Below are 72,089 nucleotides of genomic sequence, written 5' to 3'. Positions count from 1 at the left end.
CACATGCGTATGCATCATGTACACCTCTTTGGTTTGTATAAGATGATGGTCATGTTAGTAATATGAAGGTTTAACCAATGAAATCATTATAAGTACCGCATCACCTACCACAACATGAAGAAGGCAGGCACGATTCTCGGGGAATGGTCTGGTGGCCGGTTGTACAAGTCTGCTGAGTAAGGTGGCACGCGTGCATGGACAGTACCACGAAAGGTACTTCCAGTAGGTGCCATCGTCGTATTGTCCAGGAGGAACAATAACATCCACCACGGCTGACTCCGTCCACCTCTGTATGTGCTCGGCATGCATGGATGCCCAGTCCCACATGCCTCCGGCCCCCTGTGCGCTCCTCCTGTACGTGACATACACAGTTAAAATATATTAATATTGATCACCTTGGGCACTAATGCTACCTACAATAACAGACTTACTCGTACGCCCAACCGGCATCTCGTGGGGGAGGTACTGGCACCACCTGTTGGTACCCGAAGTGCCAATGTACACGCTCAAAAGAATATACTTTCATATTGTTCATGTACAACAAGAAGCATCTGATCATCCATAAGCCTAAGTCATACCAACAATATTATACGATGAGCCCACTAGTCACAATTTCGACCACTCGTGCCACACGTCATGGATCCCACTTCACAAGATCTGCCTAAAGACGTCCAAATCACTGATCACCCGGGAATAGCTACCATGGTCTTATTGCTGACTCCATCTTAGCTTAGCATGAATCCATTGACACCCTATCATAGGACTTATATCATCTGCAATACTATCAGAGATGGGGACTAGATAGTAACTTTTGAGCACCCAAGACTGACAAACCGGGAGGTACTCCCAGCTCCATAGCTGTAAGAGGTGTAGGTAGCCTGTTACAGATCATTTCTTCTTTGATCGCTGGGTTACATCGAATCTCATTATAAATTGATACTGCGCTATGAACCTATTCTTAGATTTCTTTATGCCGAGTGAGCTGAGTAGAGCAATTGAGTCTACGGTGAGTACAAAACACTAAAAACATTCCTCTATTTTACTTCATAGCTGCTTCTTTTATTTAACTAAGGCTAGAAGTTCATGTGTGCATCACTATTTTAATGAATTGCATTAAAAAAAACTAATTAAACCGATGCACACCACTATTAATTAAAAAAAATCAATTTGACAATTTATCGGTGCATTATGATTTTAATCGAATCTTTTTGTCCAACCCAACTTTTTTGACTAATCAAATTCGCGCTAATTACTATTATACAATCTACTAATCTAAGAAAATAATTATTATTACACAACATCACGCTAATTACTATTACACTAACTAAGCAAATAATTATATTTATATAATCAAACTAAGCAAATAATTGAACAAATGTAATTAAATGGGTTAAACACTCTACTTACTCTAATTACTATTATTGCTGCAAGTACTAATTAAAAATATAATTTAAGTACTTATTGTATATCGCGCTGCTGCTCCTCCTCGCCTTGAGCTGATTCTCCTCTCCTCACGCTGCTGCTACTCCTCACCTCACGCTGCTTCTCCTCTCCTCTCCACGTGCTGCGCTGCTGCTTCTCCTCTCTCCTCTCCACGTGCTGCGCTGCTGCTTCTCCTCTCTCCTCTCCACGTGCTGCGCTGCTGCTTCTCCTCTCCTCTCCTCCTTTACTCGCGCTGCGGCTCGTGCATACGCTGATGCTATTCCTCACAAGCGCGCTCTCATTTTATAGCGAAAATAGTAGCGTGAGGATCACTAATTACCGGGGACAACATAGACACAAAGTGACAGCGAGACGACTCGGCATGACCGCGCCCCGAAACCAGAGACATGATGTGACCGTGCAGCAAGCTGTACCGTATTCGACGCTGAGGTACCAAATAGGTACTGTACACCATATTCGATACCTCAGGTGTCGAATATAGGCAATTTTCGGCACCTAAGGTGTTGAATACGGCATTGTTACCCATATTTGACACCTCAGTTGCCGAATATAACCTGGGCCCGTCGTTTCAATGTTTTTTTTTGGAATTTGAGGTACCATATAAAATCTCAGATAACATAGAAGCAGACAGATCTAATTAAATTAGAACATGCCTCTTTTTTTTTAATTTGTGGAGGTTTGACGAGATTTGAATAAGCAGTTAGGCCACTCTCAACTCAATACAGTTTCTTTGATATTAATTAGGTATTTATTAAAAAAGATGATGTGATAAGTGATTTAAAGATAAAAGAGAAGGAACTAATTTTCTATAGAAGTAACTAGCTCTTTCAGCAATTATAGATGATTTTGAAATAATAATTTATTTTATACGATCTTAAAAAAACTAGCAATATATATATTAAAAATTTATTCCTTAACATTAATTTTTTACCTTTCTCTTTTACATATCACTAGAAACAAAATATTGAGAGCGCGTTAGTTCACTGGAGAGGCGGTAGTTGGCCAAACCGCACACGCGGCAAGAAACATGTGGCGCGCCATGCACAGGCGCCGCGCTGATGCGTTATGGTATGGATAAGCACCCTTTCTTCCGGCCGTGTCATCGTCCCCATCGCCGTAGTCGCAAGGCTACATGCACGTCGGCGTCGCCGAATAATAGTGCCCGGTCTCGAGTCCATGCCTACATATATGGTGCCATGCCGGCAACTTAATTGCATCGCCGTCGCTCAACAGTTCCCCAGCCTTCCCATGCCATTAATTCATCCTCCTTGTCGGTTCTCTTTCCTCCAGGCATGTCCGTGGATTCTTTTTTCCTGCAAATGGTACTTACCGCTCGCGTGAGATATATTTAGCCCTTTAATCCTCCTCCGCATCTTCCAGTGCAGCAATCTTGGGCTGTCTTTAAACCATAGTTCCCGCGTGATGGTTAGATGAACCCTGGACTTTTTTTTGCTAGTGATAGTTAAACACGGGTTCTACGATCATAATACTCCATTCGTCTCTAGCACGTATCTTGTTTGAAAAAATTATTAAAATTAAACTTTTATCATTAATTTTTCTTATACTATGTTGCTAATTACTATAAAATTAACATCATATTAAAAGTACTTTGATAATTTTACTAAATACCAGTTAAAACTTATAAAGTTTAACTTTTTTTCAGAACAAAATACATCCTACATTTATAGACACAGGGAATACCTCTGAAAAGTCCCACCTGACAAATTTGTGTTTGCGCTCTGGGTTGCTTTTTTATTCTACTAGTAACTGCACATGTGTTTCACACACGTGAAATTAATTCAAGATATAGCAATCCGAAAAAGTAAAAGAATATAGCATAACAAAAGAGATATTTGCATTCATAAAGTTTACAACATTATCATGTAATTTCAAGAGGAATGAGTGGACAATATTATTTATCTAGAGTTAGCCGTCCATAGAACGGCGAAGTAGGCAAAGTACGGAAGGCGACACACGTTCCGAAGAAACCCAACAATGAATGGATGGAAGACAAATATTGAATGTTTATATATAGAAGATAAATAATAGGAGATTGAATATATTTTTGAAATATATAGAAGATAAATATTAGACATCTAGTATAAAGGGTAAATAATAGAAGATTAAATTTATTTTTGAAAGGAGGAATAAGGTCCAATATTGCACGATGACCGTTTGATCAATTCAGGATGATGAAGATCGATCAAATCTGCTATAACTCGTGTATTTTATAAGAGTGTAGAAGTATAGATTAATATCTTGCTTGCTTGATTGGTTAGTCAAGTTTCTTTTGAAGATCCTCGCAATAAGAAAAAAGAACTGGTTTCTTTTGAAGATAACTGAGTTGAGTGTTTCAGTCGAGGAAATACCATCGTTGTCACTGTTTGATCAAAATGTTTTTTAGGGGATGATCGAGATAGGTTCACTGTTTGATCAAAATGTTTTTTAGGGGATGATCGAGATAGGTTTGTTGTGTTATGTTATTTGAATTCAAACTCGCTTTGTGCTCATTAATTGGAGGAGATAGGGATAACTTATTCGGGAGCCTTAACTTGTCTCGGCTCGGTTTGAAAGTTTTGTATGCGAGTGACGCGCGCCATGACAAAAGAATACTCCATATAATAAGGATTTTAGGTGAAGATAGAGAAATGACGTTGATTTTCTTCTTTGTACACGATATAATCTTCTATGATTGTCTTCTTTCTTCGCTTTCAAGTGACGGAGATCGATCGAATTGTGTCGACATGATTATGCTTGGACCCAAGGAGAAGAGATGTACATTATGGATTTAAATTGAAACAATTCATAACCAAAGAAGCTTTTTCTTGAAACTTTCAGCTTTTGTACCCTTCAATCGATGAATAAAAAAATTGATGGTACGAAAACGAGGTAAACACCCGGAAAGCTTTTTCATTAGCCTTGCACGCAATTTTCTATGCCGGAATAGTTTTATTTTCTTTTTTTGAAAAAAATGTAATTCCTGGGAACCAAATCGAGTTGTGGTATGATGCAACCGAGGCCCGCACGGCATGGCACATTGAAACTTGTCCCCAAGAGAGCCCGCAAAGCTGCACGCGTGAGCGTTAGACTACGAGTTTTCCGAATAGACATGTAACGGGCAATGATGGTCGCCGAGCGTGAGCGCAAATTAAGGTGCACCAAAAGGGCTGCATTCCAGGAGGCCATTGCACATTTGGACCCCTTTAATTTCTAAAGCCTAGTGGACTCGAGGTTTCTCTTTTCAAAGGGAGGTCGACTATGATTGGTCAAAGAATGTAATTAGGCCTAGTGATTAGCTAGGAATCCTCGTCATCGTCGCCATCTAATGTGCAGATGAACGCACGCCCGGCACTGTATACTCCACAGTGGACGTTAATGATAAGCTCTTGGCGCGTTATAGACTTGCTTAGTTTCTTGCTCCACATGTTATAGACTCATTTTCTTACTCTATAACATGTGGAGTATTAAACTTTGCAACAAATGTGATGTCTATTTTATTTGCCATAATTTTTTTACTAATCACATGTTACCTAACTTTAGATGTAGCAATGTGAGACGTCAACCTAATAGGACCTAAGAAGTTATGCAAGTTAAAATGGTAGACACAGTTAACTTTTAGCCAATAAAATTATAGTTGCCTAAGGTTAACATGGCAACCTTAGATCGCAATTTAAACAGACGTTTAAGCATCTGCCCTTATTTCTGAATAATAAATTATAACTTTAAGTGTTACTAAACATAAAATATTTGAACTCAAAGGGTAGAAAGGAGGGATAATTGAAAAGCTCAAATATAAGAAAAGGGCCTAATTAATTGGCAAAAGAAATCATATTTAGGCCCTAAAATACTAGCAGTGGCATGCTTAATAGCCTAATAGGGATAGCACCATGGCGTGGGAATCGCAGGAGTTTGCAGGGACCATCACCATCCGCACCCAGGCTTTATTTGGCCAGGCCAAATCCTGGCCCATTCTATCTTCCTTCAGTTGGAATCTTCAATCTCATGTGGATATCGGTATATGACTTTTGAAGCTAATAAGACTTTTTTATTAATTGAAATGTATATAGGTGTATTTCCTCCCAAAATGTAGACTCAAAATCTATATTCTAAACATATAGAAAGGTAATATTTCATATTAAGAATTTGTAATTGATAGATCAAACAATTGTTTTGTATTCAGTTTAGCAGGTTCTTATAGCCCCCTCATGCGACCTCAGCAGTCAGCACTACACATGCGACCTCAGCGCACCCACATTGGAAAATTGCCACCCTTTACATTAACCCCTGGACTATGAAACCATCTACTTATCTCCTAATTACAAAGCCACGGAAAATAAGGCGCATGAACTCATGAGGGTGTAGGTATTGCACATGTGATAGCACTGAACACAAAAACATTTACCAGGAGTTATTCTAGTTATCTACCCTAATATAGGTTTTTTGGGCTGAGAGAACTTGGGTCTAACAATTTGGCTCAATTCGAATTCAAGTCCAGTTTGTGGCCCATTTCCGTGACGAAGAGGGCAGTTTTGGGCATGCGGCACTCCAGGTGTGTTTGGTAAACGATGGGAAGGGACATGTCAATTAGATGTGGGAAATAGCGCCGGTATATTGTAAGAATTCAATATAGTTTATAGAATTTGTGCAAGTTCATTTCTATCAGATTATGAATTGTGTGATTTTGTAAGTACAACTTGGCTTATGGATTATCATAATCAGCTTTTATATTATGACTATTTATTTTTACTTTTGCTTTTGAGGCTAGAATCTATAATCAGAAGAAAAAACAAATAGAACCTTAGTCAAAGGATTAAGCATGGAAGTTTGATTTTTAGTCTCAAGCACTTATTTGGCACCTGACAGGAATTGAGAGGGGGGGGGGGGATTATTTTTCTACTATTTGGTATGTGGGTTTGTGTAATATATCTTGATCTATTAGTGTTCTGGTTTCGACCTGTGTGACCCATGTGTTCTAGTGTGGTGTGATTAGTCCTATCTTAGTAGTCTGGATAGATTGTGATGAGTTTATAAGCCTGAACAGTCCAAATATAGAACCTCTAGGTTAACCCTTTAGATAAAGCAAGAGCAAAAGTATAAAAAGATGTGCTATATATACGTGGGCCCGTCTATAGGGGGCTAGGCTAAAAACAGATTTTGGATGCAAGATGTTACTGGTGGTATGAAAACTATCAACCCTCTTTGCATGGGAGCATGTGTGTGTGGGCCCATGGAGGGGGTATGGCATAACCGTGCCATTGGGAGAGATTCTTGGTATTTTCCTATTGTAAATGAGGTAAGTTGACCAAGCGTCAGCCCTGAACGGGGAGAAGGGGGAGTATAATATCCTGACCATTAGTATTCTGGTTTTAGACCGTGTAACATAAATATTATGGTATGGTGAGAGGTCGGCTTATAAGCATGAGCAGATCCAATATAACACATCCAGATTAACCTTTTTACATGAAATGGTGACAAAAGTGTAAGAAATGTGATATTGAGAAACCAAGTAGAGAAGTGCCTTAATTTGGATGTGATGAGGTATTGATAATAGTTGATGTGTCTTAAACTTGGTTAGCATGTGTTTATGGATGCTTATTCTTGTTCATGTTTAACTCGAGTTTGCGATGTTTGGAATTAGCGAATTCTTCTCCGTACGCAGAAAAATTACACACACCGAAGTTCCAGTGTTCACCGGAAGTTCCGGTGTTGGCAGTGTATACGTCGGACTTTTTGTTGTAGAGAGGTTGCAGAAGGGTGGTTCGGTGGATTGTCACACATCGGGTTATTCAATGATGGACATGAGATAACCGGAAGCTTTCGCCGAATATTTTTCTAGAACAGATAATGCTACACTCACCTGATGGTCAGGTGTTCAGGAGCAGAACACACCGGAACATCCAGTGTTTATGTTTTCTACAGAATGTGCTCTGAGTTAAAGTTTTTGATTTTGTGCTAACCTAAAGATGTTTTGGAGTGTGGAAAAATATGTTTGCTTGTTTCATGGTGCGCAAGTGATGGATGCAACTTGGCGATCGATGACGGGTGATCGGGGCTAAGCGGGTGCTTGGTGCTGGACGATCAAGGAGGGCCGAGTGGAGTCAAGGGTGATCCTAGCTGTACACATGAAGGTCAAGTAAAGCATGAAATGGAGGATGAAGATGGCGTGTTGACAAAGTCAAGCGAAGAGGATGCTGGTGCAAGTGATAATGCGGACCGAGGGATCGAGAGCGGGAGAGACTTGCTGGTGGTCAAGATTACAAGATGGAGGACACGCGTCATCATCGAAACGCTTGCTTCAGGTGGAAGCAAGTGGCGGCTAGTAACGCTTTGAGAAGTGAGCTAAGGTTTTGCGGTTTGGCCTCAAAATTATGGGAAGACTGGAGTAGTACGTGGCACCATCGTGAAGCTTACGTCGAGACGAAGCTAAGTCATAAAGGCATCGTGGTTGTCCAATGAATGAAGAAGAAAATGGACTAAAATACCCTCGGTGGTAGGTAGAAGTGTACTACAAAAGAGGGGTATTTTGGGAAAAATCTAGGAAACTTGGGGGTCAAGTTTCCCCCTAAGCCTATAAATAGAGGGGTATGGCTGTGAGAGAGTTTGAACCAGCCATTTGAGCCCCTTGTGCTAGCCATATGAAAGTATTGTGTTAAGGTTTTAGTGGAGAAGAGGATGAGTGCTTAGCCTATGTAATATGTGAGAGTTTTGAGAGGAAAATCTTTATAATCTGCTTAAAATAGGGCTGACCTCTTTAGGTAATGAAGTTTATTTTATTTCATATGCTTGAATTCCCCTCCTTCTAGTTTTCCTCTCTTGGTTCTCTTGCATTGTGTGCAAGTTTTTCCCTTCCGGTTTTGATTTTTATTTTTGTTTTTGGGCTGAAATTTCAGCATCTTATGAGGTCATTCTCTTTGTTGCTAGAGGCATAAAATTCACATATACACGGTTATGTGATGGGGTCTTGAATTCTCTTGTCTCTAGATAATCAACTTAGAGAGTTTCGTTGCTCGGTGTTCTTCTTTTCTTATTTCTTTGCCAGTTGTGATCTTTCGAGTGCTAAGATATATGGATTAATCTTAAATGGAACATATGATTCATATACCATCTATAGTGTTGTGTTGTCTCGATTTTCTCTTGTTAAAACTTCTCTCAATTTTTGCTTCCGCTAGAGTTTTGAGATGCGTTGGGTGATCCAAATAGGAGAATGCATCAATTTTGTAAGAAATTTATTGAGCACCTATTCACCCCCTCTCTAGTCGCTAGTCTTGTTCCTACAATTGGTATCAGAGCCAATTTGATCACTTGTTGATCTTAACTGGCTTTGTGATCCGTAGGCAATATGGAGAGAAGTGAAAAGATTTCGTTGTTTGATGGTCATAATTTTTCGTACTCGAAGGTGCACATAGAGACTTATCTTCTAAGCCAAAGAAGTGAAATATGGGAAGTAATTGATTCCAACTACGAGATCCCTGTTGCTCGCACGACTCAGGTTCAAATCGAACAGTATGAGACCAACAATAAGGCTAGAAATATTTTGTTCATTAGCCTGAGTTGGAATGAGTTTGATAGGATTTAGTACCTTCGTACTGTCCGAGAGATCTAGAATACTCTGAGTGTCTTTCATGAAGGCACTAATCAGATTAAGGCTAGACGCCAAAGCACATACAACCAAGAATACCAAATGTTTGTGAAAGGCCCCGGAGAGTCTTTGGATATGATGTTTGCTCGCTTTGATGAGATTGTTAGCAATATTCGATCAACTGGTGTTTTACCCTATTCTGACAACGAGAGAGCGATTAAGCTTCTCTATGCTCTTGACCGTAGCATATGGGAAGTGAAGATCTCGAGTACTGAAGAGTCTTCAAGTTCTGACACGTTGATTTGTGATGAGCTCTTCCGCAAGCTCAAATCCTCTGAGATAGCCAAGGCGGCACGAACCGGTCTCGAAAATCCCCTGTCTCAGAACATGGCGTTGGTTTTTGGACCTGGTGGTGGCAATCAGTCTGCAGCTGGCTTTTCTTGTGCTAACACTTCATCGAGTAGATTTGCTTTGTCTTCTTTGGTTTCTGTCATAGAGGAGCAGGTAAATGCGATGGATGATGAGGACCTTACACTAATCGTGAAGTAGTTCACCCGCTTCTACATCAATCAACAAGATCAGAGGAGGGGTGGTTCTCGCGCTTGCTTTGAGTGCGGTGACACTATCCACTTCAAGGCGGACTATCCCAAGCTCAAGAAGAGGGAGGATGACGACCATAACTACAACAAGCACAAGAAGAAGAATACGAAGCTCTTCTTCAAGAAGAACCATGACAAAATGGCTAAGAATGTGGCCAAGGCGACTTCTAGGATGTTCGTGCTGCTCTCAGCGACATCGATAAGGAGAGCTCGGAGGAGGATGAATCACAAGCAAAGAATGAGAAAAAGGCCAAGGACTTCACTGGTCTCTGCTTCATGGTGGACGACAGTAACGACGACAGTGACCCAGAGCTATATCCTTCTGAGGTATTGCCTTCCTACGACTAGCTTTTCATCCAAGTCGATACCTTGAATGATGCTCTCGTTAGCCAAGATAGGTTATTTAAGAAAGTTGTGCGTAAGTTAAAGGATCTTAGGCCTAAGTATGAGTCTGTCTTTACTGAACCTGCATTACTTAGGTCTAGACCTAATGTTGAGGAGTGTGAGAGTTGCCTGATTGTCATGTCTAAACTTGCCGGGCTTCATAATGTGCATGATTTAAAGTCGTCAGTCAGCTTGAGAGTGCCGAGAAGAAGCTCCTTGAGGAGGAGTCTAGGTCTACTCTCTTATGTGCTTGTAAGAATTGTCCTTTGCTTGCAAAGGATGTTGAACTGAAAGATAAGTGCATGAAGGAGTTAGAGTCTAGATTGGAGAGTACTGGGAGTTCTAAGGATGTGCAGCCAAATTGTTCCATTTGCACCATCTTTCAGGATAAACTCAGCTGAGTTAGAGGGCAAGTTCAAAAGCTTTTGACTGGGAATGAGTATCTCCTTTCTCTGGTGGAGAAGTGCTCAGAGGGCAAAGGAAAAATGAATTTGATCTTAGCCAAGACCAAGATGTGTGCTGACAAGGCGAGTTTGGCTCTTGGGTTGGGTTTTAAGAGGGTGGCTTATAGTAAGAAGAGTAAAACTGTGTTCACCACATCTACTACCTTAGAAGCTGAGAAGTCCAAAATCAATGTCACAACACAACCCATCAAGAAACCCATTTCTGAACCCACAAAGAAGAAATCCGTACCACAACCCAAGCACAACCTAAGATGAGAGAGCCCCAAGTGACCGGTAGTGAGTTCCCGAGAGACTCTACTACTGCACCTACTGCAGACTGAGTTCCTGAGAGACGCTACCACTGCACCTACTACTAGAGAGAGGGTCACTTGGTTGGGTTTTGCTTCCACCATATGAGAGAAGAGCGGCGTGAGTGGGAGTGGAGCACACGGGACATGTATGACCCCTCTGTTGGTGTACATAAGCCTTTTCCTCGCTTCCACTCATGAGTCCCTAGCGCTTTTCAGTCTCTTCCTATAGGTGTTGCCCAGCATGGAATTTGCCATGACTCATATGGTTTTGGTCCATGTATAAGAGGTTTTGAGTCTCAGCACTTTCACGGACCACGTTTTCCTCATCATGGTACTCGCCCTCATCGTACTAGACCTGTTTTACCTGCACCTACTTTTACCACTTCAGAGCGGATGGTCAACTACTAGATTCCCAAGAGGTTTTTTTGACTAACCTTAGTATTAAGTCATCCACCTATTATTATTCTCATATGTAGGTGGCAAGCATAGGCCTGGAGAACAAGTGCCTTATTGAGTCCGGTTATTCACGCTACATGACCGAGGATTCATCATGGTTCTCCAGCCTCACCCCCGTGAAGTAACACGAGTACACCACTTTCGGGGATGATCAGAAAGAAAGAGTGAAAGCCAAACGTATGTTAAAGGTGAATAAGAGTTTCACTCTCGAGGATGTAGCTTTGGTGGAGTATATGGGATACAACTTTCTCTCTGTATCTTAGTTGTTAGATGAGGACTTGGAAGTGCATTTCAAACGTGATACTTCTTGAGTTCTCGATTCTTCTGGCGCTTTGATTTGCAAGATTTCTCGAGTTGGGAGAGTTTTTGGAGCTGATTTTTCTGAGTCTTTTGGTTCTTCTCGTTGCTTGATTGCTCAATCTTCTTCTGAGATTTGGATGTGGCATAGGAGACTATGGAACATGAGCTTTGATTTGCTTACTCATTTGAGTACCCTAGACTTAATCCGAGGATTACCCAAGCTCAAGTTTGAGAAGAATCTTGTTTGTGCTTCTTGTCGGCATGGCAAGATGATTGTTGTCTCCTACCCACCCACCAGTCAATTTGGTGATGACTGAACGATCGGGAAAACTTCTCCATATGGACACTATTGGTCCTTCTCGAGTCCTTTGGCTTGTGAGAAATGGTATGTTCTTGTCATTGTTGATGATTTCTCTCGCTACTCTTGGGTCTTCTTTCTTGTGAGCAAGGATTAAGTGTTCTCATACTTTTTGAGCTTAGCTTTGAGATTGTTCAAGGAACTCTCTGGTGCATTGAAAGCAATTCACAGTGATAATGGCACCGAGTTCAATAACTATCTCTTTGATGTTTTCTGTCTTGAGAATGGCATTGAGCATTAGTTTTCTGCCCCACGCAATCCTCAATAGAATGGCGTGGTTGAGAGAAAGAACAGGACTTTGGTTGAGATGGCTAGGACGATGCTCGACGAGCATAGGACTCCTAGAAAGTTTTGGGCTGAGTCTATTAGCACAGCTTGCTACATCTCAGATAGGATTTTCTTACGCTCGATCTTGAATTTGACTTCATATGAGTTGCGCTTTGGGAGGAAGCCAAATGTTTCACATTTGAGAGTTTTTCAGTGTTGGTGCTTCATCCTAAAGCATGACAATCTTGATAAGTTCTGTTTTTGATGAGTCAACCCCTTGTGCTAGTTTTGTTTTTGAGTGTGCATGTGATCAGGAGATGAGTGAGATCATCTTTTTAGATGACAACCTTTCAGCTCTTGGTGTTGACGATGATGATCCACTACTTTTCTCTACCACACCTGCTCTAGAGCTGGTTCCTGCTTCTTCTACTCCAGTAGAGGTTCCTGCAGAGTCTACTTCCACTTCAGTTGCTCTTGAGCCTGCACCAGCATAGGTTGAGGGGGAGTCCACCTGTAGACGTGAGGCTCCTCAACACATTCAGCGGTGATGCCCTCCACATATGATGACGGAGATCTTGATGAGAGGGTAACGAGGTCCAAGACCGCTTCTCATGCTTATTTTTACTAATTCTGCATTTGTTGCTTTTTTTGCGTCGCATGATATTGGACATGCTTTATCTGATTCGAGTTGGATCAATGTCATGCATGAAGAGCTTGAAAAATTTGAGGGAAACCAAGTTTGGGTCTTTGTAGAGTCACCCTATGTTCACATCATAGGCATAAAATGGGTTTTCAAAAACAAAACAGGAGGACGATGGGTCTGTAGTGAGAAACAAGACTAGACTAGTGGCTCAGGGTTTCACTCAAGTTGAGGGAATATACTTTGGAGAGACCTTTGCACCCATAGCTAGGCTAGAAGCCATTAGGATCTTTCTTGCATTCGCGGCATACAAGGGTTTCAAGTTGTATCAAATGAATGTCAAGAGTACTTTCCTAAATAGTTTCATTCAGGAAGAGGTATATGTTAGGTAACCCCCAGACTTTAAGCACCTCAAATACCCATATAGAATTTACAAGCTTAGAAAGGCTTCGTATGGGCTTAAGCAGGCACCTAAAGCTTGGTATGATAGGCTTAGGTCTTTCTTGCTAGAGCATGGGTATGGGATGGGGTCAACTGATAAAACTTTATTCACTCTTAGGTATGACAATGATTTCTTACTTGTTCAGATATATGTGGATGATATCTTTGTTTTGGCACTTCTCATACACTTGTGGCAAAGTTTGTAGAAACTATGAGCAGGAAGTTAGAGATGTCGATGATGGGCAAGCTCAACTTCTTATTTGGACTGCAAATCAAGCAATGCAAGAGAGGTACATTCGTCCACTAGACGAAGTACACCAAGGATTTGCTGAAAAAATTTGACATGAGTGATGCGAAGCCTTTGGCAACACCGATGACTACCTCGACTATGCTTGATCCAGATGAAGATGGTGAGGATGTGAACCAGCAGAAGTACAAGAGCACGATCGACTCTCTCCTGTACTTGATGACGACAAGATCCGACATCCACTTTGTTATCTGCTTATGTGCTCGCTTCTAGACTTCACCAAGGATGTATCACCACCAAGCAGTGAAACGCATTCTGAGGTACCTTAAGCATACTCTCGAGTATGGGCTTTGGTTTTCAGCTTCATCTTCGCTTTCTCTTTGAGGTTTTTCGGATGCGGATTTTGCTGGTTGTAAAATTGATAGGAAAAGTACCTCTAGTACTTGTCACTTATTGAGTATTTCTCTTGTGTGTTGGTCTTCTCGCAAACAGTCTAGTGTTGCGTAGTCTACTGCTGAAGCTAAATATGTAGCTGTTGCTCACAGATTTGTGAATGGTTTCTACTTTGAGGGATTTTGGGTTGAATTTCAGGAGTGTGTCACTTTTGTGTGATAACACCAGTGCCATAAGCTTAGCCAACAACCCAGTTCAACACTCCAGAACCAAACACATAGATGTGAGATTCCACTTTCTAAGAGGCTAGAATGAGAAGGGAGATTTTAAGTTGAGCTACATAGATATCCAACACCAACTAGTCGATATATTTACCAAGTACCTAGATGCTACAAGATTTACATATTTGAGAGAAGAGCTTAGTGTGTGCCATCTCTATGATATTATGTGAGGGAGAGTTATCCTTTGTACATACTCTATCTTACTTTTGTTGTATTTGCATTACATTTTATTATGTAAGATAATCATAGTAGTTGAGCTTTGACTTGTATGTCATTAGCATTTTCGATTGCTAGACTTGAATTTGGACTAAGATGAGTAGTTGTGTGGCACAATCTTTTAATCTTAGGCTCTTCTTGATGCTTTAACATGGTACATTTCAAGCAAGCTTGCTTTCCTTAAGATAAAATTTGGCAATTTTATGAATCATGTAGGCTATGAAATGCTTCATTCTTGATCACCATGTTCGTAATTGCTTATGCTTAGTCAAAGCTTGTGTTAAGGCTTGTCTGATGAATATCTTGCTCTAGGTCTTCTTGGTTCATAACAATAGATTGATGAACATTGCACTATATTTTGTGTCTTTGTTAAATGTTTAGCTCACGATAGAAATTTAGGGGAACAAGTGTTCCTTGTGTTGCAAAGGCACTACTTAACTTGATATTGTGACCATATTGATAACTTGTGCGGATCAAATGATCATGAAAAATCAAGTCTCTTGTGCTAAAATGTGATCCAATACGGTTGTCTTCAGGCCTCAAGGTGTTTGCCGTACCCAGTCGCACGACACTTTGCTTGGATAAGAGGCAACTTGAGGATAAAATGAAATTCAAACAAATGTGCCTAGCTTTTAATTCTTTTTAATCACTTGATCAATCTAAGTCTTGGTTTCATATGTGAGCGTTTGCAAAGCCTATTGTCATGAATGCTTGTTTGTCTAGTTTGAGATTGAATTTAGCTAGTTCTTAATGCTTGTATTTCCTTGGCACGAGTGAATGCTTATGTGGTGATCACTTTTAACATGATTTGGCTATATGAACTTCAATACGCCAACCAATTCTTTGGGTGTAGTTTGTAAAGCTTCATGTTCTTATATCACTGTTGAAAGGATCGAATAGCCCAAGAGGGGGGGTAAATTGGGATATTAATTAAAACTTCTACCGCTTAAGCAAATAAAACTAAAAGGAAATGCGACTACTAGATTTAACTAGGACAATATAACTAACTAAGCAAAAATAACCAAGAGAGATAATCTTAAAGAAGAACTTGCAATACTAAGAAAGCTCAAAATAAGATGCGAGAAAGTAATTAGTTGGAGAAGACAAACCGATTTTTTCTCGAGGTTTCGAGAAGTTGGCACTTCCCCCTAGTCCTCATTGGAGCATCCACCAAGGATGTTGCTCCCCCTTGAGTCACCAAGGCTCAAGTGCTCTCTCTTGATTACCCCTTCTCCATCTCCGGATTGCGGGTATCAAACCAAGCACATCTTCTTTTCCCGGGGCTCCTACAATTCCTCCAACAGCTCACCGAGAAATCCTCCGATCACCAAGACCGTCTAGGTGTTGCCAACCACCAAGAGTAACAAGCCTCAAGCTTCACTTGACAAAGACCAAGCCTAGACAACAGCTAGATGCACACTTGTTACTCTTCAAGCACTCAAGGAAGTCCTTAATCCTCAACTAAGAACTTGGAATTGACACAAGTGCTCTATCTCTTGCTTCTAAATGACACACCAAGTGTATGAGCTGCTACAGGGTCACAAGAGATACTGAGAGGTCCAAATGGGTGGGTATTTATAGGCTAAGGATCGAAAATTAGCCGTTGCCTAACAACCCAGAATTTTTCTTAACGCCGGACGGTCCGGTGTGAATAACACGCTTCACAACGGAATATCCGGTGCTAATACTTCTGACAGAATAGCCGTTAACTGTTCCATTAGCCGTTAAACCTCCGGTGATTAATCCTGTCCTACAGCGGATCATCCGACGCATTAAAATGGGCCAGATGATAGTTTACAACCTCTCTGTATAAATTCATCCGGTGATCATATTTTGCTACGCCGGACTATCCGGTGTGTAGAATTAGTTTTAGACTTCATTGCTTTCTATTTATCCGGTGATTTCACCTATCGAACGCCGGACTATCCGGCGTGCTCTTCAACAATTTTCAAGTCAGAACTCTTAGGAATTTACTCCGGCGAACTCACTCTGATACAGAGGATCATCCGGTGAACTTGAAATTTTGCTGATTTTATCTATTTCAAAATAATTTTGAGTTCTACCTTCGAGATTCGGAACCAATGATTTTTTGAGGTTAGCCTAGAAATGGAAAGTCACAAGTGTGTATCGACTATGTCTAGACTCTCCTAAGTCAAGCTACAACTCTTAACCCCTCTTTATAGTACGGTCAAAAGACTAAGTAGAAAAAGAACCTATACTACTCTAAGTGTCCTTCATCTCCTTGTGACACTTAGATCTAGAAGATCCTTATCCTTCAAGTTCTGGTCTTTTGATCAACATATAAGTCTTTTAACGGGCAAGAGTGTAAAGGCATCATTGACAATTAAGTTTTTCTTTATCCTTTATGCTGCTTAAAGGCTGAAATGTTAGTCACAATGATATGGTTGTCATTAATCACCGAAACTCTTACCTTTTTCTTAGGGGCCTAGATGCTACAATCTCCCCCTTTTTGGTGATTGATGACAACACATATATTAAAAAGATGTGAAATTTAAGTGCAATTTACAAAAACTATGCAATCATCGGCATATATCAATTTGAATAAGAAAAAAATAATACAAAAAAAATAGGAATTAAACGCATAGAAAGATAATGTAATGACAGACAAAAACACATCCATATATAACCAAATGGCCTGCCATTACATCAAAAAATCAAAAGATCCAATAGACCAAAACAAAGACTACCCAAAGATCTAAGTTCTCTCCCCCTGAATCAAAAGTCTACAGCTACTTGCAGCTATTCTCTCTCTACCCACTCCCCCTATCACTAGACTCTCCCCCTTTGGCATCGAAGCACCAAAAAGAGGAAACTAGGACACAACTAAAAATCTGGAGCGGTAGGAGACTGAGGATCTGTGGTAGAAGAGGGGGCTACGATGAACTGGGAGCCATCATCAGAACTGGACGGACTATGCCCCGCAGTTGCTGTCGCCTCATCAATCTGACGCTGCACTGACTGAAGAGTGGCATCTGGTGCATCAGGGGCAGGCTCAGGGATATCCGGTGCGTCAAGTGCAGGCTCAGTAGCTGGTGGATGCACAACTGGCTGCTGCTGCTCAGGGACTGTCAGCTGCGGAGTGTCCTCAAAGCGTAGAGGACCAGTGGAAAAAGGTGAAGTCAGGGATGGTAACACTGGCCTCTGAGATGTGCCGACAGGCTCTGGGAGAACTCCGGAAGCCAAAAGAGCAGATAGTGGAAAACTGGACTTCGGAGTGCTGAGCAAACTGGTGGTGCCGGCAGGGAGAGGGCTAGGATCTGATGCTGGAAGCTGCTGTCCAGGCTGCTGAAGTAAGTATGAGAAAAGCCGAGTGTTAGTCTCCCTGTCGGTCGACAGAGCCTGCTGTTGCTGCAGAAGTGCTGCAAGCATGGCCTGCTGCTGCTGCTGGAGAGACTAAATAATCAAAGTCTGCTGCTCCTGCTGGCGAATGATATCAGCCTGATACTTCAGCTGCCTCTCCTCCTGAGCTGCCTGCTGCTGAATGATCATCTGCTGCTACTGTACCAACATCTCCTGCTGCTGCTGCATCATCTGCTCTGCTGCTGCATCTGCTGCAGGAACTGAGAGAACTCCGAAGATGATGCAGCAGGAGGTGGCACTAGGGGGGTCGACTCAGGTGTTGAAGGAACTGAGGCTGAATGCTGCATACCCTGAGCAGACCCGCCTGCCTCGTGATCATGTCGTCGAGGAAGAGGCGGCAAAAACTCGTGATCCGAAGAGTCGGAGTCACTGTCAGACGCTATGTCCAAGAAAGCCTGTGGTAGATCAGCCTCGGCCTCTGCAAGTGCCTCATCCTCAGTAGCTGCTCTCTCTCTGTCCTCAGGAGGGATCTGCTCCTGTGCGTGAGCCATCGCTCGCTGACCACGTCGTCTATCTGTAGGAGGAGCTGGAGCATACACCTTGAAGGACCTGGACGACTCATATGTCTCGAAAAACTCCGGTGGTCTGGTGGTCTGAGCAAGCAAGAAAGAGATAATATGCGCATATGGCTGCTGCCTGACCATCGTCATCCCATCAGCGATCACATCCTCAATCTCACACAGAATGAAATCCACAATATCGAATGGCTGGTGAGTGAAGATAGAGAGTATAAGCCACTGCTGAAGGCTAGTAATCGACTCGGCGTTCCCAATCCTCGGTAATAGACTGTGCCTCAGCGCGTTATGAATGACGCGCACCTCAGGGATCAGCATGTCTGGCAGTCTCCGAGATCCTGGAGGGAATGGCAGCCTGAACAACGGACGGATCTGATCATCAGTCGGGAAAATCCCTCCAGTCAGACCACGGCGAGGAGCACTGGCACCTGGATAGACGATCTCATGCAGGCTCCTGTCAGACTCCTGCAGTCTCAAGGCCTCTAGAATGTCTGCCCGGTATAGCCTCTGAAAATCTCCCTGGAACATAAACTGTACAAATGACCGATCCTCTGCAATCCAGGCTGTGGCATAGAATACTCTCACCCAATCCTCTATGTAGTGATCCACATCTGTCAGCAAATCAGTGAGGCCTGGGATAGAATCAAAGTGACGCCTCACATTAGCTCCCCCTGCAGCTATCCTCATATATCTCCAGTTAAGTGTCTTGTGGATACTCAAGCTAACCTTCAGCTTCTGATATGAGACATAGAAGCTCTCATGCAAGAGGGTGTGGAATCTCGGATCTATTCCCTCTTCTCTCTCCTCAGGGAACCACTCATCATTGGGCACGAATCTCAGCTTCTTAACTTTTGGTGACTTGTAAGAAGTCAAGTCACGCAACCACCTCTCGGCCTGTGGCTGTGGCTCTGCTGACTGCTGCTGCTCCTCCTCCTCAGGCTCTGGCTCCTGACGAGCCCTCTTCCGGCTGTCTGACTGACCGGAAGGTGTCGAGCTCGCTCCTCTGGTACAGCGAGAGCGAGTTGACCACCGAACAGAGGTGGTAGAATCTCTGATCTGGATCCCCTGACCCTGCTTCTGCCTGTTATAGGCATCTATGGCCGTAGTAGCTCTCTCCCACTCCTTCTCAGACGGAGTTCTTTTGGCCTTCTTAACCATCTTGCCCTTTCCTTTGTCAGTGCGCTCACGACCCATCACGTTTTAGGGTTTGAAGTAGACGGCGGTGAGGAGGTGGTCTCGACGGGGAAATCACTCGCATCGTTGGAGTTCGACGGCGCGGAGGAAAACCGGCGACGGCGACGACGCTTCGGGAGAAAAGGTCATCGGCGCAGAGGAAGAAGCGAGCTGCTGGTGTGGAGGAGGGTGGTCGCCGGCGCGGAGACGTCGTCGAGTAGCTGCGGCGGTCGGCGATAGAGAAGACTCGGCGGATTTGGCGGCGGCGACGGGATGAAGAAAGAAAGAGAGACGCTCGGCAGAGGATTTATATGACAGGTGGGGTCCTTTCAAATTTTTGAACACCGGAAGATCCGTTGATATAGGTTTTTAACACCGGAAAGCCACCGGATTAAAAATCCAGAGACATATTCGCCCTAGATTGTGAGCGCCGGATAGTCCGGGGACACGGCTACCGAACACCGGATAAACGCCGGAACAAATTTTCCAGAGAGCTTTTAAACTGCTAAAGAAACATCTTCTGTGCGCCGGATGGTCCTCTGAGTCATGTATTGAACACCGGATAAACGCCGGAACAAATTTTCCAGAGAGCACTTTTAATCTGTCCAAAACAGTATCTTCTGCACGCCGGATGTTCCTCTGAGACGTGTGCTGAACACCGAACCTTCCGGTGCAAGTCCTTTTTGATTTCATTTTCATGGAACTGACCGGATAATCCGGTGATGACTCTGAGCAAACGCCGGATCATTTTGTGATAGAATGTTGCGCTGAACTAAAATCTCGTACCGAGTCCAAATTCTTAAACAAATCACTCAACAAAACACATATTTGGACCGGTTTGAGTGAAATCTTTACCCTCTCAAACATTCCTTTGCAAATATTCGCCAAAAAGCTTTACTATATATATAGTTTTTGAAATAGGCAAATAAGATCCAAAGAGCTAGAGATGGAACTCAAATGGAAATGTTTGAGCCATATTTCCTACAAACTTAAAGATTAAGACTTTAAATTCGATAGGATATGACTCAATTGGCATTAAGCACTTATATCAATTTAAGCACACTTATATAGTTGTATGCTCACATCAAGAGTGAATAACCATCTCAAAGAGTGATATTCTCCTTTGTGATCTCTCTATCGTCAATGCTTATGCAATGCAAGATACATGCATGAAAGTAAACATGAGTGCATATTATATGACATGTGAATGCGATACCAATTGAAAGGATCGAATAGCCCAAGAGTGGGGGGTGAATTGGGATATTAATTAAAACTTCTATCGCTTAAGCAAATAAAACTAAAAGAAAATGCAACTATGGGATTTAACTAGGACAATATAACTAACTAAGCAAAAATAACCAAGAGAGATAATCTGAAAGAAGAACTTGCAATAGTAAGAAAGCTCAAAATAAGATGCGAGAAAGTAATTAGTTGGAGAAGACAAAACCGATTTTTTCCCGAGGTTTCGAGAAGTTGGCACTTCCCCCTAGTCCTCGTTGGAGCATCCACCAAGGATGTAGCTCCCCCTTGAGTCACCAAGGCTCAAGTGCTCTCTCTTGATTACCCCTTCTCCATCTCCGGATTGGCGGGTATCAAACCAAGCACATCTTCTTTTCCCGGGGCTCCTACAATTCCTCCAAGAGCTCACCGAGAAATCCTCCGATCACCAAGACCGTCTAGGTGTTGCCAACCACCAAGAGTAACAAGCCTCAAGCTTCACTTGACAAAGACCAAGCCTAGACAACAGCTAGATGCACACTTGTTACTCTTCAAGCACTCAAGGAAGTCCTTAATCCTCAACTAAGAACTTGGAATGGACACAAGTGCTCTATCTCTTGCTTCTAAATGACACACCAAGTGTATGAGCTGCTACAGGGTCGCAAGAGATACTGAGAGGTCCAAATGGGTAGGTATTTATATGCTAAGGATCGAAAATTAGACGTTGCCTAATAACCCAGAATTTTTCTTACCGCCGGACGGTCCGGTGTGAATAACACGCTTCACAATGGAATATCCGGTGCTAATACTTCTGACAGAATAGCCGTTAACTGTTCCATTAGCCGTTAAACCTTCGGTGATTAATCCTGTCCTACAGCAGATCATCCGACGCATTGAAATGGGCCAGATGATAGTTTACAACCTCTCTGTATAAATTCATCCGGTGATCATATTTTGCCGCCGGACTATCCGGTGTGTAGAATTAGTTTTGGACTTCATTGCTTTCTATTTATCCGGTGATTTCACCTATCGAACGCCGGACTATCCGGCGTGCTCTTCAACAATTTTTCAAGTCAGAACTCTTAGGAATTTACTCCGGCGAACTCACTCTGATACAGAGGATCATCCGGTGAACTTGAAATTTTGCTGATTTTATCTATTTCAAAACAATTTTGAGTTCTACCTTCGAGATTCGGAACCAATGATTTTTTGAGGTTAGCCTAGAAATGGAAAGTCACAAGTGTGCATCGACTATGTCTAGACTCTCCTAAGTCAAGCTACAACTCTTAACCCCTCTTTATAGTACGGTCAAAAGACTAAGTAGAAAAAGAACCTATACTACTCTAAGTGTCCTTCATCTCCTTGTGACACTTAGATCTAGAAGATCCTTATCCTTCAAGTTCCGGTCCTTTGATCAACATATAAGTCTTTTAACGGGCAAGAGTGTAAAGGCATCATTGACAATTAAGTTTTTCTTTATCCTTTATGCTGCTTAAAGGCTGAAATGTTAGTCACAATGATATGGTTGTCATTAATCACCGAAACTCTTACCTTTTTCTTAGGGGCCTAGATGCTACAACTGTTTCTTTTTGAGCCTCTATGTGATTATGAGCTCCACTTTCTACTTTCCGGAGCCGTTTGACGGTTCTAGTTTTTGCAAATATTTTGTGGTATACTTGGGAAAGCTCATTAAGTTTACATATTTATGCATTGCATAATATTTTATCCTTGATATTTGCATTGCCAAAGGGGGGAGCATATTCACAAAGAAGAGAATATGCTACAAAGGAGGAGAAATGAGAAAATTTTGAAACAAATCTCAAAGAAAAATGAAAATGTGCATTCATCAAGGGGGAGCACATGTTTTTATGTTTTTGAGCTTTTCTGGATCTTTTGTGGTTTTGGCTTGTCTTTGTCTATCTTCGGCCTTTTGCAATCTGTCTTATACCAAGTGATTTGTGTTTCTTTAGTTTTTGGTCACTTGATGTGCTTCACTTCTTCTATACCAAATATTTATGCTTTGAGAGTTGTCAATGCACTCATCAAGGGGAAGATTGAGATACCAAGTAGAGAAGTGCCTTGGTTTGCATGTGGTGAGGTATTGACAACAGTTGATGTGTCTTGAACTTAGTTAGCATGTGTTTGTGGATGCTTATTCTTATTCATATCTAACTCGAGGTGGCGGTGTTTAGAATTGGCGAATTCTCATCTATACACAGAAAATTATACACATCAATCGAGTTGGCGGTGTTTGGAATTGGCGAATTCTTCTCTTACGCAGAAAAATTATACACACCAGAAGTTCCAGTGTTCACCGGAAGTTTCGGTGTCGGCGGTGTATACTCGCCGGACCTTTTGTTGCAGAGAGGTTGCAGGAGGATGGTTCGGTGGATTTGCATACACCGGATTATCTGGTGATGGATATGAGATCACCGAAAGCTTTCATCGAACCTTTTCTTGTAAAGAGAAAAAAATTCTTCGAATAGACATTGTTACACTCACTGGATGGTCCAATGTTCACGAGCAGAACACATCAGGACATCCGGTGTTCACGTTTTCTGTAGAATGTGCTCTGAGTTTAAGTTTTTGATTTTGTGCTAACTTGGAGATATTTTGTAGTGTGAAGAAATGTGTTTACTCGTTTCATAGTGTGTAGGTGATGGATGTAACTTGGTGGTCGACGGCGGGTGATCGGGGCTAAGCGGATACTTGGTGCCAAACGATTAAGAAGGGCCAGGCGGAGTCAAGTGTGATTCTAGCTATACACATAAAGGTCAAGTAAAGTATGAAACGAAGGATAAAGATGACGTGTTGACAAAGTCAAGGGAATGAGATGCCGGTGCAAGTGATAAGGTGGCGCGAGGAATCGGGAGCGGGAGAGACTTATCAGCGGTCAAGATCTCAAGATGGAGGACATGCGTCCTCATTGGAGCGCTTGCTTCAGGTGGAAGCAAGTGGCGGTTAGTCACACTTTGAGAAGCGTGCTAGGGTTTTATGGTTTGGTCTCAAAACTATGGGAGGACAGAGGAGTACGTGGCACCATCGCGAAGCATGCATTGATACGAAAGTAAGTCGTAAAGGCGCCACGGCCGTCAGATGAATGAAGAAGAAAGTGTACTACAAGAGATGAGTATTTTGAGAAAACACTCGGAAACTTGGAGGTCAAGTTTCCTAGGCTTATAAATAGAGGGGTAATACTATAGGAGAGGTTAAACCAACCATTTGAGCCCCTTGTGCTACCCATATGAAAGCATTGTGTTAGGGTTTTAGTAGAGAATGCTTAGCCTATGTGATAAGTAAGAGTTTTGAGAGAAAAATCTTTGTAATCCATCTAAAATAGGGCTTGTCTCTTCGAGTAATGAAGTTTATTTTATTTCATATGCTTGAATTACCCTCCTTCTAGTTTCCCTCTCTCGGTTCCTTTGCTTTGTGTGCAAGTTTTTTCCTCTAATTTTGAATTTTGTTTTTGGGCTGAAATTTTAGCACCTTGTAAGGTCATTCTTCTTGTTGCTAGAGGCATAAAATTCATATACACACGGTTATATGATGGGATCTTGAATTCACTTACCTCTAGATAATCAATATGGAGAGTTTCGTTGCTCGGTTTTTTCTTTTCTTGTTTCTTTGCTAGTTGTGATCTTTCGAGTGCCAAGATACATAGATTGATCTAAAATAGAACCTATGATTTATATATCATCTGTGATGTCGTGTTGACTTGATTTTCTCTTGTTAAAACTTCTCTCGATTTTTGCTTCCGCTTAAATTTTGAGATCCGCTAAGTGATTCAAATAGGAGAAGATCATTGATTTCAAAAATATTTATTAAAACACCTATTTACCTCCCTCTAGTTACCAATATCATTCATATATATACACACACATACGAACTCACCCCGTGGGTGGACTGGGCTCTAAGAGGATTTCTGACGTGGAGCATTACAGTTTGAGACTGAGAAATTGTCAGAAATTCATTTAGTTCATAGGATACGCTAACATAAGTTAAGGTTAACGGTGGAATGTATTTATCTTTTACTAAAATACAATTCCTATCCAATTAGCACCTCGTCCTTTGGTAAGACATGATAGAAGTTCGGCCTTTAAACTCCCTCTCTCCATCCTAAAAAACTTCTACTCCTACTAAACAAACAAAAGATTTTTAAGCCCCGGCCTCCTATTCCTAAGCCATGGATTAGAGCATCATTTTGCATTTGGGAGAGATGAATGCATAATCGTTAGGGTGCCATGGCCGGTTTCAATAAGGGCAAAAGCAAAACTAAATGTTTTACTCTGTCGCTGCATATAAGGTGTTCCGTGTTGAGTCAGCAGCTCCTGACTGCGCTCCAAATCAACAGCGAGATGGCTTCATAGAAAATTACAAACATTGAGGACCTTCGCTAAATTTTTGAAAGATCAAGGACAAAATTTAGCCTTCTCCCTTTGCTTCTCCCGCCACCTACACGATCACACCTCCGCTGCTGCGCGCGGAGCCACGTGGCGTTGTGCCTCACATCGTACAGCACGTCGAGGATCTCACTGGAATCCGGCGGCCCATCTCTAAGTGGTGGAGGACAAGGACGAGGACAACGACCTCCACTAGACATGGCGGAAGTGGAGACGACCTCCACTACATGGCGGATCAGGCCACTACAAGCACTGTTATTGCAGCTGGGGATCAGCTTCATCTGCTCATGCCTGCGCTGGAATGCACACACTCGCGCTCGGACGATAATCAGCGAATTGCCGGGCGCGCTACAGTTACTGATGGAAGTTCAGAACTAGCTAGGCAGTATTTTTGTGCTGGCGGATTCGACTTCAGCGGCAAGTTTTTCAATTGATTAAATAAGCAAAACAAGATGCGAATTACATGGGCTAATGGCCTGACAAACTAGCTACACACCTGAACATGCCCTCTCACGCCCAGATCATGTGGCCATCCTAACTGACGCTAAACTGACGAACCTGAAAAACAGCTAAGTGCTGAACCCAGTCTTCCTGATCAACCGAGCAGTGCACACACTTATTCAAAATAGCAACTGACATGATTACTAATCCTAACAAATCACCCCCTTAATCATGGCACTCTTTCTTCACCTTTGCCACCCCAAGCCAGCTCCGTAGCTTAGTGAATTTCAGACGCCTGGGTGCTTTTGTTAGAATATCAACAATTTGATCTTTAGTCTGAATGTAACTCAACTTGGTTTTCTCATTATCCACACACTCTCGAATATAATGGAATCGACTGTCAATATGCTTACATGGCATATTTGTTGTCCATGAGCAGCCTCACCTTCTTTGCTTCTTCTCCCAGCAAACTTGCGGTCAGATTACTGAGCCAAATAGCCTGACTTACTGCTGATGCCACTGTAACAAACTCTGCCTCACAAGATGATAGAGTAACAATTCTCTGCTTTTGTGAGTTCCATGCCACCAGATTCCCACCGATGTAGAACACCATGCCTGATGTGCTCCTTCTATCATATGTGTCACCTGCAAAATCATTGTTAGAGTGTCACGTCCCAAAACGCTAATCACGTGATTAAACATGCATAATCATCGTGACATGATGTTTATATGTATTCGTTTGATAATTTAAGTTTTAAATGTGTTCAAAATACTTGGAGTTGGCCTAGAGCTTTTTAGGAAGACCCTAAATACTTTGGAGAGAAGGAGAAAAGAGAGAAGAATGAAAAGAGGGGAAAGTTAGAAAATTTCAGTAAAAGAACCCTTCTCGCGATCTGACCGGGTTTCACCACGGTCTGACCACCAGGGAACAGCCACGTGGGTATCCCGTGATCTGACCGACACCCCTTGAGGTCTGACCGACAGAGCGCAGCCGAGACGCCACTTAAGTGGTCGACCGGTCTCTCCCTCCCTCCCTCTCTCATTTCGCTCTCTCACTCTCTCCCTCCCCAAACCCTAGAGAGAGAAGGTGAGATCCGCTCAACATGTTCGACGATCGAAGATCGACGATGGGAACTCTCATTAGCTTCCCAAAGGACTTCCCCGAGCTTCTTCCCCCTTTCCTCCGTGCCAGAAGGGTTCCTCGTCGTTTCTTCCTCTGGGAGTTCATTCACCCTCCGGGAGTCCAATCGGTGGATCGAAGCTTCCCCGGAGGATTCTGATCCAATACAAAGTTTCTCTACACCGAGGTAAACATCCCCCTACTGTTTTCCCGCCGTTTTCTAGCCGTAGGCGATCGCTGTTATGATTTTCGCCATGAAACCCTAGTGAATACTAGGTCTAGATCTCATTTTTGGGGTTTTACGTGTTCGGACCATGCATGTCATCTAAACAATCATAGAATGTGTTCCCTTAGTTCTATGGAGTACTTTGGTGCCCTTCATCGTCAAAGGTTACACCGGAGTCCTCGCTGAAGACCCCGCGAAGGTGTTGTCGGCAGGGTCTGGCGACCGCTAGTAGGTCGGTTCAAAATATCTAAATTTAGGAGTTAAACCGCCGTTAGGGCCAGTCTGACCGTGGTCGGTGATCTTACAGCCACCATGCCTTTGGTTTGACCGCCAAAGCCCTAAACTCTCTACACGCTCAAGGTCTGACCACCACTTGCACGTCGGTCTGACTACCAACCATTCAAGGCTGTGTGTACTTAGGTTACTGTGCTCGGGGTTTTAAACTTTGGAACCCTAATCATTTAGTGGCCTTTTGCAAATATTTTCAAACCACGATCCTCTATTAATATTCTAGCATGCATCATATGCACACTTTTCCACCATTTGGTTATTTATGCAATGCATTCTCGATTCGTTTAGAGAGCATTGAGAGGACAGTCCAAGCGAGTGAAGGTGAGTCGAGCTACCAGAGTTTTGTGAGTGTTGTGTGGGCAGTATTAGTCAACCGTCAGAGCAACAATGCAAGCATCTAAGCATATTGCACACTTTAGTTTGAATTGAATGGAGTTTAAACTGATAAGTTGTCTCTTATGTATGTTTGCATGTTTAGCGATGTCGATGTCAGGTTTATATGGGTAGAACCTATATTGTTTTGCATTACCTCTACCTTGAATTGTTGATTATCCATATCCTTATAGCCTTGATAAAATTGTTGATGTCTAACTTAATAGTTGTTCAAAATACTTAGCCATGCGTAGGTCCTCGGTAGAAGTCGAGCGATGATCTAACTATTGTTCGCAAGCTTAGGGCTCACTTATTATTCACAATTACAATGATAATGACGTGGGATCTATGAGATGTGAGATGAGGCGAGATATGGGTGGTGCTAGAGGTAGGTCGGGAGTGGAACCCGGATGCTATAGACCTCTTGCATCGTTTAAGCACCATCCGTCGGTGCCGTTGGCTTTAGTACTTTTCGTATAACCACATATTCGGATAATGGACAAATGAGTCGAGTATCATATGCCGTGATGATGCTTGCCGTGCGTCCCTATGATGCGTAAGAAAAATAAAGGAGAAATATGGTGGTGGGGAGCCAGAGGTGTCTGGGACACGCTCACGGTAACCCCGGTGCCATGGGTGCATGCGCAAGTGGGTAGTTCCTGATATGAGAAAGGTTGTCTCGGGGGCCAAGAGGATGGACCCAGATCGTGTGGGTAAAGTTGTACCCCTCTTCAGGGTGTAAGTGTTGGTAATATGCCCTAGAGGCGATCGAGTTTGCGGATTGGATCTGCTAATGGGCTTTAATGTTGATTAAAGGACCATTAGGGTTTAGAGTCATAATGGGCTTTAATGTTGATTAAAGGCCCATTAGCGTGCTCTATATAAGAATAGGCAGGGGCCAAGGCGCATAGAGTTTTTCAGAAACCCTAGCCGCCTCCTATTCCCGAACTCCCTTCGAAACCCTAGCCGGGCGCGCGGTGCTAGCACACCGGCGCACGGCGATTCCATCCTTGTACGTGTGGATACCGTGGAGGCGCTGCTACTATTGCGGTGCTGATCTGCTCGGGAGTACTCGGGACGTACCCGCGAGTACTCGGAAGGTGCTCGGGACGTGCTCGGGACGAGGTTGACGATCGACTACTTGACGCGCACGACGTTGGATTGGTCTGCTCCAACTCTTCTTCCGCTGCACTGCTCGTCAAGTGGTAACGATTCATGATCCCCTACTCGCATGGCTTCCTGGTTGAATGCGGTAGAGAAAATTTATTTTGTGCTAGCGTAGCCTACCCGCAACCCTTCAGTGGTATCAGAGCCATCCTGCGTAGTTTTCGATCTGGATCAGTCACATATAGAAGATATGTGATAGAAATAGATTAGATCTATTGTTTTTGATCAGTTCATATGATGGATTGATCAATGCACGGTTGGTTAGGTGAATTAGAGATCGGATGAGATGCCAGTCGATGAAACCACATAGCCAAAAAGATTAGCTCGATCTCCCACCTGTTTTTGCGTGCGACTTGCCCCTACCGGCTGGAATCACCATCGGGGCTAACTGCATGCATCGCGACATGGTCGGGAGAACAGCAGATCGAGGTCATGTGTGCTGTCATCGTTTCTGGAAAAACCTCACGCGATGATCAATGGGATTGATCTAATGGAAATTGAGACATTATGAATGACTCGGAATTGGCTCGATACGATCCACACGCATAGTATTGGTTTACTTGATAAAGCTATCAAAATGGTTTTGGGCTTTGGGGCATGGTGTTGGGCGCCGGGGCATTCGATGCCACCCAGCAAACAAGAGTCACATAGGGATGTGATTAGCAAGGCGTTGCTTACCTATGTCACTAAGTTTCTAGCAGTGATGCCAAAGCTCACTAGAACTTAGTTGAATATGGATCTTGATCCTCTATATGTTGTTAGAGGGAAAACACATATAGTGTAGTATCTTTTGTTAAATTGTTTAATAGAAGATTCACATAGGCATAGTGCTGAACCTGCATTTTCTGTTGTAGATCATGGCACCGGCCGCTAGTAACACTTCCAGTTTTAATTTGCGATCGATTCTTGAAAAAGAGAAGCTTTCTGGAACAAACTTTATTGATTGGTATAGAAATCTGAGAATTGTTCTCAAACAAGAGAAAAAGGAATATGTTCTAGAGGTCCCCTATCCTGATGAACCAGCTGATAATGCTCCTGCCGCGGATCGGAGGGCTTATGAGAAGCACACCAACGATTCACTGGATGTTAGCTGCCTCATGCTTGCCTGTATGTCCTCTGAGCTTCAGAAGCAATATGAGAACAGGGATGCCCATGATATGATTGTGGGACTCCGAGGCATGTTTGAGAACCAAGCTCGGGCCGAGAGGTACAACACCTCAAAGTCCTTGTTTGCGTGCAGGTTAACAGAAGGCAGTCCAGTCAGTCCTCATGTGATCAAAATGATTGGTTACATTGAAAGCCTGGAAAAACTTGGTTTTCCCCTTAGCCCTGAGTTGGCTACGGATGTAATTCTCCAGTCGCTCCCTGCGAGCTTCGAGCCGTTCATTTTGAACTTTCATATGAACAGCATGGAGAAAAGCATGGCTGAATTGCATGGGATGCTAAAAACTGCTGAGGAAAGCATTAAGAAGAGCTCTAGTCATGTGATGATGGTTCAAAAGGATAGCAAGAAGAGAAAGCGCAAGGACAAGGCTAAAACTTCGGATGAGATCTCGAGTTCTAAGCCTAAACCTGTTGGAAAGCCCAAGGCTAGCCCTGCTGCTTCTGACACTTGCCACCACTGCCATAAGACTGGTCATTGGCGGAGGAACTGCAAATTGTACTTGGAAGAACTCAAAAAGAAGAAGGGAAGTAAGACTTCATCTTCAGGTATAAATGTTATTGAAATTAATCTTGCTACTCGTCCTGATGATTCATGGGTATTTGATACCGGATCAATGATTCATACTTGCAAATCGTTGCAGGGACTGAAAAGGACTAGGAAGTGTGCAAGAGGCGAACTGGATGCTCGCGTCGGCAATGGTGCAAAAGTTGCTGCATTGGCCGTTGGCGTTTACTCCTTATCGCTACCCTCAGGATTAGTTTTGGAATTAAATAATTGTTATTATATTCCTGCCTTGGGCAAAAACATTATCTCTTCTTCATGTTTGGAAGAAGACGGTTATGAATTCATAATAAAGAACAAGTGTTGTTCGATATTTTTGAATGGTATGCTCTATGGTAATTGTCCATTAGTAAATGGATTATATATATTGGATCTTGAGGATATAACTATCTATAACATTGATACAAAGAAGCCTCGGCTTAATGATTTGAATCCCACTTTTGTTTGGCATTGTCGATTAGGTCATATAAATGAGAAGCGTATGCAGAAGCTCCATAAAGATGGTCTTCTACATTCATTTGATTTCGAATCATTTGATACATGCGAGTCTTGTTTACTTGGCAAGATGACTAAGACGCCTTTCACTGGTCAAAGTGAGAGGACAAATGAATTATTGGCCCTAGTACATACAGATGTATGTGGACCGATGAGTTCTACAGCTAGAGGTGGTTTTCAGTATTTCATTACTTTCACCGATGACTTTAGTAGATATGGTTACATCTACCTAATGAGGTACAAGTCTGAATCCTTTGAAAAGTTCAAGGAGTTCCAGAATGAAGTACAAAATCATATAGGCAAGACAATTAAATTTCTGCGATCAGATCGTGGAGGCGAATATTTGAGCCATGAATTTGGTGATCATCTAAGGCAATGTGGAATCGTTCCACAATTGACTCCACCGGGTACGCCACAATGGAACGGGGTGTCCGAGTGGAGGAACCGAACCTTGTTAGACATGGTCCGGTCGATGATGAGCCAATCTGATCTTCCATTGTCCTTCTGGGGATACGCTCTAGAAACTGCTGCTTTCACGTTAAACAGGGTTCCATCTAAGGCTGTAGAGAGGACACCATATGAGATATGGACCGGGAAGCGTCCCGGATTGTCTTTCCTTAAGATATGGGGTTGTGAGGCTTATGTAAAACGTTTGTCGTCTGATAAGCTCACTCCCAAATCTGATAAATGCTTCTTTGTGGGGTATCCTAGGGAAACCAAAGGATATTATTTCTATAACCGGGAAGAAGGCAAAGTGTTTGTCGCCCGGAATGGTGTCTTTCTTGAGAAAGAGTTTCTCGCGAAGAGAGTTAGTGGGAGTACGGTGCAACTCGAAGAAATTCGGGAACCACTTGAAAGTGTTTCAACTCCTATTGAACCACAACTCGGTATGCAAGATGTTGCAGAACCTGTTGTCGAGACACCAGCCCCACGTCGGTCGGAAAGGTTCAGTCGTGCACCCGAGCGGTTTATGTTCCTAACCACGGGGCAGCGCGACATATTATTGTTGGACAATGATGAACCTAAGACTTACTCGGAAGCAATGGTGGGACCAGACTCCGAAAAATGGCTTGGAGCCATGAGATCCGAGTTAGAATCCATGCGAGAAAACCAAGTTTGGAACTTGGTCGATCCACCTGATGGTGTGAAAACTATCGGGTGTAAATGGGTTTTTAAGAAAAAGATAGACGTTGATGGAAATGTTCACATCTATAAGGCACGATTGGTGGCAAAAGGTTTCAGGCAAATTCAAGGTGTTGATTATGATGAAACGTTTTCGCCCGTCGCAATGCTAAAGTCTATTCGGATTCTCCTAGCAATTGCTGCATATTTCGACTACGAGATATGGCAAATGGATGTCAAAACGGCTTTCCTTAATGGAAACCTAAGTGAGGATGTGTACATGACACAGCCTGAAGGTTTTGTCAATCCGAAAAATGCTGGGAAGATTTGCAAGCTGCAAAAGTCCATCTATGGACTAAAGCAAGCTTCTCGAAGTTGGAATCTTCGTTTTGATGAAGTGATCAAAGGGTTTGGTTTCATCAAGAATGAAGAAGAGCCTTGTGTTTACAAAAGGACTAGTGGGAGCGCACTTGTGTTTCTGGTCTTATATGTGGATGACATATTATTGATCGGAAATAATATTCCAATGCTCGATGCTGTCAAATCTTCATTGCAAAAGAGTTTTTCAATGAAAGATTTAGGAGAGGCAGCATACATATTGGGCATAAAGATCTATAGAGATAGGTCGAAAAGACTAATCGGATTAAGCCAGAGCACGTACATTGACAAGGTATTGAATCGGTTCAATATGCAGGATTCCAAGAAATGTTTCTTGCCAATGTCACATGGCATCACTCTCAGCAAGAATCAATGTCCTAAGACATCTGATGAGCTCGAGAGGATGAGTGCGATCCCGTATGCTTCTGCTATCGGGTCCATCATGTATGCTATGTTTTGTACACGCCCAGATGTCTCCTATGCTCTAAGTGTTACGAGCAGATATCAATCGAACCCAGGTGAATGTCACTGGGCTATAGTAAAGAGTATCCTCAAGTACATGAGAAGAACTAAGGATATGTTCCTAGTCTATGGAGGTGAGGAGGAGCTCGTTGTAAATGGTTACACCGATGCTAGCTTCCAAACCGACAAGGACGACTCGAGATCGCAGTCTGGTTTTGTGTTCTGCCTCAATGGAGGTGCGGTGAGTTGGAAGAGTTCCAAGCAAGAAACGGTTGCTGATTCCACAACGGAGGCCGAGTATATCGCAGCTTCGGAAGCTGCAAAAGAGGCTGTTTGGATCAGAAAATTTGTTTCTGAGTTGGGTGTGGTCCCTAGTGCGTCCAGTCCAATGGACCTCTATTGTGACAATAGTGGTGCCATTGCACAAGCCAAGGAGCCTAGGTCGCACCAGAAGTCCAAGCACATACTTCGGCGCTATCACCTCATTCGAGAGATTATTGATAGAGGTGATGTAAAGATATGCAAGGTGCACACGGATTCGAATATTGCTGATCCGTTGACAAAGCCTCTCCCACAGCCCAAGCATGAGGCACACTTGAGCTCTATGGGTATTAGATACTTGCGGGATAGACTCTAGTGCATGTGAGAGAATGTGTTCTGTCTATGCTAATGTACTTTTGGATAATTGTTATCTGGTTCCATGAATAATTATCATTTACATTGATCAGCAAGTATGTGACTTGTTTGTGAAACTCTTTATTTTTATGATGTTATTCTAAATAGTCCCTAATCTCATATCATTGTGTGGGACAATAATGATTTATAGATTAGCACATTTGACTGAATGATGATCATGTTTCACGGATCATAGATATGGAGATATCAAATCAGTAATGTGGACACATGTTAGAGAACATGATGTTGGATAGACCCACCCTGAGATACTGCTGGGATTGTTATTTTTAATGTGCCATCAGTTGTTATCTCAAATGGTGTACCTACAGAATCCTTTGACCTGAGATCATCATTGATCCCAGAATGTGTAGGAACACACTTAGGGGCTTCCAAACGCTATTCCGTAACTGGGTAGTTATAAAAGTTGCTTTCGGGTATGTTATGAAACATGTCGTGGGATGTGAGTGATCAAGATGGAATTTACCCCTCCTAAATAACGGGAGAGATATCTCTGGGCCCCTCGAGGTAGTTGGATTGGAAAGTGCATGGCCATGCCAATGTGATTAAAGAGTTAATCATGGTGAATCCACTACTTGATCGAGTGAATGGTCGAGCTATCACAAGGGTGGCACGAATCTCGCCTTGAGCTTGACTGATATCGTGTGGTAAAGGGATTGGTGCATGAGTATATCAAGGTTCAGCCGATATGATCTTTGTGTGCATTCGGGAGTCAATATGTCCTGCTAGGTACCGCTATTGACTTGCAATTCGGAAAAGGGTTTCCGGATAGCGGCCGTTTACACATGAACCTAACGGGTCACACACTTAAGGGGATGGAATATAAAACTTGTGCTGACTCTAGTGCAAGTGGGAGATTGTTGGTAATATGCCCTAGAGGCGATCGAGTTTGCGGATTGGATCTGCTAATGGGCTTTAATGTTGATTAAAGGACCATTAGGGTTTAGAGTCATAATGGGCTTTAATGTTGATTAAAGGCCCATTAGCGTGCTCTATATAAGAATAGGCAGGGGCCAAGGCGCATAGAGTTTTTCAGAAACCCTAGCCGCCTCCTATTCCCGAACTCCCTTCGAAACCCTAGCCGGGCGCGCGGTGCTAGCACACCGGCGCACGGCGATTCCATCCTTGTACGTGTGGATACCGTGGAGGCGCTGCTACTATTGCGGTGCTGATCTGCTCGGGAGTACTCGGGACGTACCCGCGAGTACTCGGAAGGTGCTCGGGACGTGCTCGGGACGAGGTTGACGATCGACTACTTGACGCGCACGACGTTGGATTGGTCTGCTCCAACTCTTCTTCCGCTGCACTGCTCGTCAAGTGGTAACGATTCATGATCCCCTACTCGCATGGCTTCCTGGTTGAATGCGGTAGAGAAAATTTATTTTGTGCTAGCGTAGCCTACCCGCAACCCTTCAGTAAGAACAATTCGAATTGCCACGCTCTCAATCATGAGCAATCTTCTGTCCATCCGCATCGGCCGTAGAGTTTCCAAATTTTGGGATATGGCATAGTATGTTGGATTTGGTTGTTCAGGATTATTGAGTATATGAGATGGTTCCTTTTACATTTATGTGCAGTTGATGTTGCAGGATAGATGTGCTTTGAGTTAAGTATAGATGCTCACACATAGTTGTTAGGTTGCTTACACTTATGAGTTTACCTAACCATGTGGCCTACTCCTTTGCTAATGCTTAAATGCATAATCCTTGAAGTTGGGTTATTATATGTACTCATTATGGATTAAGTCTTGCGGGTACTTTTGTACTCACGCTAGTCTTTTAAGTTCTGCCAGTGAGGAGAGGCTTGTGTTTGGCTACTTCATGTCCGCCAATGTAGGTGGCGGGAGTGAGTAATGCAAATTACTCGTGTGACATGATTTTGGGTGGAGCCTAAGGGCATATAGCTTCATCTAGATTTTGGTATTAGCAGGTGTTATCTTCCGTTGGGTAGTTTCTAGTTTTGGTTAGGAGGTGATCCGTTATTTATCCTCCTAGCTTCCTTTTGTTATAAATTGTGCAAATGGTTAAGTGCTTAAGAACTTGTAATCTAATTTAATTACTCGCTCTTTCTTAAGCTTTGTTGTGATGTCATATGTTGGAAATACATGTGTTCCGATCTTGGGCACAAAACACGTGCCGAGACTTTCGAAATTGGATTCTGGTTAATCGTTATGGATGTGCTTATGTTATAAATCATTTCTGATGATTAATTAGAATACAATTTGGACTGTTCCTCACACAGAGTATCCCATTACTCTGAATTTAGACATTCTTGCCTTCGATACATGCAACCATAGCTAGCTGTCCTAGCCACATATCTCAGTATATGTTTCACTACTGCCATGTGTTGTTTGGTATGTGTTTCCATGTATCTTCTCATCACTCTGACTGGAAAAGCTATGTCTAGCCACATATTCACCAAATATTGCAGACTCCCGACAATACTTTGATACTATGTAGGATCAACACCTTCACTCCCATCCTCTTTTGATAGTTTCAACCTGTTCTCCATAGGTGTAGCACAAGGATTACAATCTGCCAAGCCTACCATTTCAACAATCTTCATAGCATACCTCCTTTGGCACAGAGAGATGCCTTCAGCTCCCTAAAAAACTTCAATTCTAAGATAGTATGGTAGCAGTCCAAGGTCACTCATATTGAACATGTTCTCCATCCATTACTTGAATTCAGTGATGGTAGTGCTGGTGGAACCCGTGATGATCAGGTCGTCCACATACACTTCCACAAGTAGGATTGCCCCATCATTTTCTTTCCTATACACTGCATGTTTCGCTGAGTTTCTCTCAAAGTCAAGGGACTGCAGAGTGTCATCCAATTTCACATTCCATTCCTGAGATGCTTGACGAAGACCATACAAATCTTTCCTCGGCTTCAAAATTGGATACCTTGATCGTTGTTGATGAAGCCGGCCGACTGCTGAACATAGACTTCCTCAGCCAACTCCCCATTCATAAATGTAGATTTGACATCCATGTGATGAACACTCCAACTCATGTGCGTGGCTAGAGCTAGCAGTATCCGGACGGTCTCCATTCTTTCCACAGGTGGAAACACCTCATCAAAATTGACACCTTGCCGCTGCGCATAGCCTTTCATCACCAACCGGGCCTTATGCCTGACAATGTTCCCCTGGACATCCTTCTTCACCTTGAAGACCCATTTCAGGCCAATGGCACAATGTCCGACTAGGAGGGTCACCGGTTCCCAAGTGTTGTTGCTGACAATTGAATTCATCTTTCCTTCCATCGCATGCTTCTAGCTTGACTCCTTGAGTGTCTGATCGACGCTCACTGGTTCCTCGGTCGTGAGCAAGCACATCCGCTCAGCTCGAGATCATGTGGCACCACCGTGGTGAGGACATCTTGTACTATGTAGTGTCACACGAGAATGCCTTCCGTGTTGTGTGATGCACCCGTCAGAGGAGTGACCCAAGACATGTTCTCAGACAATAGCCACCTAATCCTTCGGGTGTTCGCCATCACCGGCGTTTGTGGTGCTACCCCTTCATCGGCACACCATGGCCCATCGTGTTTTGGGTCTCCAGTGTCGCCTCCTGCTGGAGTAGCACCTCCAGTGTGCACTGAACCATTGATGTCCCCTGTTCAATGGTGTACTTAATGGTGAAGGTTCCTAGGCGGCCATTGTCATGTTGAGGTGTCGACGCACCCCACTCCCATGCCTTGTCTTCCTGGAACACGATGTCCTGCATGACATAAAGCTTTTGTGACATGGGATCATAGAATCGATACGCCTTCATGCCATCTTTGTAGCCAATGAACACGCCTGGAGTTGACTGATCGAAGAGCTTGCAGATGCTAGGCCCCAACTTCTCTACGAACGCGATGTAGCCAAATGTCCTGAAGTAAGACCCGTCCGGTCACCACCCGTGCCAAGCCTTGTAGGTGTTTTATTCTTCAAGCTCTTGGATGGCGATCTGTTCAAAATGTGTACCTCTGTCTTGACTGCCTTAGCCCAGAACCTCATCAGCACCAACATAGTTTTAAGCTGGCTGTGCGCCATCTCGATGATGGTTTGATTATGGCTCTTGACCATTCCATTTTGTTGAGGTGAGTATGGAGCCGTGGTACACCACTTGACGTCATGCTCATCGCACCAATCTGCAAACTCGACGGAGTTGAATTCTCCTCCTTGAGCTATGCGGAACGTCTTCATCCTCAGGCCAAACTCGTTCTTCACGATAGCCTTGATCTTTCGGAAGAACTTGAAGGTTGATCCTTCATTTGTAGCAAAGTGACCCACATGAATCTACTATGGTCATTGATGATTAGGAGAAAGTATTTGTTTCCAACCGGCATCGCCGGGGTGATCGGCCCGCAAAGGTCTCTGTGCGCCAGCTCTAGTCCATGCTCCGCCCAGTACGCCGATGCTTGGGGAAATGACGCTCGATGCTGCTTGGCGATTGCGCACCCGTCACAAAACTAGTCCATGGGATCGATGTCCGGTATACCCTCAACCATCCCCTTAGCAGTGAGGTCATGGAACACGCGAAAATGTAGGTGGCCAAAATGCGTGTGCCACCGCCACACTGTTTCATCGGCCTTTGCGAGGAGACAGATGGGCTTGGTGATGTTAAGCTCGACTGTCTCACCTTTGCCAGCAAAAGTTGCATGCAATCAAAGATGTAGAGCTCGCTGTCCTCGATCATGATCTTGCAACTGTTCTCGTCGAGCTGCCCCAAACTCACGATGCTACTTCGAAGCTAAGGAATGTAGTACATGTCAGTCAGCACCTTGTGTTCCTCATTCCTACAATTGAACATGATCGCTCCCTTCCCTTCTATCTCCACACGCAAGTCGTCGTCGAACCTCACCGAGCTGTGCACGGTTTTGTCCAGGGACACTATCATGGATTGATTCCTAGTCATGTGATTACTCGCGCTGGTGTCGAGATACCACACGTCACAGCCAGCATCCATGGGGATCACACGCTCTTCATTGAGGAAGACATGCTGAACTGGAGTATCAGAGTTGCCACTGTCTATGTCGTGTTCAACCGCGTGCTTGGTAAGCAGGAGAGAAAGTTGATCATCCAGAGCTTCGACTAGGTGAGCCTCCTCCTTGCGTTCCCGCCTCAGCTATCGGTAATCACACACCTAGTGCCCATATTCTCCATAATTATGGCACTAATCACGCGATTTGTGTTTGCCTTCCCGGGTGGCGTCATCCACCATCTTCTTCAGCCTCAGCTTCCCTTGTCGGCGAGGATTGCAGCTTGTCCTCAAGCTGCTTGATGTGTCCCCGTCGCCCTGACGCTGCTTGTGCTTGGCTAGCCACTCTTCTTCTATTAGCAGCAATTTGCCACCCGATGTGTTTACTCCTGCAGACGCGCCCAAATCATGGTGCTCCTCTATCGCCTTGAGTTGCCCCACCAACTCTTCCACAAACATCATGCTGAGATCAAGTAACATCTCAATTGACATCGTGATCTATGAATACTTGGCAGGGATGATACGCAGGAACTTATGGACCACCTCTTCATCACTTCTGTCGTCTCTGAGAATCCACAGATTGTTGATGAGGCCAGTGAGGTGCATCACAAAATCATCCATGGATTCCCCATCACGGAACGCCATGTCCTCAAATTCCTGACAAAGTATATGGACCTTGGCCTTGCGCACTCAGTCCACTCCCATCCGCATGGTCTTGATTGCCTCCCATGCATCCTTGGTGCTCTACTTGCTGGCCAAAGAAGACATCATCTCCTGAGGAACAATGTGAAGGATGGCCTCAAGCACTATCCTGTCTTCATGAAGCTTGACACCATTGTGGTCGACCACCTCCCACAACCCTCTCGCTTGCATCGTCACCTTTATCACGAGCAACCACTCGATGTAGTTTGTTCGCGTGAGCATCGGATATGGTGCTGATCTTCCGACCTCTCTCACTACATGATGTACCACCAGCTCATGACCTACAGCGCCACCTGCACTGCTACCGCCTAATTGAGTCCTAGGATGAGGTGGTGACAATGAACATTGACATGGAGTCTCAAACGATCCCGACATGGCTCGATCATGACACCAGATGCGGTATCTGGCTCTAATACCAATTGTTATCGTAGCTGGGGATCCGCTCGATCTACTCGCGCCTGCTCTGGAATGCTCACACTCGCACTTTGACACAAATTAGCGAATTGCCAGGCGCGCTACATTTACTGACGGAAGTTCAGAACTAGGCAATGTTTTTTGTGCTAGCTGATTCGACGTCAGCAACGAGTTTTACCATTGATTAAGTAAGCAAAACGAGATGTGAATTACATGGCCTAATGGCCTGACAAACTAGCTGCTCACCCGAACGTGCCATCCCACGCTTAGGTCTTGCCGCCATCCTAACTGATGCTAAATTGACGATCCTGAAAAAGCAACTAAGTGTTGAACATAGTCTTCCTGATCAACCAGGCATTGCACACACTTATTCAAAAGAACAACTATGACATGATTAATAATCCAAACAAGCACAGGAATAGACGGCCTGGCGGTGGTGAGGAGAAGGGAATTACCCGAGGTCTGGACCTTGGCCGCCGCGCGGTGGGGAGGGACCAGTCGACCTTTATACCACTGCGAGCTCCAAGGGTGAAGACAAGGAGATGCTCCCGGACTCCCGGACAACATAGGCCTCTAGATCTAGTAGGGGTGCAAGGAAGTGGACGTTGGGTAGAGAGAAGGTGGATGAAGGGCACGATGCAGCGATGGGTGGTGCAACCTTGGAATGGGAGAGAAGGGAGGGGAATGTGGGAAGGAGTAGTAGTTGGGATAAAGACAGTTCTTTTATATAAGTAGATTGCAACAACAAATACCCACCTTATGCAAGACCCACCTTACTTAACCGGGTAGTATACATTGCTCTTGCAGAGAGAGAGAGAGGCGTAACGCCCGGTTATAGAATCTTCCCAGCACAAATCCAACAAGCCTCTTCCTCAGAACAAGGACAAACCGCAACTCTGTACCAAACAGTCATCAACCAAACTAAAACAAACTTCCACAAAATTATTCCTAATCATAGTCTGTCACTTGATCGTTCTACGCATTCCTTCCATACATAAATATATGAAACTGATTCCCCGTGTTGCGTCCTGCGTCGTACCCGCCGATCAGAATTGGACTCGCGCCGCGTCCAGCTCCGGTTGCGCGCGCCAATGTCGTCGTCCAGCAGTGACGCCGATGGCGGCCAGTCGCGCAAGAGGCTCGTCATCGGCGTCCTCTCTGTGTGCCTGCTCGTCGCCATGGTAGTCGGCACGGTCGCGTTCCTCCTGACGGAGAAGGTCGAGGAGGACTCCGATCTCAACAAGCGCACCATGAGCACGACGACGCGCACCGTCGACCTCTTCTGCGCGCCCACGGACTACCACGGCACGTGCCAGGAGACGCTGGAGAGCGTGCTGTCGCGGTCGTCGGACCCGGCCGACGACCCGCACGCCGCCTCGGCCGCCGCCATCACCGCCGTCGAGAGGGAGCTGGCGCGCGGGTTCAACCGCTCGTCTCTGCTGGACGCCGTGCGGCAGAGCAATGACACCCTGGTGTGGGAGGCCGTGCACGACTGCCGGATGCTCCTGGACGACTGCCGCGGCAACGTCGAGCGCGCGCTCTCCAGCATCGCATGGTGCGGCGTCGACGGACCCGCGCAGGACCTCCAGGCCTGGCTAAGCGCGGTGATCACGTTCCAGGGCTCCTGCGTCGACATGTTCCCGAAGGGGGAGATCCGCGACCAGGTGAAGGCGACCATGCAAAAGGCGCGCGAGATATCGAGCAACGCCATCGCCATCATCCAGCAAGCAGCGGCCCTCGCCGCCATGCTCGACCTTCACACCGACGTGGTCGACGGCGGCGGCGACAAGAGCAAGGGCAATGACACCAACCGCCGGCTCGAGGAGTCCGTGTCCGTCCCCACGTGGGTGCCCAAGGAGGACCGGAAGCTGCTCGACGGCAAGGGCGGACGGCGCAAGGTCGGTCTCACGCCCAACGTGACAGTGGCCAAGGACGGCAAAGGAGACTTCACCAACATCTCGGCCGCGCTGGCCGCCGTGCCGCAGAGGTACCAGGGGAGGTACGTCATCTACGTTAAGGAAGGCGTCTACGACGAGACGGTGAACATCACCAACAGGATGGCCAACGTGACAATGTACGGCGACGGCTCGAAGAAGTCCATCGTGACGGGCAGCAAGAACGTCATCGACGGCATAAGGATGTGGAGAACCGCTACTTTTGGTATGGAAAAACACAGGCGTTCATTGATCGATACGTGCATGCATGAACGAACAAAAGTGACCGTACATGTTGTGTTGCATGGCATGCATGCAGCGGTGGACGGCGACAGTTTCGCGGCGATGAGGCTGGGCATCCGGAACACGGCGGGGGTGGAGAAGCAGCAGGCGGTGGCGCTGCGCGTGAAGGCCGACAAGGCCGTCTTCTTCAATTGCCGAATCGAGGGCCACCAGAACACGCTCTTCGCGCAGGCCTACCGCCAGTTCTACCGTAGCTGCGTCATCTCCGGCACCGTTGACTTCATCTTCGGGGACGCCGCGGCCGTCTTCCAGCGTTGCGTGCTGCTCGTCCGGCCGCCGCGGCCGGGGCAGCCCGCTGTGGCCACCGCGCACGGCCGCCGCGACCACCAGCAGACCACCGGCTTCGTCGTGCACAAGAGCAGCATCATCGCCGACGAGCGCCTCGCCAGCAACCAGTCGGCGTCGACGGCGACCAAGACATACCTCGGCCGGCCGTGGAAGGAGTTTGCGAGGACGGTGGTGATGGAGTCCGTCATCGAGGGCTTCGTGCACGGGCAGGGGTACATGCCGTGGGAGGGCCAGGACAGCCTCGGCACGGCCTTCTTCGGCGAGTTCGGCAACACCGGCGACGGTGCCAACGTCACCGGGCGGACCGAGATGAAGGGGTTCCACGTGATGGGCAAGGACAAGGCGGTGCAGTTCACGGTGGGAAGCTTCTTGCACGGCGCAGAGTGGATACCGGAGACCGGCACGCCGGTGAGTCTAGGACTGTCCGGCTGATATGGATCATTGCGTGCGCACACGATGTGTATATGTACGTGCACGGCGCACCTGATCAGTATGCACAAGCGTTTGTGTATGTACATGTGTATGCATAGTTGATTGGGTTAATCTGTGATGTATGTAGAAATCACTACAACAGAACGGGTCATTCGGCACCGGATCATCAGTGTCGGCTAGATCAGAACTGATACTGATGAAGTATCTGTAACATCCTAAATTTTTAATTTTTACAATAGTTTAAAATTTACTAGAATTAAATATGAGTTGTAGATTTAGTTCAATTTAGAAGGAAAATAATTTCTAAATTTAATTTATCATAGATTATATTTTTGTTTGATGCATTCATGCCGTAGTAGTTACAATATATTTTATGTGTGGAAAGATGTTTGTAAAAATTCGCTAGAATGTGCTCGTTTGAAATATCTTTTGAAAATGGTTCAAAATTAAAATGAAAAAAAAACAATTTCCTAATTCCTAAAGCTTTCCGCGCCTTTTTCCTCTCTTAATCCGGCCCAAACATCTCTCTCTCCCCACTCTCCTCCTCTCCTTTCGGCCTGGCCCGGACCGCCTTCCCCCTCCCTCTCCCACTAGGCCGAAGCCCATGATCTTTCTCCCTCCCCCTCCATTCTCTCTCGGGCCAAGCCCGCTCGCCCGAGCTGGCCTCCCCATTCACCCAAGCCAGTCACCCTCTCTCTGTAGCGCGGGCCCGTGTCGAGCCACGCCACAATCGAGTTGTGAGCCCTGGCTCTTCTTCCACTCTTGTCGGCTCTATCCCCTCTGCCACCGTGCCTCTCCGCGCCCTCTCCCCTCTCAAAAACGGCTAGATTCAAAGCATTAAGCCCCATCAAGGAACCCTCATCCGTTTCCCCCTCCTTAATCCTTCTCTAGTGCTCAATCAAAGCGAAAACCACCAGCCTTTATGGCCATCATCGCTACTGGCTGTTTCTCTCCGCCGCCCGACTGCTCTGCTCTCCCTCGCGCCTATTTAAGCATTCGTACACCTTCATGGAGAGGTTTTGCACCCAATCCACTCTCTCTCATCACCTCTCTTTGCATGTAGCGCCGTCACCACAGTCTTCTTCCCCGTCTCCAATGAAATTATGTCGTCGCTTCCTTTCTTCGCGGTTGTGTCATCTCCGGCTGGTTTGACCCTCTCTTCGGCACTGCAAGTTCCCCTAGAGCTGAATTCGTGGCTCGTCGTCGTTGTTCGACCGCCCAGAGCACCTCTCCCAACGCTGCACCAACCTCGTCGCCACCTTCTCTATCGCTCCGGCGTTCAAGGTGAATCCCTGTTTTCTGCCACTCGTCAACAAAGCTTTGCTGCCGGAACGCCATTCGGGCCGCTCTCCGACCACCCGCCGCCGTGCACAGCCCCTACGGCGTTCTGGTCCATGGTGGACCCATGGACCGAGGGCTTTCCCTTTGGTTCACTGCCCATAGACCCGGTCCACGTGATTTTTCAATATAAAAAATATTCTAATTTTGTTTTATATTGTTAGCATGTGCAATAAACAAGATTTTCAGGGTAAAAGAAATCTAGAAATTCTCTGGAGTTAGGTTAATTTTGTAGAAAAACCCCTAGAACTTCAAAAGCTTTTAACTTTTTGCTCGTAGCTCCGATTTGGGCGATTTTCGCGCTCAAATTCTCATAGAGATGAGTAGAATCTTTTTATAAGGTTCTTACCTAGTTTCAATACTGTTTGATATACTATTATTAGTAGTTTTTCTTGTGTGCTTTTCCAGTGTGTCGATTAGGAGGTGAGCAGTTCGTGATCCTGCAAGATCAAGCTTTTGAAGACTTCGAGCAACCCTCAGCTGAAGGCAAATGTCCTTGAACATCTTGCTCCTGTTTTGGATTTATGTGTAGTTATTTATCCTTTATTGCATGCTTGTCTAAATTGGAATCCCATGTTAGGGTTTACTAGATTCTGTGTGATTATCCTTGTCGTCGTTGATTGAGTCATGGGATATGAAGGGTAGATATACTAGTTGCTATCATGATTGGGGTAAATATTAAACTTGACTAATATTTATGCAACAAGAACAAGAGCTGGTAATTTTTGTAGCAATATGGTATAACAATCCTAACAGGATGGTTGTGTGATGATGGTGCAGGAATACACGTGTGCGGGGAATGCATAGTTGGTTTATGGTTGTTCCTGTGAGGGATCCTAAGGACCAGTTATTGAAGCATGTAACCAAGTTAAACTGTACAACCACGAGGCTTATATGGGTATGGTCTGACCAATTAATTAGCCACCCATCTGATTCTGTGGGCATCAGTGGACGATTGAGTGGCACAAGAGGGGGCTTCTGCAGTAATGGAATCACAGTTAGTGGTGAAACCTTAGTGGGTGCCTACAAGTCGACAGAAGCTTTGTAAAAGCCTTATAGTGAGACCCCGACTCTACGCCCTGGAAGTGTGAAGCAACACGGGAATCACGACTTGTGGGGAAAGCTATGCAAACTCTGCAGAGTATTATACTGATCGATCAGCTATGCTCACAATCAAGAGTGGGCTTGGACTTCTTGATTATTTGGGATTAGGATTTTGGGTATGAATGGTCAGGTAGCCAGATAATTGAATTACCTGATGAGTTTTGGTAGTCGGATGGAATCCGATGAGTTGTTCTTCTTGTTTTAGTTGTGTCCTCACACTTAGTAAATAGGATGCCTGTCATTGGAGTTATAGGTCACAGTTGCGTAGTGCAGTTAACCAGTGTCTAACCTTTTCTTGACTTAAGACTCATAACATGATTTCCCTACACTTGCAGAGTATATTATGTACTCGCACCCGTTACTCCTCTTTCTTGTATCATTCTACTGTTCAGAAACCGTCAATGAAGCTGCATCCTTTAATGAAGACGAGTTCAATCCGGAGCTCCTTTATAGGCTGGTTTGCCCCCGGTTGACACCTGTAGAAGATGGAAGCCCCTCTAGCATTGGCGTTTTCTTTTTCGCTGTATTTTTCTTCTAGACCCTCGGGTTCTTTTGTAATAAGTTATGTCGTTATTGTAATAATGGCACTGTGATGGTACACTGATGATGTAACATATGTATGAAAACTTGATCCTAGCATACATGTGTTGTACCTAATTTTGTCCTTTTAAACTGGGTGTTATAGTATCAGTGCCAGTTTGTAATATCCTGCCCTCGATTAATGATCGAGCCAGTTGAATCGACACTGATACTGAGTATCAATGCCTGCTCTGGAAACAAACTGACACAAATACTTTAGTGTTGGTCGGTAATCATGAACTGACACTAATACTCAGTATCAGTGCAAGTTCGTGTTACAAGCTAGCACTAATAATCTTGAACGAACCCGAAATTTTGATAAATCCCAGTTTTAGCTCGTGGGCTTACGTCCAGCTCATTCTCTCTCTCAGCCACTCATTCTCTACCTTATCTCTTTACCACAATAGCCTCTCTCTCTTATCTCTTCGCCTTTCTTTCTCAGCTCTCTCTCAGCGCTAGAGCTCCATCCCCAAATATTTTGTCTCTCGGTGCTAGAGCTCAAGCTCCTTCCCCCACCAACTACCCAACCTCCTCCCCACCTCCCTCCCTTGTTGGCCCCAATGCCAAACTCCATCCACTTCATAATCTCTGCCCCATTCAAAATCACACGACACTATATCTCCCTCCACTCCCACTCCACCATCACCATGGCCACCACCCAATCCCTCATGCATCCATCGAGGGCCCTAATCCCTTCCCGCCACCCCACTCCCTCCCTCCTTCGCCTCCCCTCCCGCTACTTCCCCCTCTGCCTCCGCTCCTCATCGTCCTTTGCCTCCGTGGCTGGCCTCATCGCCTTCTCCAGTGCCAATGGGATCCTCGTGGCCGAGCCCATCGATGTGGACGCCGCCATGGAGGGCGAGCTGTGCGAGAATGGCTTCTGATACCGCACCACACCAAGCTCATCTGCACCTTGGACTTGGCCACCAGCGGCCCTGCCGAGCACGAGATGCTCGCCGTTGGCAGGATGAATGTGGCCTGGGTCAACATGTACCCGATGGCCTCCTCCCTGGCGCCCCAAGCCTGACCCCGTTGAAGCTGTTAAGGAAGATGCCCTGGAGGTCATGGCTTATTTCTCAAATTTTCGTGCTTGTATTAATAGTAATATTTGATCCATAAATGGATCCGTTTTATTTTCCACTATAGGCCTTCGATCTCCTCAACATGCTAAAGAAGGATGAAGAAATGGTTCTAGCTGTAAAAGAAAGACAGGCAAAGGTAAAACTAAGGATAATGACCAAGCAATTTCTTGTCATTAGCATGTTAGGCCTATTATTTTCAGTTTTTTTTTTCTTCTGGGAACGTGGGAGCCTTAGGCTACCATGTCACATAAGTATTAATCTACTTTGTATAATTTGGATTGGATGTATTGTTAGCTATATAATGAAAAAATTTCAACTTGGTTCCAGCCTTAAGAAAAATGTGGTATTAAGAGTTACCGTAGCTCACATGTAGGTCAATGCACAAAGTTTTAGATTAACTTTGTTTCCCAAAATTATACATAGAATTTGTCAAATGTTAACATAAAATGTGTTTTCTTGTGATTGACGTCTCATCATAAACTTGCTTTCTTATGACTGGCAACTCCTATAGAGAACCACAGGATGGCAGCACAAGTTTTTAGCCTGGTTACAGGTATGCCTTAAAATAGCCTCATACACCTGGACACTACAACTTTTGCCATTTTCCATATTATGATAACATTGCAGCGCCAACCGTGAAATGACCATTAATTACTACAATTCCTACTGAAACATACTTCAAGTTTCCTAATGAAACATACTTGAAGTTTGCCTTACAGATATGACCATAGGTTATGACATGGTCCAAGTAAGAAATGAAATTATTTTCTATTTGCTGGTAGAGACCAATATATATTATCCCTTACAATGCCATGATTGATCTGCATAGTTCGTCCTTTGACAGATCATGAAGCATTGTTGGAGCATACGAGAGTACACTTTGATTTATTTTTCTGTTGCCTTTCTGTCTTACTTGGATCATAGGATGCCAACAATGAGTATGGAAGAAGCTGGTTTGCATGAGATGAAAATGATGGAGAAATGGCAAACATGATTCAAGAAGCAAACTCCGCATTGCATAAGGATGGCACTAGCTCAGCCCAAGATGATGAGGATTCCGAAGAGGAGAAAGCAAGGGCTTGGGATGACTGGAGGGATGACAATCCTCATGGTGTCGGCAACAAGCAGCTCACTCCCTGTGGGTAAACTGCAAACCATGTGCGTTGTATTGAAACTCCACTTATGACGGATGTTCATGTAGATATAATGTTCGATTTTGTAATATGATGCCAGTGCTCTACAAATCAACAAGTGCATTGATTCCATGTATATACTATTGAAATTTGAAATAGCATTCCTCTTTTATCAATGTACCCTGTGAAATCCGTATGTTCATGTACATGATATAATGTTCAATTTTGTAATATGATGCCAATGCTCTGCAAATTAGCAAGATCATTGATTATGTACAGTTGATTATGTACAGGGGGAGGGTCTATTAGTGTTGATTCTTTTTTATGGACTAGTACTGATAATAAGTATCAGTATCGGTTCATAAACTGGCATTGAAAGTCATGGATTATCAGTGTTGATTCAAACACCATCACTGATAGTGTTTTTGAGCCAGCACTAATGACATTTTCTATAGTAGTGAATAAAAGTGATCATGTACATTTGGAACAAAATTTGGGCAGATTCGAACAAAGCATGGAACTCAGGTCCTACTATTTCAACTTAAGGCCAGTTGGAAGAGGGGATTGGGATTCAAATCATTATGAACTAGTTGAAATTTAAATAGAACCTAAAACTTCGAAGGACAATTCTTCTCTTCCAAACAGGCCCTTAGAAGAAAGGCCGTTCATATTTATCAGGCGCCTAAAATCGCTGATTTTCTCAGCCGACGACCATAGCCACACGATTTTCATCCAACAGCTAGCCTCTTTCTTCTATCTCCCGACACCTTCTTCTTCCTACCACTCGTCTTGCCCCGCTCCGGCCCCCTTCCGCCCACTTCCAGCCATCTCCGACGGTGTTCTCGCTGCCGGATCCGCACCCGCCACCACCACCACACTAACCACTCCATTTTCATGCTCCTCCACCCCACACTAGCCCACTAGCTATCCTCCGCCGCCCGTGGCCGGTGGTGCCCCTGTCGCTTCGCCTCCCCACCCCCACGCCTGCCTCTTCCGCTAAGCCGGCTTGCCTCACCCGGAGCTTCTTCTAAAGCCATCGACAAAGGAACACCTCCCCCCCCCCTCCCCAAATCAATTCCCCTCCAAAAACCGCTGCTGGAGCGTGTTCACACCGCGCCTGAAATCCTTTTGAGATTTTAGGCGCCGAAACGTATACTAACACACAAATTCCAAGCGTTTGCGCGGTGCAATGGACGACGACGATGATGATGAGGCCCTCGGTGGTGTGGGTGTGTGCTACGCTTGGGCAGTGCAATTGATAACGGCGAGGATGAGGCCCTCACGTCGGGTCTTGGTGGTATCCTAGCTGGCGTGATGGTGTTGCCATGCGAGTTGTGTTGTTCTCAAGCATGTCCAACCGACGGCAGTGGACCCCGTGTTGTGGTAGATACTTTCTTTGCTGTTAGTGCTCGGCGGGGTTCCTGCTTGTTTGTTTAAAAGAAAGATTTCTTTTATCTCTGAACAAGAATTACTACATCGTCGTCTGATTGGAATTATTGTATAATGTCTTGGACATGCTCGATGTTTCTTTCTTCCTTCTTTTGAATGTCCCCATTCTTGGATTTGGTATCGTTGTTGTACCAAGAATGAAACTAAGCTGTATCTCTGCACCTTCTCACATAAGAACACCTGCACATGATGTTCTTGTTTCTGCTATTCTGTAAGTAAGCTCCAACAGGACTTGATCCATGTCTACTTGCTAAATTGTTGGTATGTTTCCAATCTGGTATTGTTATACGTCGATGTTTAAAAGTTCAAACTGCCATGGGCATTTGTCTTATGATCTACTTTTTTGCTCTTCAAAACTGGCACAAAGATTAAAATACTAACGACAAACAGATCAGGTTCACTTGATTTTTCTTCGTGAGGTTTGTTGATTAGCCCATGGCTACTCAAGTTATTTCAGCTAGTGATTCTGAAAAGAGGTTCAATGATCTAAATATTTCAGAAGATAATGCTCTGAAAACTGTTCCTATTCAGTTTGTTGTTTTTCTCCAAATTTTTGAAACAATGAAATGAGACGAAGGACAAATTCTTGGCTGCTACAACTAGTTTACCATGCAAGTTGATTATCGAAGGAAATAATCTGCGCAAGAAAGAGGAGAAGCAATTCCTGCAGGTTGGCTGCATTATTTGTGATATCAAGTCGGACTACACTCATTTGGAAGTTGATTTCTTGGTTGGTGCGCTTTATTCATGTCCGTCCGTAGTAGTTCGGTTTTGTCAATTCGGAATTGCAGTTTTGTTTATGAGTCAGTTTGCTATTTTAATTAGGAGAGTCAAACTAGGAGGAGCACTAGCATTGGCGCCGGAATATTTTCATCGTGGATTTTATTCTGCTTCAGTAGAGTTTTCTACAGAAAAAGAAAAGAAGATTGCGATTCCATCACGAGTATCCTGTGTGTTTTTGCCGATCCAGTTGTGGGATGCTTGAATGCGTGGCCAGGTGATCGTGGCCTTCTTTGGCGCACGGGTGGAGTCTCATCTAGGGTTCAGACTGCAATTTTGTAAGCCGGTCCCTTATCTGTTTTACTCATGCATGCTTTTGTTGGTGATTGATCGATCAAACGGAGCAATTTGGCCCTGCTGTGTCATGTCATACGGCTATTTTATTTGGCCTTACGCACTGGGACGGCCATATCACGTGGACGCTTTGGCGATTCTCACTGCTAGGGCTAGTTCCGCCGTCGCCGAGGCGGAGGACGGCCGGATTGCCACAGCTTGACGGGTGGTGCTCTAGCCCACGCGGGGCTCAAAACTTCAACCACGCCATGCCCATGTTGGGTTCGGTGCGTACGGCGGTTGCGTTTCATGTGTGTGCCGGCGCTGCAGCCAGCCTGCCCCTCCATGATGGATATGGGGTGGCAACTGAGATCTGGGCTTAGCGCGTGTCGTCGGTCCGTGCCTCCTTGCTGCGTGGGCAGGGCCTACACCAATTTGCGGTCATAGATTGTGGGCTGACTTCGTCTTCTACACCGTGGAATTGGAGTTTTTTATTTTTATATTTTTTATTAAAAATTTAAATAAATAGATTCCTCGAGAAAATATTTGCAAAACTAGACGTCTGCCACCCCACTGAAAGGGCTGCAGCCCTGTCAGATGGCGGTAGGTACTCCTTACCGCCTCCTGAGAGAGCCACCGCCCTCTCAAGGGGCGGGTAGGGGCAACCGCACACTGAGAGGGCGAGTAGATTCCAACAGCCCTCTTAGGGGGTGGGTAGGCCATTTTTTTTAAATGTTGCAAAAAATGTTACAAAATTTTGCTCAATATTTGAAATTGATATGTTGCAAAATTTGGAATTAAAATGGTTAAAAAGTGGCCAATACGGTATAATGGGGAAGCGATATTTTGGAGTAGTTTACGTATTGTTAGGAGTATACAGAATCAATATTTGTGAACAAATTATATATGTGAAGCACTCGCAGCATATTACATGATAATGAGGTTACAAACGGCGACAAACATAAGATTATACATATGGTGGAAAACATTACATGAGACTGTAACCACGACGACATGCCAAAAAAAAGTGGCATGCATGGTTCGCACAAAGACCTACTTAATAGTGCGGCACTTCTAATCATAACAAACTTTAGGGAGTGGAAACATGTTGGGTTACATTAGATACTCTCTACTGAGTGCACCTAGGATATTTGCCCTTTCGCAGGACATCGGGACCTGTCGCCTTAGCGTGACGGGCTCTCTCCCGCTTCCTTGCCCTCTCAGCTTCGCGGGCCTAAGCCGCGGTATGATCCTACGTTGCCTTCCTCATGTGCTCTTCTTTCTGCCACTTTAGGCGTAGTTCCTCTTGCTGTTACTCGTACTCCTGGCGTGTGTAAGCTTCCCTCCTCCACTGTATGGTCATGTTGACCCACCGCTTGTGTCTTCATTTTGCTCAATCTCGAGCCATTCAATAAAGTCACAGATAGGTAGAGGAGACTGGACAAATAGAATAAGATGAGAGATTAGTAAAATAGTGTGTGAAATCGGGAAAGATATGGCTGATCTTTGTTGTTATACCGGTGGATACTCATACGGTCCATGTTGAGGCTTGTCATATTGGTAGTTGGCACACATGAAGAAGCGTAGCCTATAGGTGTAGGAGATGTCCTAGGACTCGCGAAACCTACAACGGTCACCACAGAAGCACATCGGTGGTTCGATCCCCGGGGGATGAAAATCCCCCAATGTTTCTTGGATGGGCTTGGTGGAGTTGAGGAAGATATTGCAGTTGAGAGAACTGAGAAATGAGTGGTGTATCCATGTATGAAGGTGGGGTTATTTATAGTGGGGGAAGGTAGGAGCATTGGATTCCCTCTTGAATAATGAAAAAGTTGTGGTATTGATGCTGGATAGAGATTCCATGTGTCAAGGTACATGTGTTGTCATTTAATTTTTGGTAAAAGCTGTCTCGTGTTGTCACTTCTTGTCTATAGGCTGCGCAAGGACAAATGTGTTGTCATTTCATGGTTAAAGTTGAGTGGTGCGATCAATTCGTGTCTGCAGATTACGTCAGGACAGAGGTGATGTCGTTTAATGGTTAAAGTTCAGTCGTGTGGTCACTTCGTGACTAAAGTTAGACTCTCGGCAGAGTTTTCGAATGGTCATTTCGTGTATAAGTAGCTTTGTAAGAATTTTCTAGGTCTGTCGTGAACGGTTCATACATAGTCGAGGACGATAGAAAGTAGCGTGTGGTCACGTTGGATTAAGAAATGCAACTAGCGTGCGGTCACATTGGAATAAGAAATGTAGTTACGACATGGTAAGTGTACCATAGAGATTACACGCGTTCGAATATGTAAGAATAGATCGCGAATCGAATATGCATATGTAAATTACAAAAATAAATGTACAATCCTACTGATGTCTCCCCCGCTAACGTCGGTCGTTCCCACCATCATAGTCCTAGTGCCGCTGCCGCTGGTTGGCCCTCACGTGGCCCCTAGAGTAGGTCAGGGTGTTGGGTGCACTAACCTGCCTGGTAGGCCTAGTAGGGATCAACGGTGTCGAGGCCTTCTCCTGCGTGTGCTGTGTCCGAAGTGGAGCACTGGGTAGCTGGGATTGCTGAAGGACGTCATAGTCTGGTGTGCCCCCGAAGAAGTCCCTCACGAGATCGAACAGGGAGTCTGGCCCAGGCTCATCCTCCTGACTTGGGTATGAAGACTGCGAAGGTTCGGCCGGCGTCCATGTGTACTGGCTGGAGGGGCCTACGAACAGATGAATGTATTAGATACGGAAAATGTGGAAATAAAAGTATTTGTATAAAATGCACTATTGTACCTGTGTGGTATGTAGGTGCGGCAGCAGATGGCCAAGCGTGTGTGCCGTAGTAGGGGTCGAACGCTAGTGGTGGGATCGGTCGAGGTGTAGCTGAAGACAGTCCTACCTCATCACCGAAGTAACCTGTGGACAATATTAGATATACTTTTGAATATATTGAATATGACAATGTAGTGTCGCCCAATACCTGAGTGGCCTGCGAGTGGTGAGGGTGCACCTAATATTAGTTTCAAATTCATGCACCAGTAACAAACGAATATCTTTAAACGCCGTGTGTATGAAATATCCGTACCTGTTGGGTCCGGGCCTGTAGGTCATGGTACAGGGGGCCATGTGGGTGTCGACCTCGATGGACGGCGGTGCACATCAGACCTCCTGGACAACTCTATATGCACCCCACTCGACCTGGGAGACGCTCCTACGTCGTCTGTGGTGGACCAGCAAGAGGTAAGCTCCGCTCGTTGTACGGACGCACCTCCTCTACGACATCCTGAAGGGCTTGGGCCCATGCTGAGACGTACGGGGCCAAGCGATCTGCCCAGAGGTTGCCACCCAGCTGTCCCTTTCGTGTATACCTGCAAGTGAACCACGTTAAATAGACTGACAATAAGATGAATGTTACGAATTATTTACTTGATTATAGTTACCTGTGGACGTGCACTGGAACCGTGCGAATGTGGACGAGGGGGAAAGCCTGGTAGTGCCCGAACTGCTGCATGACATGGTGCGATGAGTACTCCTCGACAAAGATGTCGAAGACAAGTTGTGTCTTCGTAAGCCAGTACTCCTCGTCGCGAGTACACAACGGAGACAGGCCCAAACCCGCACGGCCTTGGATGGCCAAGTAGCTATACGGCGTCCATACCACGTTGTCAGGACGAAGCCAATCGAACTGTGACCAAAAAAGCTCATACGAGCTATAGGCCTGCTCATGCGTCCAGTGTGGCTGTGTGGGAAACATAGTCAGAATTCAGAACAAAAACATGTGAGAAACATAGTCTGAATCCATAACAAAAACGTGTGACAATTAAAGCATTCAAAAATTAAGTACGTACCAGGCATCGACACCACAGCGAGGCCATGGTGGGCGCGTCCTCCTCGGGCTCACCGTACCATTCCTCAAGGTACGGGGAGTGGTCCACAACTGGCCGACCTATGGTGAACCGCTCGTAAGACTACACCTGCAGTAGTAGTGGGCACCCAGCAAAAGTGGCAAGTGGCTCCTTCTTCGTGAACGCTTCGCACAACGCCCGATATGTCGCAGTAAGGATAGCAGATGCCCAACTCAACTATGGTACCTCATCGCCTACCACATCCGCTATCAACCTCGCGTACGAAACAAGGGTCTTCGACACCAAGTGGCCTTGGCCGCTAGTGAACATAACCCAGCTAAACAGCCAAAGTAGGTAGGTCTCCAAATGCCTCGACACCGAGTACACGTCGGCCTCCGGGTGCATGTACGCAGGCTACAAGTATGGCAGTGATAATAAGAAAAATATCTGGATACTCAAAAAGTAAATGAGAAGTTCCATTGGAAGATACTGGAACTGTAGGATCCACTTCTTCGTGGGCCCTCATGGATTGGACAAGAACTCAGGCACGTAGGGGGGTGCGTCGTCTGTCCGCTGAATCGGGCCGAAGCGCTGATGCATGATGTTCATCCAATCAGCATCCATGTCGATGACTCCAATGGCAGCTCCTGCGCAAGGTAAGCTTAACAGGTAGGCTACGTCCTGTAACGTCGGAGTCATCTCGCCGCAGGGGAGGTGGAAAGTATGTGTCTCAGGCCTCCATCGGTCAACCAGGGCTACTATCAGTGAGCAGTCAAAATAGAATCGTCTCGCCGCTGCCTCGGGGTTCTCTGTAGCTAGGGCCTCCAAACACTTCACATCGTACTCCCTTTTACTCGACTTAACAACCTTGAACTGCCTCCGAAGAGACAGCGACCAGCATTTAACTGCATCAATAACAAACTCCTTTGTAGGGTACATAGCACCCTGAGACACCTCATTCTCATGATACTCCCACGGTGTCCGATCAGCCTCACTAACCACCAGCTTTGAAAATTCCTAATTCCTCCACTCTACAGGAACAAGAGCATTTCCCTCCTTCGGATGAATCCTCATCGGCAGCGGCTTCCTCCATCTCTTAATCCTCTAACTCCATCTCTTCAATTATGCTAGGGATGTGCTCTCCCTCATCGGCTACACCCATCGGTTGCATCTCAGGAATATCCCCAACATCTTGCCTAGCCCTGACATTTACCAGCTCTGATTCATCTACCACTGTCTAGCTTGGTCCCGCTACTGCTTCCGCAGAGTTTATCTCTGTTGGATCCTTCTGGTACACCTCAGCTAACAAAATCAGAGGGAGCCCACGTTCACATGATATATCTACATACTGCCTCCAAGAAGATGTCGCATCGATCGGGATGAGCTCGCCAAAGTAGCCCTGACTAGCACAGCTGAGGACAGCTCTCAGCTTAAGATCATGTTGCTGCGGATCTAGTTGAAAATACCGCATCAGCCACTTCACACACCCACAATGGTCCTCTCATTAGCTTTACTAAGACCCTTGACGACATAACGAAACCCAGACAGATCTACACCGTTAGGACCATAACTAATTTGACCTTCACCATAATATATCTGAAAATATAATTTATCTGCCATCCCTGAAAACATCCACAAATATAACCAATGTTAAGACCAGCAAACTATATTTCTAATTATCGAAACTAAAAAAATTACCGACACCGATTACTGCCTAACAATAGGTTCTTCAATAATGCCCCTAAGCAAACTAAGCTACAATTATTACTCTGTACAATCTAGATATTCGAAACTACCATACTAAAAATACTACTATGTATTTAATAGCTATCCTACCATGTCGTAATTAATATTGACAATATACTACTAAATACAGCATTTTCTAAACCCTAAACCTTAGGTCATACCGCTAAACCCTAGGTCATACAGTGCTAAACCCTAGGTCATACAGTGCTACTTTACTTACTAACAACAATATGAGTATAAAAGAAATTACCGAAAAATGCTCTTCAAATCCGCTAATCGAAAACAGTAGGGCTTCGCCGCGCTGTCTTCCTCTCCTCTCCTCTCTTCTTCTCTACTTTTCTCTTATTTCGGAATAAAATGAGGATTTTTCCTCAATTTCACGGTTTATATAGAGAAGGGAGGAGGGGGGCGCGGGGCTGGCTCCTTACCGCCCCTGAGAGGGTGGCAAGGGGCGTAACCGCCCTCTCAGAGGGCGATAAGGGTGGCGGGCGGGCGGGTTGCCCCTACCCGCGCTCTAAGAGGGCGGTTAGGCCCCTTGACGCCCTCTCAGGGGGCGGTTAGGCCACCCGCCCTCTCAGAGGGCGATAAGGACTCCTTACCGCCCTCTGAGAGGGCTGCAGAGGAGGGCTGCAGCCCTTTCAGGGGTGGCAGGAGCCTAGTTTTGCAAATATTGCCCCGAGGAATCTATTTATTTAAATTTTTAATAAAAAAATAAAAAAAACTCGTGGAATTGGGAGGGCCGTGTGATGCCAATCTCGTGTGAAATAGTCTGGTGACAGTGATGCCTGTGGACACTGCTCCTCTTGTTGGAGGCGTTGTCTCGAGCTATGGCTTCATGCTACCTTTAAAGTCCATTGTTGTATTGGGGTGAAAACATATTCAATTTCCTGTATCGGACGACAAGGATGTTTATAGCACCATATCCTTCCTTAGAGATGTTGTTTCTATGCCACGGAGCTCCGCCTTTTCATCGTTGTTGTGGCGGCTGACGGAGTATGGATGTGAATGTGTTGGGTGTCGTATTGGTGGCAGCATCGTTGCTTCCTATGGAAATAGTTTGGATCTTAAACTTTGCTTTAGCCAACCAACGGTGAGGCATGTGTCGTCTTTAAGTTGGTCGGCATGAGCACATGCCCTGCTCCCTCCACATCAACGTGATGGGGGTGGTTCGAGAATTTTGGACGTCTATCCGATTTAATCCATAGAGGAAGAAAATAGAGGTTGGGCAATTAATAACAAGCAAGCATATGGACATAGAGGAATACATAATAATAGTTGTAGCAAACATGTTTTTGAGGAGATTGTAGCAATCATATTTAGGGCATGTATGTGATTTTGGTGATTAATGATAACTAGCCAATAGCATTAATATGTTTGTCAAGTATATGTTTTAGTAGGCCTCATGGATACAATACATGAAGAAGTCATCGAAGCTGGGACGAAGATCGATCAAATTGAAGAAGTCCTAGAGAAAGTATACACGCCGGAAGGTCCGATGCAGAGAATATTATACACGCCGGAGCATTAAACTCATGGCAACTGTACACACCGGAAGATTCGGCGCATGAAGTCAATACACGCCGGAGTATTTTTGACAATGGGGAGAAAAGCTGAAGCACGCCTGATGGTCCAACGATATGGAATTGATTACGCTGGAGTATTTCATATAGAGAAGGTTGCAAGTATTGAAGAGTGAAGGTCAACACGCCGGATGGTCCGACGCACTGATAATATACACGCCGGAGTATTTTGTGTAGGAAAGAAAGTGACTCAGTTGGCAGAAGTAGTGTACACGCCGGATGGTCTGGTGATGGAGCTGGTGAACATGCTGGAACATCTGGTGTTCACAGAGGATTTGAGTGGGGTTCCAACGGCTAGTTTTTGAAGGATGTATACGCCAGATGATCCGATGAGTACAATGTTGTTTATACTAGATCATCCAGTATATGCAATAAAGATGAGCCATTGGGGCAGCAGCTAGTCCATGGGGTTGAGGCTATAAATACTCATCCACTCAGTTATTTAAAGGCGCTGGAGTCCAGAGAAAGCTCATATACAATAGTGAAGACGTCCAAGCCACAAAAGTGATAAAAGTGATCAGCCAAGGAAATATCACATAGATTAGTGAGTGATTAGTGATATTAGGCTAAGAGACAAGTGGTGCTAAGTGATTGCCACCTAGAGAGGGGATCAAGGAGTGATCCTCGCTTGTACCAAGTGGTACAATGGTACCTTGGAGTCTTGGTGACTCACTGACACCTTGGGCCTTAGTGACTCAAGCTTGTTGACCTTCCGACTTAGTGTGGAGCGATGGCAAGAAGCTTGTATGGGGACACGGAGACCCTTACCTTGGTGGCTCAAGCTCCGAAGTGAAGATGGCAGCAAATGATCGGAAGAGAGGCTCGGTGTGAGCCTTGCCTTTATGGCTTGGTGGCTCAAGAGTCATAACCGAAAGAGTCTTGGTGACTAGGAACATATCTTTGGTGGAGCTCTAACGTGGATTAGGGGTGGTATTCATGCCATCAATACCATAGGATAAAAATCCCTTGTGTTAAGTTTGCTCTCTCTACCTTATTTACGTTTCCGCATTTACATACTTGTAATTTACCTTTGTAGATAGGATACTTTCTCTTTTGAACAGTATAGTAGACGCACTAGATAAATTTAAAGCATATTTAGATAGAAATTGATATATGTTTATCTTTTAAAGTTTTTTAGAGCCTATTAGTTTTAAGTGTCCTAATTCACCTCTCCCCCGCTTAGGACTTCATCGATCCCTACAATTGGTATCATAGCCTTGTGCTCTTGATAAGTTTAACCACCTAGAGTTGTGACGTCCAGGATTGGGATGGATATCGGTAGGACTCCACTTTTCTACGATACTAACTTCCCCTGTTGGAAAACTCTAATGACTTATCATTTGCAAGTTAAAGGTTTAGATGTTTAGAGCGTCACCAAAGAGTGGATTGAAACCAATTTTTTTTAGTCTTCTTATATAATTAAAATCTTGAAATAGTTATTGTAACGTGCATGATTAAGTAAATGTGTTGCAGATAGATTAATTCATAACTAATCCATAACACCCAAAAATTAGTGAAACCACTTTTATTAGTTTATTTAAACAATTATTTTTATAGGAAAAATAATGGTAGACAAATGAGCTGCACATTTTTCTTTTTTTTTTCAAACTTGCTCTTCATGAAATATGATGCAAAGGATATTATTTTTGAAAACAAATTTCACAGCAGGTCTTAGAATTGTCTCTAGTTTTTTTAGAATTTTTGTGTGATTTTTTTATTTTTTTAATTTTTGGAAGGTTTTTTCAACAAAGTCAAATTTTAGGGTTTTTAAAAAAAACAATTTTTGGGAGGAAAATCAAAATCTAAGTGATTTTTAAGGAGTTTTTGCATTTTTCCCAAAAGCAAAACTGTTTTACTGCACTAAAGGAGACAGTACTTCAGTCAAACGATCTTGTTAAAAACTCGGGCGGCGATGAGTGGGACGGGACCAGACGCGCCAAGTGAATGAGTGATGGGGACAACCGGACAAAGTTGTGTCGGCCAGCCTGCTTCACGACCCGTCCCCCATCATTTCGTCTCGTTACTGGCTCGTGCAAATGTTGCATCAACTATTGTACGATTCACTATTGACCGATTGTTCGCTCCGCCACAGGTTGCACTTTGTGATTAACCTTGCGGTATCCCACAGTTAAATTGAAGAAAGAAAAAAAAATGCTGCAACAGCAGGTAGGTTCCTGTTTTGTTTAGATCAGGCAGGTGGCCTGTGCGAAAACAGGAAACACTCCGGGTCTATTTGTTTAGGCTGTGGTATTTAGATTTTTGTTTGAAAGCTGTTTTTTAAAAGTTGCTTTTTGATTGTTTTTGGCTTTTAACTTTTAGCTGTTGATTTTTATAAGAAATATTTAGATTCTTAGTACATAAAAAAATCAGAAAAACATGTCTTAACTAACCTCTAGTTTTTAATTTATTTTATTAAAAATTAACTTCTCAATTTTTTAAAAACTAATATTTTAAAAATAAAACTAAAAGCTAAAACAAACGGGACCGAATTTCAGAGGCACCTAGCCTCTTCGATGGTCGTGAAAAAGTTGAGGAAACGCCACCTTTTCCGTTTAGTCAAGATCAGCACAGAACACACAATGTAATGATTGTGAAAAATTCAGTTACCTGATTGTCAACCGCTTCATCATTTTCTCGCATCCATCCCCGCCATCATGGCCCTGCCATCTTTAATCTTTTTGCTCCAACAGGCATGCCATTGATCTTGCTACCGGCATCCAAGCTCTTTTTCCAATTCCAGTTTTATGTTAAACACGTACTACTTGCCATGTAACCTCACTCTATAGTGTACAAATAGGACTCTTCTGACTGCAAGTGGCCGAGCCGAGTGTTCCGTTGACGACGCTACAGGACGCCCCGCAGCGACAGTGGCAGAGGCATCTTCTGCTTTCTCCTTCCCCGTCGATGATTCTGGTCCTACTGCGTGCCCGCCGGCCATGCATCCATCGACACCTCCATTCCATAGCTAGTGCTGTAAAAGTAAAACTGCGATGCAACGCCAAAAGCAGATTTGAACAAATAAACCGCTGTCAAGTATTAAACAGTTAAAGTCTATACCAATCTTTGGCCACAAGGATCAAAGCTATAGTAGGTATAAGACATTCTACTGTGGAGGTGGAGGTTCCATTCCATCTACCCTGTCCTCTGCACATCTGAACTGGTAAGGACGCAACAGCACAGTACTAGCATTCATTCATGTCCTGGCCGGTGGCCGCTGCACCGACAGGCCTTGTTGGGCCCCCGTTTTACAACAAAAGCTAAAGGAGACGGTAGCGAGTCGAAATGAGCTGTGTTAGCCAGCCTGCTGCCCGGCCCAGCTCTGCCTCCTTCCGTCACGACCGACCACCCATCATTTCGTTTCGTCACGGAGGCTACCAAGCTCATGCAGATGTTGCCGCTTGGAATATCGACAAACGGTAGTTCGTGCTGCAACAACAGCTGCTTCCTGTTCTGTTTTACGTCAGGCAGGTTCCACTGTCCATACAATATAACTTCACCAGCAATTCATCGGTGTTCTTCAGAATCAAATAGGTGCCGTTTGGATAGCAAAAACACAGAAAAGTTCAGGCTTTCCCGTTTAGTGAAGATCGATCGGCACAGGAGAGACAACGTAATGATTGTGAAGGATTCAGTTATAACATTGTCAACCGCTACATCATGCCCCTACCCGCCGTCTTTAATCTTTTTGCTGCCACAGGCCCCATGATCTTGCTACCAGCATCAAAACTCGTTCCTCTTATTTGTGAAATCCAGTTGCAAAAACTGTAAGTTGAAGACCAACTTTCCAGGTAAATACAGTACAAGGGCTCTTTCTTACTCCATCGGCCACTCTGCAGGAATCTTGCGTCTGCATGCTTAAGGCCAAAGGGGGCTAGAAAAGGAGGTTAATCTCTGCAAGGCTTAGCTAGCTGCAGCTCCTAAAGCGGTAAGCACACTTTGAGGACCTGTTGATTCTGCTGCGTGACCTTAGCCGCCGCTAGCTCCTGGCTCCCTCTGCCTGCAAAAACCCTCTCTTTGATAGTACTCTTTTCTTCAGTAGTGGAAACCACACTGCCTCCTTCCAAAGCAAAGCAAAACAAAGCGAAGCCAAGGTGACGACGGCTTTTGCTGTCGCATGGGCATGCATTCACAGAAAGAGGGACAAAAGTTCTACTTACCACAGTAGTGTTTGTTTCTCTCTTTATTCCAATTCCGATCTTGCTCTTCTTGGGTCCAATTTTTGGCACGCATGAGATCTTTGGAACCAGAGAAGCAACTTGTCAATTGTCAAATGAAAACCACGTCTTAATAATAACATATAGTTCGTCACAAAAAATATATAGTTATGACAAAAACAAACTTTCTATTTGTTGGGGTTTTCTTAAAAAAAATGGTAAGCACAAGTCACTTTTTGTATCCTCCAGATCAACATCTATTGCACACAACGCGCATCAATCCTTATACAAATACAATGGCTGCAGCAATAGATTATACTCCCTCTGTTTCAAAATAGATACGTTTTAGAGTTGAACACAAGTATTAAGGGGAATGATAAAATGATCATTTTACTCTCTTTTAATATCATTAATTGCATGAAAAATAAGACTTGTATTAGAGAAAGTTACGTAATGAATGGATAAGACTGAAAAACTTAGGCTAAAGTTAGCTTGAAATTGTAAAACATCATATATTTTGAACATTGTAGAATAAACTAAAATGTTATTTATTTTGAGATGGAGGGAGTACTTAGGAAATAATTAGGAGACTCACATGTAGAAGAAACTAAACCGTTATTTATTTTGAGATGGAGAGTACTTGGGAACGAAATATTTGACGGTAAACAGCAACAATGAAGGCTCTGTTTGGAACAGAGAATAACATGGAACATTTTTCTTACGAAGACACTTGTGACAAATCAATTGATGAGCTCCTAAACATCCTATGGAATGGTTTGAAGAGCGGATTAATAAAGCCATCTTTGTGTCATTCTCTCTGCAAATTCACGTACTTCCTTCCGTTCCATCTAATTTTTTTTTATTGAACGATCCATCTAATATTATTCAAGCTATTTTCCTAGGCTTTATAATCCTTATACAAATGTACCTACATTCCTACAAACATCGCACAGTGAAGTATGTGTCTTTCCTATTCTAAGTTTTCTCATCCGAATTGTCTAAAAACCACACAGTGAAGTGCTTGCATAGAATCAGATGCTCTGCTCCACCAATCACTCTTTAAATCCTCGATGCAAAAGACATAGTGCAAGATAAACGTCATTAGTCAAGAATAAAGATAAAACAAATGTTTGCAAATAAGATTGACGCTCTTCCTTTTCTTCTTCATGCTCTGTTCAGTGACAGTCCCTTTTACTTCTTGTTCTGAAGAGAAGGTTCCCAACACTGCATTTGCTTTCTCCATGGCATAGAACTTCAGCTTGCACTGGACACAAAAGTCATGAACTTCCAAAGAACTCAAAGAATTGTCAGTACAAAGAGCTTTAGGACTTGGTAAATACTACCACGAAACAATCTGAAATTTAATCTCGCAAAAACAACCTGAAATCTCTGGAACAGACCATACAGACGATCCACATGAAGAAATCAATCACACAAGCAAGGAGCCAAACCAAAACTACGCTCCTTAATTAACACAGTAGTCACACACTGATAAACACTTAGACGGTGATCTCCACTCTCGGCTCGAAGGAGAAGGCGGCCAAAAACTCGTTGGCCTCTCCGTCTCCATTGATGTACTTGGGCAGCTCCTCCCACTGGTTGCTGCTCACGTCGCACATGAAGCAGCCGTTGGCGTCGTCAGAGCTCACGCAGACCATGACGCGGTCGCCGTGCCCGACGCAGTTGATGTCGGCCTTCTTGCCGTAGAACCCGTGCGACATGGCGGGCGGCATGGCGGCCACCTGCCGCCACGCGCCTTCGGCGAACTCCCACACCCGCAGGCTCGCCGTGTCGAGGTACTCCGAGAGCACGACGGCGTAGGCGGCGCCGTCGCACGCCACGACGTCGATGGAGTACTCGAAGTACACGGGCAAGATTCGGGGCAGCTCCGTGAACGTGCGGCGCGCCGTGTCGCAGGCGACGACGGTGCCCGAGTGGCTGAGGAAGTAAGCCACGGCGTCGCCGCGCTCGGAGGACGGCACGACCACCGAGGAGTACTGCTTCGACGCGCTGCGCTGCATGTTGGTGGCCACCACGTTGCCGGACTTGCTCAGGAAGTAGACCGTGTCGTCGACGCCGTCGCCGCCCTGCACCGGCGCGTCTGGGGACGAGTCCTCGGACTTGCGGGCAAGCGGCACGGGGCCCTCCCACGAGTTCTTGGACGAGTCGAACACCGCCATGGACAGGTCGGGGAGCTCACCCATGAAGAGAACCACGCGGTAGGGTGAGCAGTACATGGCAATAGCCTGCAGCTGTTGTCCGCCCTGCGGCGGCGCGGGGAGCGCGCGGGACGCGCCGGTGAGCGGGTTGGCGACGGTGAGCGCGCCCGTGTCCGGCGCACGGTAGAGGACGAGGCCGCCCGACGCAGCCACGGGCATGGACCCCGGCGCGGCGCGGCAGTGGTTCCAGCTGCGTTCGGCGGCGTCGAAGGCGACGGCCAGGCGGGGCCGGTCGGACTCGGAGAGCATGAGGAACCACGGGTCGCGGGAGGGGACGCCAGCGCAGGCGTCGAGGAAGGTCGGGGACGCGGCCGCCGCGCGCCACCGGCGGGAGACCGCGCGGAGGCGGAAGAAGCTGGCCGGCGGGAGGCGCGCGAGGACGCGCTCCAGCATGTCGTCGTGGAGGTCCTCCAGGCCCGAGGGCGGACACTTGCGCTTCCTGCCGTTGGCCGGCGGCGTCTCCATACAGAATCTAATTGGTTCTTGAACCGAGACACAGGCAGCAGCAGCAACAAACAGACGGAAACAAACAAGAGCCAGTAGCTGGCTGGCTAGGTGCGAGTGCTATACCTCAGGGAAGGCTCTTGGGTGGGAAGAAGAGGGTGGCCGCTGCGCTTCTCTGTGATTCGGAGAAACCTGTGTGCGGCTGGTTTATATCCGAGGGACGGCCAAGGCGATGGGCAGGAGGAAACTTGGTGATGATGATGAGGAGTAGGAGGAGGAGGAGGCTGCTCTTTTTGTCTGCGTTGACATGGGAGGAAAGGGAGCTCCAAGTGCCACTCCACTCTCAGGCTCGGCGGTGGAGGAGAAAGAGTGGGGATGGGTGGTGGACTGGTGTGATGAGCTAGGTAAAGCCACCACCTCCTGCCTCTCCTATTTATACAGCATTAATATAAAAATGATCATTTTTACTTTCTTTTACTACTGATTTAGTAGTAACCAGTATTAATAATATGTTATCGATTTATAAGCTTAAGATGCATATAAAAAACTGAGTTATAATAACTGGGAGTGATATTAATTATCATTGTCAGTTCTTACTACAAACCGACAGTTATGTATCACTACAGGTTGATAACACGAACCAACAGTGATACTCAAATCATCACTGTCAGTTCTTCGTTAGAACCGACAGTGATATTAGTCATCAAAGATACACCTTTAATAACCGACAATAATAATATCTATCACTGTCAGTTAACCTTACGAACCAGCAATGATATCTAAAAAAAATAGTACGTATTCGTACGCCCGCCTGATCGGTTTCTCCCGAGTGTTTTTAAATATTTCACACTCGATTACTCTCGCTCTCACCCTCACCCCTCCATCGCCGCCGCTACTGCAACCTTCTCTAGCCACGCCACCCACACCTGCGCCGTTGTCCGACGATAAGGCGGAGGCTCCATCGGAGAGCTCGAATGAGGTGCAAGCCTCGAACTCTGGTGAATCAGCGGGATCCCTTCTAAGGATGATGGTGTGTGGGAGTACTTCCTCGATGAACCCAAGGAAAAGAGACCTCAACTGAGCTCGAATGAGGAGGAAGAGGAAGAGGCCAGGGAGGAGGAGGAGGCCAGCGACTACGACGAGGACGACAACTTCTTCGTTGTCGTGGCCGATCGGTAGACGTGATGCACGTGTTTAGGGTTTTTTTTTTTTGCATGGGTCCATGCATGTCTTTCTCTTTTGGTGTACGATGAGGTATTTAGTGACTTAATTATATATTAGTGTGATATAAAGATCTAAATTTAGAGATTAGTAATATAAAACTTAGTTAAATTATTACTTGCCTATTTAATTTTTATCCTGAATAGAATATCACTGTTGATTTATAGCTGAAATCGATAGTGATAAGTATATAAATCGATAGAATAAGTTCAAGAATCAACATTATATCATTATCGGTTCGTTACTAAACATGTAGTGATAATTATAAATTATCGTTACCGTTTAATCACTTTTGGTTAAAAATTATAAGTGATGACCTTTTTACGGTAGTCCAGGTCCGCGACGATGATGCCACCAATGCCACACTGACATTACCGTTCGTACAAAACGCCACCGGCTCCGCGCAAGGAGAATTATTAGGAGAAATCAATTGTACGCATGCTCCGCTGCATGTACTACACTACTACGTACTGAAAAAACTAGTCAACAAAGAACACAATCTATGACAATCCACGCACGCATGCTCGGTTCCAGACTTTCAGGTACACAATAGTACAGGTGTCTGAAATGAAATGAAAAGACTCTGGTCAACCAAAAACACAGTTTATGACGTCCCTTTGTTAGTAGAGAGAATTCCTTTATGCCAATGGAAATTGTACTGATCCCTTACGTGCCATTAAAAGATCACTTCCCTTATGTGCCACTTGTTCAAATTTTCCTTCCATTCCATACTACTTATGTTACTTCTGTAGATTGTGTTGCCGTCATAGCTATGAATCTTGTCAGTTTTTTTTTTACTGTAATGGTCATTTTGCCTCCTCTATTGATCAACGACCCATACCACTCTAACCCGATCACAACCGGACCTAGCCAGCTCTAGTTTAATCCCAAATCGATCCCCGTCCCCAAACCGGATACCGGCGGATGAGCTCCTGCGACCCACACCGTCCTCACCCGATCACAACCGGACCTAGCCAGCTCTAATTCAATCCCAAATCGATCCCCGTCCCCAAACCGACCGACGGATGAGCTCCTACGACCCACACCGTCCTAACCCGATCACAACCGGACCTAGCTAGCCCTAATTCAATCCCAAATCAATCCCCGTCCCCAAACCGGATGCCGACGAATGAGCTCCTGTCTCAATTTGACTGGAAGGGTGGATGAGGCCACGAGGGGAGGAATAGGAAAGAAGACGAGAGCACGGAGTAGCAACGAGGGGAAAGCCAAACGCGACCCATGCTCCTCCTTATCTCTCTGTGATTTGGGAGGAAGAAGAAAGGAATTCGGTTGAATGAAGAACAAGCAAGGCATAATGGTCTTTTTCGTCTTAGTTAATGGTCATCAGGCTAAAATAGTACAAAAGCAACGGGAAATTTCAACCAGTGGTGTGGAAGTGAAGTCGATTTTTTCAATAGTATATAAGGGATCAGTATAATTTTCAGTGATATACACAAGAAATTGTCTCTTGTTAGTACTCTTATTCCGTGTACAAGTATCTATCATCCAAGATACTTAATAACACGTCTAAAAATGAAGCGTTATAGTCCTTTATGCACAACAATTCTGCAGAAACTTGGGAGGATTACTTATATGGAAATTTCGTGGATGAGATCAGGAGGTAACACCGCCACCAGCGACGGGGCAGAAATAGAATGGCATCATCGTTGACACTGGCTTGCGCACGTCGACAGGCATCAAGACACTCCGGTTTTAGTTCCACTACAAGATTTGGTGCTCCACCATTACCAGATGTGCACAAACTTGCCGTCACCATCGCTCGGAAGGCACACATGTATATATGAGATTATTCCTGTTTTAATTCGTTTTGGAAAAGGAAGAAGAAGCACAAGCCTCAAATATGCATGCATGTTTTCTCATGCGACACATTCGGATTGTATGTTGACAACCAATATTATAAGATAGTAACAAAAACCGATACGAATACGAAATTTCCATCGAAACAAAGGAAACCACGCATGCATATGGACATGGTAGGAGTAGGAGTACTAACAAATACACTATTGCGAAGCTGTTGACCAATATAGGGAGCGTTTGGCTGTGCCTCTGCCTGTGCTCTCTCACTGCAACCGAGCAGGGGTAGGGAGGAAGGAGTCGTCACTTTATGGTGTGATTAAGTTTTATATATATATATATATATATATATATATATATATGTATATATGTAATCTGGTTTAGTAGACACGTGTAATATTAGAGAAAGTATATTTGGTTGTCTGTATATACTGTTTTAGGTTGACTCAACAGATGCAAATGTATACCCTAGTCTGGCTCAAGAGAGAAAGCTCTAGCTTTCCTCTATAACCTTGTCTGACGGATGTAGACTTCTACATTCGCTCATAGAGACGAATCTACTTATCAGTATCATAAAATCATTTAATGTGAGAAACCAATCACAATCTTAACTCTTACATACACTCATATGACTTCATATTCGATCGAGCAAACAAAATCTAAGCTCAACCTGTCCAGACAGATATTACTAACCAAAACACTATTTTTTTTCAATAAATATGATTCTGCTCAATCTGATTCCTCAACCTGTATATATAGTTTATACGGGCTAGACCTGTACGGACAACTAATCGCACCTTTAGGCCCTGGTGCAGTGCACTCTGAATAAACTACAAACGCGCTCGCTTTCGGATTAACTAACTATTAGGTGCTCAATTAGTAGTAATTAAATCTCGATTAGGTTTGATTTGTAGGCTAATAACGTATGCAAGCAGGGCCGGGGGAGACAGTGCGTCAGATAACTACTAAACTGACACTAGTTTCTTGTACCACGAGCGCGCACCTAGCTACCCTACGCTTTTCCCTTGTGCATCGATGTCTGTAAGCTACGTAGTGTTTTTTGTTTTTACGGGAAAGAGCCACCGCACGTCTCGGTCCATACGGGAAAAAGAGAGGGTTTGACCTCTGTAGGAATCTGCACGAATTCCATGGTCGCACCGCAGGGCATGCTAGTGAAAAAAAAACGAGCAGACAGCACTGTGAATATGATAAAGCTCGGAGAGGAAAACATGGGTCTCGGCTCGTCCCTCTGTAATCTAATCGCTGGCTCTTCTTGGAAACTTTTGCTTTTGCCAACTGTGATCCATTCGAGCTCAGCGATCAACGCTGTAGATCCGGGAAGGGGAGACCTAGAATTCTAGTTAGTATCTCCACTCCTATAATATACACAAGATTTTAGCAGATCCGACTAATTTCCACTGTTCATCACACTCAATCCAATACCTCAAATACAAAGTTAGTCTCCCCGTCCCGTCCTCTTCCTGCCACCCCTCCCAATCCCGCTCCCCTCAAATCCCGCTCCCTTCCTTCTCTCTATTGACCCTCTCGCTCTGTCCCATATCTTTCCATCTTTCCTCTCCCCAATCACGCACGACAATGTTGCCCCCGGTTCACTGTCGCTCCCTCGCATAACCCTGTCGACTCTGACACCTTGCTCTGCATAAGCATGCCGCCCTGCTTCCCGGCTGATGCGCCATCCTTAGGATGATGCGCCCGCCACCGCCCACTTAGTGTAATCGAACCTCCCCGCTCCCCACCGGCCGCTCACTAAGTGTACACCATGCCTGGCCATTGTGGGCATTCCCCTCACGAGTTGTTTCTTGTCCGCATATCACTTCTCAGACGTAGTGCAGCAGAGGACCAAGTTCCTTTTTACACTGCCCCTGAGCCTAATCGCTAGGACATCCCATCCCCATCGTGGAGATGGAGGCTGATGTGTGGGCCCAGGTCTTGTCGATAAGCATCGTTAGCCCTTCCCCTTTTTTTCTTTTTCTTTTTGTTTTGACTAGTCCTGACTCGGAGTGACGGTCGACATGAATCCTGAAGTGATCTGGACGTGGGTGGCCTGACCCAGAAGCCGAGAACACGGGTGTCTGAGACAAGGAGTCAGACGATGTCAAGATCACATGAGCCACGGGCCCGGACAAAGGTGGGGGTGGAGAGGTTATGTCAGCTACCTCGTCCTCCATCAGCGGTGATGCACTAGATAAGGATGACTTCTTAGTCGGCGACAGCTTGCCCATCGGCGACCCTGTGTCATGGCCAGCTTCGATGTCTGATCCCGTAGCTCTGGCCCTAATCGCAGCCCTCGAAGCCTAGATGCCAACTCCCACTCCAGAGGCTCCAGCCCCAACTCCGGCCCTAACTCCGGTGCTCGAAGTTTTGGCTCCAACTCTAGTAAGTTCAAATTTCTCACCGAACCTGTGTAGCTGCAATGTTTGACTTGTCACGCGGATAAGTGCCGAACCAGGATCATGAAAAGGTTGTCGCTGGCACGGGTGCAGCGGATGGTATGACTCCGCTTGCTCCATGAGCAGGGACTGAGGGGGATGCCCCTCAGAAACCATCCAAGAGGCCATCCTCCATTCTACTCCCATTGAAGTCCTTCTGGGGCATAAAGTGGCCCATATATGTTTGTCATCGTTGATGCCTTCTTCATGTTCATGAGAACACAATTTTCATATTCCTTCTTGTAGGACGCTTGAAGCACCACCGCCAGCACCCAAGGGGCATGGGAATGAGTCCACCGAGCCCCTGGCACCTACCAACAAAAGCTAGGAAGTGGAGGTTACGTTGCCTCGAGTGGATGCGAACCTAATCCATGGGCTGCCCAGCAATATGCCTTGGAGGGAGGTCATTAGGGGGCCCAACGCCTAGGTTATTGTGACCTAGAGGCCACTTTTGGAACCTTATTCATGGTAAGTGCTTCCCTGCAAAACAACCACTTAATCGATGAAATCATAGGTACTGAACTGGCGCTTTGAAGGTGTATATGTCGTGGTTGTACACGCTTCGCGATGAGGCTTGGCAGGCGATGACTCGGGTGATTAAACTCGAGGGGGAGCTCATCGAGAAGGACAAATGACACGATGAGATGAACTCCCAACTCTCCAAGGAGGTCACCAAGAAGGAGGGGGTGCACTACAAGCTGGAGAGAAAATCCAAAGGTCAACCCCTGACTACTTGGACACGCCATGCCTTTACCTTCTCATTCTGAACTCAACGCCTTATTCACACAGAGATGTCTGAGACCCATGACGTCCTATCCCAGGATGGGGCCTAGATGTGAGATGTCTTCTGTCCGACATTAGCCTACCCTGGCACTGAATGTATAAGGGCACCCTCACTATAGTCGGTATTTAGGTGGAGCCCCTGGAATACACCGATGTCGCTGGACTAGCCGCTCAGGCGACCAAACTTGTCGAGGCCTTCGGAGGCCTCCAGCTGAAGGTGTCCGACAACATCTCAAGCTAGGCATGGCGAGGCGCGGAGGATGCGGTAGCCCAGGTGTTGGCCCTCCTAAAGGCTCACTACTAGAACATCAACAGCGACATCCTTCAGGCGGACTTCCCTGGGGAGACGAAAGAGGAGACAATCCAGAAGGTAGAGGAGATGCTCAGTCCGGCCTAGGGATACATGGATGCGATAACATTTTCGTCATCACCTTAAGATTCTTGTTTTCTACAGCCTTGTAATAAAAACTCGGTAGTTTGTCAGAACTTAGGTCTTTTATCTTGAATATTTTGTACTTGAATCGGGAACATTGCGAATGCCTTGTATGAGATACATTCGACAACATCTCATGGTAGCCTCACCCAATTTTTCCTTCGATTAGTTCAGGCTGCATCGATCACTAGTCGAGGCTCTTATTATGGTCAACCATAGGTCCACTTTGAGTAAAAGGCATTATAGCCCCCGGACACTCATGGAATGCGATAAGGAACCTTTTTGTAACCCCAAAGTCGCAACTTAGCAATCCATCTCTTCTCATTAGAATTTTCTTTCAGAATGTACACAATGTTTTGTTTACAGTTTCCAGTACTAAGTACTCGTTAAGCCCCCGACCTCCATCCAGAATGACATTTTCGGGTAGACAGTCAAGAAGTTAAACGCTAAATAACATAATAAGGAAAAAGGAACTCATATTGCCCTTCAATCGTAGAAATGTTTTTTAACCTCGGGTGGGTGCATGAGTAGAGGTATCCAAGAGGTGACTTACCCTGTTTTTTAGCATTAGGATGCAAGAGAAGACAAATAAGGTTGAAAAAAGGATTCAAGCGACTTTCCGAGCAATCTAAACTTTCTCATTATGAATATATAGTACTTACATATGGGACTTACATAGCTAACTGATGTTCTATGAATTATTGTGGACCTATCATCTTAAACCTAAACGACACAGACTAGATTTAACCGATACGTAGGGACGCTTCTACTTCAAGGGTAGCACACTGTTGTTCATTGGTTCTGAGCTTTGTCATGGAACCAGATCCTCGGGTTGTCTTGTGTGCTTCTCCAGTGCTCTGGTCACAATCACGATGAAGGCTCCTCATTCACCTTGATCCTAGAACTCTTGGCATCCTTGTCAGGTTGGTGTTGAGACGCTATGTCGAGACTGCGCTTGTCGTAGCAAAGACCTGTCTTAGGGAAACCCCGAATGATAATGACTACCCCGTGTCTTAGGATCTTCACGTATTTGTAGGCGTAGTGCGCATTCAACTTGAACTTGGCTTAAGTTGGTCGTCCTAAGTTGACGTTGTACG

General features: G+C 45.0%; 3 protein-coding genes across 3 annotated transcripts; 2 read left to right on the top strand and 1 right to left on the bottom strand.

Moving 5' to 3' along the window:
• Positions 1–32,703: 32,703 nt before the first annotated feature.
• Positions 32,704–33,645, top strand: LOC133914289 (secreted RxLR effector protein 161-like). Its single transcript, XM_062357409.1, has one exon. It carries the CDS (start codon positions 32,724–32,726, stop codon positions 33,480–33,482), a length of 759 nt encoding a protein of 252 aa, XP_062213393.1. The 5' UTR covers positions 32,704–32,723; the 3' UTR covers positions 33,483–33,645.
• Positions 33,646–40,713: 7,068 nt separating this feature from the next.
• Positions 40,714–42,579, top strand: LOC133914697 (pectinesterase-like). The gene is made up of 2 exons (XM_062357748.1): positions 40,714–41,782; positions 41,876–42,579. The coding sequence occupies exons 1-2, from the start codon at positions 40,714–40,716 to the stop codon at positions 42,577–42,579; spliced, it is 1,773 nt and encodes a 590-aa protein (XP_062213732.1).
• A 20,235-nt stretch (positions 42,580–62,814) lies between these two features.
• On the bottom strand, positions 62,815–64,693 carry LOC133915976 (F-box only protein 13-like). Its single transcript, XM_062359419.1, has one exon. It carries the CDS (start codon positions 64,309–64,311, stop codon positions 63,127–63,129), a length of 1,185 nt encoding a protein of 394 aa, XP_062215403.1. The 5' UTR covers positions 64,312–64,693; the 3' UTR covers positions 62,815–63,126.
• Between the last annotated feature and the right edge of the window lie 7,396 nt (positions 64,694–72,089).

The sequence above is a fragment of the Phragmites australis genome, chromosome 4 (assembly GCF_958298935.1).
Source record: "Phragmites australis chromosome 4, lpPhrAust1.1, whole genome shotgun sequence".
Lineage (NCBI taxonomy): Eukaryota > Viridiplantae > Streptophyta > Magnoliopsida > Poales > Poaceae > Phragmites > Phragmites australis.
This window is presented reverse-complemented; position numbering and strand designations above follow the sequence as displayed.

Bases quoted from the DNA above. Each gene is read 5' to 3' on its own strand.
- LOC133914289 (XM_062357409.1), top strand. From the start codon at position 32,724: ATGTCACATGGCATCACTCTCAGCAAGAATCAATGTCCTAAGACATCT.
- LOC133915976 (XM_062359419.1), bottom strand. From the start codon at position 64,311: ATGGAGACGCCGCCGGCCAACGGCAGGAAGCGCAAGTGTCCGCCCTCG.
- LOC133914697 (XM_062357748.1), top strand. From the start codon at position 40,714: ATGTCGTCGTCCAGCAGTGACGCCGATGGCGGCCAGTCGCGCAAGAGG. The intron at 41,783-41,875 runs GTATGGAAAAAC...GCATGCATGCAG, and splicing joins GTGGAGAACCGCTACTTTTG to CGGTGGACGGCGACAGTTTC.